Source organism: Panulirus ornatus, chromosome 13 (assembly GCF_036320965.1).
Source record: "Panulirus ornatus isolate Po-2019 chromosome 13, ASM3632096v1, whole genome shotgun sequence".
Lineage (NCBI taxonomy): Eukaryota > Metazoa > Arthropoda > Malacostraca > Decapoda > Palinuridae > Panulirus > Panulirus ornatus.
Window position 1 is genome coordinate 14997759 of NC_092236.1, and position 72089 is coordinate 15069847.

Here is a 72089-nt window from a genome sequence, read left to right on the forward strand (position 1 = left end):
TTTCCATTCATTGCTGATGAATGAGAGAGATAGATAGATAGATAGATAGATAGATAGATAGACAGAGAGAGAGAGAGAGAGAGAGAGAGAGAGAGAGAGAGAGAGAGAGAGAGAGAGAGAGGATGTCGGTCATCGCCTAGGGTTTCTACCGGATCCCATTACTCACAAAATACACGTACGTCGGGTCCTGTGGCAATAGTGGTGGAGAGGTTATTAATGAAGGCAATATTCCGTCACTTGCAGATAGCCACAGATCCTCTGAATGGCTGTGTGTGGTGTGGGTGTGTGTCTGTGTCTGTGTGTGTGTGTGTGTGTGTGTGTGTGTGGTGAGGCAATATCTAGTCATTTGATAATCACTGTGAATATGATGATTCATATTTAGCATATTTTTCTTTTTTTCGAAGGCGTATTTTAAGCTTTCCGGTGTAACTTTGAGCAAAATGACTGATCATATTGAAAAAAAAGATCGCGTTATATAAAGAGAAATTTATTATTACATTCGCTGGACGTGAAATCCTTCCTTTGTATTTAGAAAACCAATTTTATCAGGAGTGGCTGAACTGATGCCAATCAGGTCTTCCAGTGTCCTTAGCACTAGCGCGTAGATAGCGCCACGTCAACGCACGATTAGAGAAGTGGCCTTACATACCGAGCTCCCAGGCTCGCACCCCTGCCAGCAAATGCTCTCACAGACAAGAGGAGTCTCTCGTACCCGCCTCGTAAACCAGAGCGTGATTGAGCACTACCTTCCCCGCGAAGGCGAACTGCTCGACATGAGTCAGTCTCCCTGTGCTCGGAGGGGCTCGTCCCTACTGTAGGCTGAGGATCCCACGAGATGATGAGAAGCCTAATGTATATATATATATAAACACTCTAAAAGACAGTACATGGCCACCCTAGAAAAACTTCCACCTTTACTTCTCTATATATCAAAATCATGTTCCATGTTCCCTGCTTTTGTTTGTAACTGACGCCACACATACGGATTCTCATTGTAAATCGAGTTACGAAAACTTCATTCCAGATTCCAGTTCCGCGTTTCATAGATCCTACAGAGGGAAAGGTTACTCTCTCATACGACTTACATTGCTTCATTTAGAATATCATTTCGTCTTCATGTTGTGAAGCTAGAGTTATACCAGTGCCTTTTGGCACGAAAGGGAAAGTTGCCACCGTTGTTTTCGTAAATTCAAAGAATTGAAAGTTGACTGTAAATACTAGAGACGAAGATCATCGTGGACGGAGGTGCAGCTTCTCCTTCATTTATTCAATTCCCTCATCTTAGGATCATCCATCGAAAAGATGGCGACCATCCTGAGGAAAGAGGAAATCACATTATTGGCTTTTTCTTTCCGATATAATGTTGTGACCATTACTTACCATTTCCAGTAAAAAATTTAGAAAACCATAGCAACAGTATGTATCCTTAGCCTCGAAGCAATGTCCTATATTCGCTTTCATCTGAATGAGAAGGGAGATATGTACGTGTGTCGTCTCGTGCAGGTGAAGGTAATGGACATGTGGGGGATTTCGTAATGATATTCGATGGCTGAGCTGCACGCTGACAGCTTCTCCCTACACTCTACTACAGCTGTCGGCGCAACCTCCCCCGCTATCGAACGCAGAATACATGACTCCGCTGAGAATTGATGATTTGACAAAGGTGACGTTCCTTGTCATCCCTCTCCTCCAGGACCCCTCCATCTCTACCACTGACGTCTCTCATCCTTGCCACTGTCCTTTGCCACCTTTCTAGTCGCTCTCACTACCTCACCTTTCTCTTCCTTATGTCATGACGACCACCACCACCAACACTCCCCCTGCTACGTCTTCTACACCTTCTCCACATCTCCTCACCTGCCAACCACACACACACACACACACACACACACACACACACACACACACACACACACACACACACACACACTCTCTCTCTCTCTCTCTCTCTCTCTCTCTCTCTCTCTCTCTCTCTCTCTCTCTCTCTCTCTCTCTCTCTCTCTCTCTCTCTCTCTCTCACCCCCTTGGTCTCCTCCTTCTCATCCACCTCCTCCTCCTCCTCCTCCGGACAGGAAGCTACAAGGCTGACGCATAATTCGCACTCACTCGCCAGCCCCATCACTCAAGAGGGCGGCAATAAATTTGGTTCACCGGGGGATGATGCGGCTTGAGCGGGTTGCCAACATACATGCTCTGGCCTCGCGAGAGTTCACCAAACGAATTTTCTAAAGTCGGATGAATGGCTGCAGAAAACGGACTTTTTAAGTGGAAAACAATTCTAACCACATTTTCTACAGATTGAATCAATAACCAAGATGATTATAGTGTTATGTGGGAACCCACATTGCAGCTCATGATTGCCACTCGTCTTCGTATGGAAATTACGTTATATTTCTTTATAATGTGATTCAGTTTTACCGATCTAGAAGGAGGGGAGGGAGATTCCATCTTCTCGTTCGTGTTGCAATCTATTCAGCCGTTAAAGGTGCATCTGAAAATAAAGTTTTCTATTATTAGGGCGAAGATCATCATCAGAGGTAAAATGATCCTTTCATTCTCTTTGACGCACGCTGGAAGCTCCAACCTCACCTCGACTGAAGAAGGACATGAATGCGTTTATGATAATCTTCAGTTCATAGTGAAATTTATAGTTTTCTAATGAACACATCATATGGTGGATACCATCCATACCTTACCCTTAGGTCTGTTATGATAACCAAAGAAGTGTTATTAATGTATTACGACCCGAAGCTGTATGGCAGACTAAAATTAAGGTTAACTTCTGTTGTATTATCTATCGTTTTACCTTTTATATATGTATATTTATATATGTATATATATATATATATATATATATATATATATATATATATATATATATATATATATATATATATATATATATGTGTGTGTGTGTGTGTGTGTGTGTGTATACACACAAACTGGTGTTCCCGGACTCCGCCTGCTTGAAGTTGATCGCCGAATAACATGTCACCTGTTATGAGACTGTATCATTGTCATTTGACGAAACAAAGCACAGCTTCGTCAGAGGAGTCCATCAAGGTAGCGTAAAATTGGGCTCAGCAGATTGGAAAAGAGGTCGGAAGGTAACGCAAGAACCCTTTCAGAAAGTTCTGAGTTAACTCTATACAGAATATATATATCTGTGTAACCTATTTGTGCATATGAGATAGGAACTTTGCGTTCCAGAAGCCCAATCCGTCGTGTTATCCTTTGTACTAGAGTATTTTGGATCTAATTTTGTCCCCTTTCACTGCTGCATCAACTTTATACCACTCACCCACTACACTCTTCCCATAAAGTAATTTATTTCTACCTTTTCTGTTTCCTTTGTGAGTGTCATGTTTTGCTGTCTAGTTGTGCAGATCAAATAGTTTGATGAGTATTAATAAACGGTATCACGCTGGTGAATAATGGCAAACATTGAATACCCACCATTAGAATAGGTGCTAAAGTCTAAAGTCCTAACGGACCTGGGATAATGTCCAGCAGTTATCCCTAAGTATGTGTTCGATTGTGTCCGTTTTCTGTTACGTTGTTGGGCCAAACGTTTTAATATATAAACAAAATTATATATATATATATATATATATATATATATATATATATATATATATATATATATATATATATATATATATTCTTTTTTTTTTCTTTTAAACTATTCGCCATTTCCCGCGTTAGCGAGGTAGCGTTAAGAACAGAGGACTGGGCCTTTTTTGGAATATCCTCACCTGGCCCCCTCTGTTCCTTCTTTTGGAAAATTAGAGAAAAAAAAAAAAAACGAGAGGGGAGGATTTCCAGCCCCCCGCTCCCTCCCCTTTTAGTCGCCTTCTACGACACACAGGGAATACGTGGGAAGTATTCTTAATCCCCTATCCCCAGGGATAATATATATATATATATATATATATATATATATATATATATATATATATATATATATAAAACACTTAACCCTTTCTTGTGGTAATGAAGGGTAATGATACTGTACATCTACTTATTTACCCTTTTCTGGATCTAATGAGCTGTGTATCAACTGAGTAGAGCTAGCTTTAAATTTAGTGTCAGCTGCCGCCTTCAGTGTTCCATGGGCTTGTGTGATGACGTGAAATCGACATTTTTACTCCCTAGACATTAAGTCAACTTCTGCGGTTGGTCGTGTTGGCGACAGTCCATCAATTACCTGAATTAATGTCACCACTCCAAGCGACAGGTAGGATTCTTGTTTATATATGTATCAGAACAGGTATATTTTGCCACTACCACTCATCGAATGCAGATTCGGATCCTGGAACTAAATAGCACTCGATATTGTTTCACGAGCATTGAGAAATACATATATGGATAGAAGTTGCTAACGATGTGTGTCACAACCCTGCAGCATCTGTCAAAGTCGTGGGTTCATTGTTTCGTATTGTCCGACACAAAAACGTGCTGGAATTTTGTTTATTGGTTGTACCACGTGCCACCTGCAGGATAAGGTGAGCAACCGCCTCTTTTTGGCTTCAGTCGCTTTATTCCATGGTACTTCACATTTCTCGTAGCAAGTTTCTTCCTAGATTCAATGCTGTCTTCTCAAAGAGTTGTGCATTGTCCACGTAGTCTGTCTTAAAATCTTATATATATATATATATATATATATATATATATATATATATATATATATATATATATATATATATATATATATATATATATGGGGGAATTCGGATCTATAAAACCATCAGCTGGAGTACGTGATCCCAATATACACTTCTTAAGGATGGCTTCCGGATCCTGGTGTCAAACCCTAGCAATCTTCTACCGAAGAAAATTGAATCCTTTCAGATGGAGAAATGAGAGGTTTCCCCTTCCACCCAGGAGCGGTGTGCCCCCAGCCGCCCGTGTTAATGGTGACTCCCGCCTTGCCTGGTTGTGTGATACGATTGCCGGCCGGGAGACGATTTTGTTGTGCAATTCAGCTGGGAAGAACGAGAGGAGGAGGCCAAAATCTGAACGAAATTGGTGGTGGCTCAGCAGTACCGGGACGCTTCTCACCACCACCACCAGGAGGTCTTTGGAGTGGCTCGGGAGGGAGTGGATGGAATGAGACAAGTTTATGAGGACTGAATTACATTACGGAAATCTAATGTGGATGAGAGGGAATGAGATATCCAGAAACTTCTAGAAATGGAATTCTAAGGAAATATTAAGATGACCTACTCAAAGAGTAGAGGATGAGAGACATAATCTAAGACTTTCTTATCTATTTGTTGTCTTCAAAAAAAAAAAAAAAATACGTTTTTAGAAGCATTTAGATAAATGATTGCCTGACGGAAGACTTTCTTGAGCCTGCTCACAAGGCAAGAATTCATCCCATTCTTAGGGTTAAAGATCTCTCACAGATGCGCAAGTAAAGATGTATGATACTGCACAGACAGACTACCTCGGAAAATAAGCCACACCTTCTCTCGAGCCAGTTTTAGAGATTATGTCACAAGAAGGAAAATGCAGTCACTTCCAAGAATGGTTTCACTTTAACGTAAATTCAATACACAGTTGAATATTCTCCGAAGACCTTTACACACAGCTACCACACTCAACAGCAATTTCGTGTGAATCGCGCACACAGGAAGCCTTCTGACCCGCAGCTTCTTTTGACTTTACCAGCACCCCAGCAGTAATTGCCTTTTCGTTGCAACTCAGCACAGTCAACTATTACAGTGGTTGTGAACAACAAATGAAAAGAGAAGACCTTTTCCACTCCTCCAGCTTCCCTCTCGAGAGATTAGCTTTTCCTCATTTTTTTGCATGACACGTCGTGACCCTGTGGACAAAGGATGCTCTAGACATTCACCATCGCTGCTGTAACACACGATGTGCCCTTTCCTCACTTGTGATACCCAAGCCTGAGACATATCTGTCGCTATTGGCAGCATGACCGCAGCTGGATGTAAGCGGTGAAGGCAAGACACGATTGGAGAATGAATATGTCCTCGTGGAAGAGGAGGCTATCGCAGGTGTCATGTTGGACGATTTTGAACAGAATCATACTCTGTTCTCCGCCCTCTGTGTCACGAACAGCGTTCCATATGCGACTTGAGGTAATACATCATACTGAATCTACGGTGTCTCAAACCATACAGTGGACATCCTTTTATAACTCTGCTTTTTCCAAATAATCTCCTTCGACGACCTGTTTCTCTCATCATCAAATATAACTACAGGATCCCCTTTTATGGGGCTCCTTCTGCATCCCAAGCAGGAGCAAAGAAATGTTGGACTCCTTTGAAGCGAGAAGATCCTCACCAAGACTGTAACTCCCCTACGCCTTACTGACCGTTTGAGTGAATCATAATCGTCTGTGTCTCATGACAATATAGTGACCAACGCAACGGCAGAGTTCTCGCTGTGGCTGGAAGCAACGTAGATACGATAAGCAAAGCCGAAGGAAATGTCACAGAGGCTTAGCTGCAAGGGAATTTCTTAATGCCTCCAGAATTCCTATTAAGACTTCACCAGATGTCTTAGAAGTCGGTGTGTGAAGAGAGTGCTTATGGCACAAGTATTACCTCCAGTAGCACACTGTGCTAGATATCATCTTTGATCTGTGGACGACAAATGACTTAGACTGATACCATTTCTGCACTTAGCAATGAAGACTCAGTCGACGTGAATGAATGCACGATGTCGTTCCCTAAAGCAGAGCCCCAGGAAGGGTTCTGGATGAAGCCACCCAAACGCTGCCGCTGTGCCACATGGCGGGCCTGGCGGAGGGCGTTACAGAGCCTTCGGTATCACGGCATCCTCTTTATGACCATCCCATCGGCTTCCTAGGCCAGATGACTCGTATCTAAGAGAACGTCTGTCCTTTTCCTTTTGACATTCTACTTATCTACGCTAAGATGAAAGACTCTTTTATTGTCTCTATTGACATTATCACATTTAATGATCATTTTCTGAACTTACGCGTTGGAAGATTAATTCGTGAAAGCAGGATTTTGTTCTTTTTATATCATGCGTATGCTTCAACTTTGTACGCTCTGGTAGTTCATGCCAGTTTGTTGTTACTGTACATCTCGCCTTTCCCTCCTTATTGACGCATGAACACAAGGACTGCGTAATCAGACCCCCAGATTCCGCGTCTTGTTTAGTCTGTAATTGACCTAATTCCGACTGTCTCCAAAATACGTCATCTCCACATGCCTGTGCCACGTTCAGCATCCCTCCTCGAATCCCTTCATTCATGATTCTATCTAGTGTCGTCCTCTCTCTCTCCCCATCCATCTCTTCAGTGATCCACCTCGACGAGTTACACCCTCTACGTTATTTTTACTGCTAGAGACCAGCGCTTCCCCCTGAATTCCTGAGGGATGACTTCCCACTCCTTCTTCCAGCAAATCACGTCCTGGGGGCTTCATCTTATCAGCGTCTAGGTGCCCTCGCCCCAGTCGCCATCATGGTACATTTGCTTTCACCCAATCAACGTGAAAGAGCTGTTTGGCGAACCCCCCCCCCCCCACCAAGCCAGTCAGCACCACAGCGAAAGTTTTACCCCTTACCCCAAGTCATCCTCAAGGTGCTTGTGCTCTCAGCCGATCATCTGAGGGCGTTGTTAAATTCGCTGATCTTGTCTTCCGAGCGCCACTTGGCAAGAAGTTTTTCCAAACCTCGGGATGATTTCTGAATGTAATCATCGCGAAATATATAGGGAGATTCGCGTATTTTTTTTTTAAATCAAAACCGTCAGTAATATATTACTTTAAGTGCTGTGGATGCGTATTTTTTTTTTTTCAAATCAAAGCCGTCAGTAATATATTACTTTTAAGTGCTGTGGATGAAATATCGTTTGGAAGGATAAGATTTCGGTATTCTGTTTTTCTTATTAAGTATTACACAGGAGTCTGTATTATGGGGAAACTGCTTTTTCTGTTCACCGTAAATATTCCGCTACATGTAGGTTACTTCTGGTCTACGGAAGGATCAGAGACTTCACATTATGTTCTGAAGATTCTGTGAACTTGGCCTTAAGCAATGATCATCATGTTATTCCGTCCAGCAACAGGGATTCGAACTGTGTTCTGTACAGGTATTTATTACTAGTCACAGCAGCCGCACTACACCTCGTCTCTCCTCAGTCCACCATCCAAAGATATCTTATCGACGAGGTCTTATTTGCCAGATATTATGAATATAAGAGAAAACCAAAGCCAGTCTACTTAATCACAGGATACACTACGTTATAAGTACAGTGTATAGCTCGAACATAAGAAACGAGTGGAAGGCCAGTGGGTCACAGTGAGAGGATGTCCTGTAGGAGCACACTTCGATGCCAGTTGCGACCAAGGAACCTCTTTAAAGGTTCAGGGTTCTGTATAACACGTGAATATTGGTGCAATAAGTACACGTTCTTCGCACACGGGTAATATTTTTCGCGTTGGACGAAAATGAACGGCATATTCCATTATATCATCATGTGTGTGTTCCTTTGGGATTTCTCTGCTTTAGGATCTCGCAAAAGCACCTGTATCAGTGTCTCGGTCCTGTTCTAAGGCGATGACAGATCCTTCAGACAGTTATGAGTGCCCTGTTCTAAGTCACCACGTAAAACTATTTGAGCAATGTGCTTTTAGGTAGATGTCACGGATAATCGCCCTTACCAGTGTTGTGGTTATATTGTTTTAGGACTACGAGTAAAAATGAACAGTTATTTTGTTCCTTTTTGTTTTGAGACAACGAAAAAAAAAAAAGATGGACCTTTATCTGTGTCGTGAGCTTGATAGTTTGTGTCACAGTAGAGGGACAATTTTAGCTGCCTCGTGAACCCCTTGTTTTAAGACATTCTGGAGGAACACCTGCAGTAGTGTTGTGGGCTTGTTGTTATGAGGCACATGGAGAAATACCTCTGGCAGTGGTGTTGACTTACTGTGTGAAGACGGTGGCGAGCGAGTACAGTCGTCATCTCATTTTGAGAAATTGTGGGGTGCACAGTCCGCGGCAGTGATGTTGTCCCCTTGTTCAAAGACATTCTGGGAAAAATGTTTGAAGGAAAGGAGTTAAGGGAAATAGATTAGAGTAACCGCAGTGAGGAAAGTGGATGCAGAAAAAGAAAGGAGTTGAGGGAAATAGTCTACAGTAACCGTAGTGAGGAAAATGGATGCAGAAACGGAAAAACTTCAGATAGAATTTTTCGTTTTTAGAATAGCAGAACGAATGGGAATCTTGCGGCACCATAGAGCGATGGAAGTGAGGGTAGAAGTGTATCAAGTCATATAAGTTAGGGGCAAGTTCACACGGTAAGTGGTAGAAGTCAGGGCAAGTTAAAACAGTCAGTGGTAGAACTCAAGGAAACTTCTCACTGCAAGTGATAGAAGTATGGTCAAGTTAACACAGCAAGTGAATGAAAGTACGAAAAGTTCTCACTGTAAATGATAGAAGTCAGGGGATATTTCGCTCAGCAAATGACGAAAGTCAGGACAACTTACACTCTCTCAATAGACCGATGAAAGTGAGAGAGGCGGTTGGTGAGAGAGGAGAGTGAAAGATGAGAAGGTTGTTTGGAATAAAGTAGCAATTTAGAATCTCAGAGGGATGTTCCGTCTGGGGCTGGGAAGCGAATATGGAAGGCAGACAGAGGGAATGAAACCACCTTTCATTATTACGCAAGCTTTGTACCCCTCACTGTTATTAGTTCAGAGCAGAAACTTTATTGTCATCAGACGCTCTTACTACTCATCTACTCATGATACACTTTCCCCCATCTCTCTCTCTCTCTCTCTCTCTCTCTCTCTCTCTCTCTCTCTCTCTCTCTCTCTCTCTCTCTCTCTCTCTCTCTCTCTCTCTCTCTCTCTCGTGATCTGTATATATACATCTACCTTACCCACTAATCCCTCGTGTTTGACACACGTCGAGGCATTTACCACAAGCGATGTCGCTCCACTGCTTCCACCTCAACAGCCACTTTTCACCATTTTCCTGACGCTGGGCACTTGCCTCGCTACCTTGCCACTACCAGTCTCACACGACGTGCAAGAGCAACTGGGACACGACCCAGTCTTGATAATCCCATTCCTCACGTTCGAGACTTTACTTCCCCCTGACATAGGTTCTGCTTCCTTCATAAGAAATCTGTCATTTGCTTTTCTAGTTACGTTCTTCCACGGGAAGAAAGATTTACCTTTTTTTTTTTCAAGGGAAAAAAAAAGAAAAAGATGGAGTATGTCTTTATAAGTTAATACGATATATAGTATTTAGGACTGAAGTTACGGCCATGCCAGGTTAATGACTGTGGTGGGTGATATTAACTTGAAACACTGATTCTCGTCTCATCTCTTTCATGCATCAGATTTATTGTATCCACTAAAGTACTTCTGTATAACTTTTTCCAGGGGCCCGGCTGTATATATCAGATGATACCTGGAACATGTACTTATGCGTGTCTCGTAACTGGAACTTTGTTATGTAACCAGAGAGGAAGCCTTTTACCTCACCAGACAAGAAAGTGATTCATCACATGGTATATAACAAGTATATATATAAAGATTTATGAAACATTCTTGGTGCGATGGAAGTCATTCATGTCATACAAGGAACTTTATGTATATATATATATATATATATATATATATATTATATATATATATATATATATATATATATATATATATATATATATATATATATATATGTGTGTGTGTGTGTGTGTGTGTGTGTGTGTGTGTTATCATTGTACTTAATCGCCGTCTCCCGCATTAGCGAGGTAGCGCAAGGAAACAGACGAGGAGTGGCCCAACCCACCCACATACACATGTATATACATAAACGCCCACACACGCACATATACATATATATATACACTTCAACGCATACATACATATACATACACAGACATATACATATATACACGTGTGCATATTCAAACTTGCTGCCTTCATCCATTCTCGTCGCCACCCCGCCACAAATGAAACAGCCCCCCCCCCCCCCCACGGGCCTTTCTAAGGGCTCCTGAGACCCAAGGTTGCGTTATTAGTATTATAGAACATATGCCTCTTGTGCTGGAGGCTCAGTGACGTAGAGAGAGAGAGAGAGAGAGAGAGAGAGAGAGAGAGAGAGAGAGAGAGAGAGAGAGAGAGAGAGAGAGGAAACCTTGCCCTCAGGATAGACTTAGACACCAGTCGCGGTCTGAAGGCTTCTTAGCGGCTACGTTCTTATTCGAGATCAACACATTGTCAAGCGGCTTCTGTGATACGAAAATCGAATCGTTGTCACTTGACGGGTTAGAATGACCCAAAAACTCTCACAAGAACTGTGCCAGTTTTCCGAATAATTTACGGATCTTTATGGATATCAAAAGTTGACGATCAACTCGGTGAAATGTTTGCTCTGTTAAGGGAGACTGCCATGACTTAAGCTCATACCATTAAAGGAGAGGGGTATTACCGTATAGTAAGCTCATTGACAGAGCTCTCTCATATCGCAAGTCTGGTGGAGGTTGGTTGAGACGTGAGCCCAACAAGAAGACATTTCCGTGTCGCAGGCGAACGAATAGGAATTCTCTGTGTCGATGGTTTATCAACAGCTATTTACCGTATTGTAAGCTTTTAGCTTAGCTGTGTCGCACACTGCCATTGCGAGACTAGACGTATAAAGGCATGGTCGTGTCGCGGAAGTAACACAAGAGAGTCCTATGTGAAATGAATACAGCGATTCCCTCGCTCCACACTGTAGCACTGACGTATATATATCTCCCCCCTTAGAGCTGAGCCTACCACTTGTTTACGAGGAATGAATAACGCTTCCATTTATCATTGTAAACAAAACGATATTTTCAGGTCGTTACACAGCGAGCACGAACTCCAGAAAATAAATTCCTAGTCATGTTAAACATTTTCATATTCACAGAGCGACTTACGTTCATCGTTGCAAACACGTGCAGTAAATAGAGGTGAATTTCACATCCAGTTCCTTTGTTGTGCTTCTTTTTTTTCCATTTTAAGTTAAATTATCGTACATTTTCAACTACAAAGCAAACCACTGACTTCTTAGATTTGACTGTCCAAGTAAAATGATGTGACGAAAGTTATTAGATATTCAACGTATTGTTTTCGCTCATTTCAAATTAATGTAATTAATAAAGTCCCTTTTTTTATGTGAGGCTCTTAAGGCTGTTATCACTTCTCCTTTAAACGACACGAAGCACTTTTATTTCTTCTTCGACTGTAGCCTCAAACCTTACGGCAAATTAACTCAGCATCCATGAAGATCACCACCATCTTTCATCTGGCCTAATATTTCTCGATGTTACAGCATCTCTGAACAGACCAAGCAACCCTTCAACTTGCCTAGCATCTATAAGAAGGATGATCAATTCAAGATAACCAGCATGCCTCAACAGGTTTATTATCTCTCTCCATGCCCAGCATCTCTCAACAGGACCTAGCATTTTTTCCAACAAGCTCAGCAATCTCTAGATATAACCAACCTCTCACAACAGGCCTGATATCTCTCAATAGGCCAAACAGCTTTCCAATCGGTCCTGTATCTCTCAAAGGTCTCAACATCACTCAAGCATATATGGCAACCTTTCAGCTTACCTAACATCCCCTCCACCCAACACAAAGAGGGGGCGGGGGGGAAGGGCGTCTCTCATCACGTCAGCACCGATTACGAGACCTCTAAAAGTTGATTAACGAGAGGGCCACCTTACCCGTCTGCCCTTATAGCGTTCGCGTTCTCTGCTGGCTATATCTGCTAGCAGCTTCTCACTCACTCTACTGGTAGGAAATGGCCCCGAGTCGACCATTGTATATGGGGCAGTGAGGGAAGAGTGGAGGGAGATGGTGCATATAGGATGATTGGACGGCTAGGGAAATGGGTAAAGGAAAAGGAAAAGAAAGGGAGCGGTGTTGGAAAGAGGTGATCAAGGTAGGAGGAACGAGGTAGCGGACAAGTTAAAGGAAGTAGTCTCGGAGAAGGATCAGTCTGGGTTAGGTAGAAACGGAAGGATGAAATGAATACAGAGAGCAGGATGCAAGGAAAGGGTAGGAAAGAGGTAGTATGGGAGGAGTGTAAGGTGAGAGGGGTTAAAAGGGTAAGTGGAATTTGGTTGCCGAGGGAAAGGTGTTCCTGCCTGTGTATTGAGGAGACGTGGAGACTTGGTGCTGATGTACGCAGGTTTGAAGATTTTTTTGATTAGAGGAAGATCTATACGGAAAGAACAAGTAAGAGGAGACCTGTTGGGCTATACTAAGATCATTTGCTACCAATCTTTTGGGAAGAAAGTTACACGAGTATACAGTTACTCTATAAGTTACATAACTCTTTCTTACTTCCGTACTGAATCTTTTGCAGAAGGTTGTTTAGTGTGGAGGGAAGGATGCATAGGATGGCATCGAAGAAAGCTCGATAATGGTCGTATAGATGGAGGACTTTTCGAGGTTTAGAAGGAGGGGCGAGGAGGTTGGCGTACGGGGGTGGAGGTCCTGTGCACTGGATGTGCCACCTCAGACCAAGGCGTCTGGGGTTCGGTAGTGGGACCTGGCTGCTACCCCCTCGTTACGTCAGGATTCTCTCAGCCTCGCAAGAGCAGGCTTCCAGCTGGCCTCTGAAAAGAGCTTCCTCTCGCTGAGCATCCGGAGGGTTGATGGGGAAAGGAGGAAAGACAGGAAGGGGGATATAGAGACGACAAGAGAAAGGAGAAGGTGAAGTAAGAAAGAAAAGACAGGTTTTAAATGACTATGGTCTTTAATGCTTCCACTTCAGCTTGGTCCCTCATGGGCTCTCTTTAATCATAATGAACTCGCAGTGTTTTTAAGGACTCAACTCATCTCCTTTAAAAAGTTAAGTAGTTGTACATAACAGGTTACGTCATCACGACTGGACTAATTCATTACCTTGAAGGGGTTTCGTAACTGAGATCAAAAGATATAATCATACTACTGACGGTGATTATCAGAGAGCTATATCACAGAACGCTTCCTAAGAAAGGATGTAGAGTACTGTGAATAAGAAATTGAGTCTTCCTTCTTGAGAGAGCGAAGCATCGACGTCTACAGGTTGATTAGTCGCGCTTAAGGGTTTCAGAATTCGTAGAGAGAAAGAGATCAGATCATCTTAATGGGAACATACGTCTGCATTAATCCCTTCAAAGGATGCTACCCAACTCAGATCCTTCTTGTGTCTCCACCATATATATATATATTCCATTTCCTCTACTCTTTGTTTCTATTTTGCGGATCCGAGTTTCTCTCTCTCTCTCTCTCTCTCTCTCTCTCTCTCTCTCTCTCTCTCTCTCTCTCTCTCTCTCTCTCTCTCTCTCTCTCTCTCTCTCTCTCTCTCTCTCTCTCTCTCTCATCAGAGAAACAAAAGATTTATTACGCCCCCCCATGTCACCGAACCGACCTCAGAAGAGGTCCTTGTAGTTACGACCCTCTCATCATGGGAGCTATCATGCCCCAAGTCGTATCTAAGTGAGAAAGTGTTTCTGGAAATAGCGTGACAATTTTGGCTTAAAGAATATATATATATATATATATATATATATATATATATATATATATATATATATATATATATATATACAACAAATTCATTGAAACATATATCTAAACTACAAATTGTTGAATATGTAAAACTTTTCCGCGGGAGTTGCTCCATGTACCGTTAAATTATTCAAAATTCAAACGAATTTCAACGCGTCAACCGAGGCGGGGAACACAGTAGTGGTGATCAGATCAGACGTGCTGAGCGGGTTTATATGCCTTCATTTTTATGTCCCTACTCAAGACATGTACAAGATGAGATCCCCTGGATAGACATGTATTTGGAGAAGTCAGTATCACATTACGTACCATTGGGTGTACGTGGCTTTACTGTAAGCTGTGAGTAATGTTTTGTATTCATGACAGTATCTTAATTCCGCGGTACGCATACCATTACAGCATTCATACAGATCTGTATTCAGTATGGCTGAGTGCTCGAAATTTTCTGCTTATGTGAAATGGAGTGCAAAAACGTGGTAAATTCAGTCAGCCAAAACCAAGTTGTCCAGATTATAATTGTGCGTCTCCAAGTGTTGTGTGCGTATATATATATATATATATATATATATATATATATATATATATATATATATATATATATATATATATATATATATATATATATATATGTCTTGTCGTCGACTGGGCAGAAGGAGGCGTGGGCGGAGGTGGAGGTTGCAGGTCCTCCTGACGGTAAAGAGGAACACGGCAACAATAGAACGGGGTCACTAGGCCGCTCGGCTCTCCTGTGCATTGTCTTCCGCCCGGCGCCTACTGCAGTTTTACCTTTCAGAAAACAAAGATCCATTAAATCCTATCTCTAGCTCTATATATAACCGAAGGTCTCTCTCTCTCTCTCTCTCTCTCTCTCTCTCTCTCTCTCTCTCTCTCTCTCTCTCTCTCTCTCTCTCTCTCTGACCTCTAAGACGCTGGGTTATCTCGGGCATCTCTTCTCGCCCCGATAACTGTTTTCTGGGTCTTATTGTTTGTTTGTTTTCTTTTTCCGATGCAACAAAAGTCTTGCCTTTGGTCGAGTCTATGTATATCTTTTTTATATGTCGATCTTTTACGTCGTAACTGAAAGCCTTTACGCCTGTTTCTAGGACTGCAAGTTTAAGTAATGGAAACTGCAAGCAAATATTATTTGATGAAATATGACTATTAGAAAATTTAGACTTGGCTTTATGGTAAAATACATCTGCTGCTAGATCATGAAGTCGTCATCTTATTCAGCAACTGACTTGACTTAATTTATATTATGGAATTGATAAATGAGAGATTTGCGTAAACTAATTTAAGGTTCGTGTACCGATGTGAGCGGATGTGGCCTTTCTTCGTGTTTCCTGGCGCTACCCCACTCACGCAGGGGATGGCGATGCTGTTTGCTGCGGGGCATGATGGCGCAGAGAATGGATGAAGTGAGCAAGTTTGATTATGCACATGTGGATATATGTATACATATGTATGTGTACGTGTGTATGTGCGTATATATATACATATATATCTTAATCAGGAACTCACCAGAAAGTTCTGCAGGATGCATCTATCGAGTGCCATATAGACTTTGTGATAAGTTTTATGTTTGGCTTACTTGTAAGGATCTTTCTGTTAGACTTAAGCAACATAAATATTGTATAAGACCAGGACAAGAATCAAATGCCTTGTTTCATCATGTTAGAAATTATGGTCATTGTATTGACTGGAGTAATGCCATCTCAGTTATAAAACTTTAACTCCTGTACCACGAGAAATATCATTGAATCTTCTATTATTAGATGCACAAAGAATTGTAACCTTAATATTAGTGAAGGTCTGTACAAATTGGATAGCTATATTATTGATAAGATTTGTAAGCAGTTCCCCTTCTTGTCCATATGTTACATTCGGATAGTCACTTGTTTACTAAATGGCGTCCTAGCTACGTATCTTCGTTGTATATCTGTAATCCCCAGTAATCAGCATAGAAGAGCCATGGAAGGTACCATGGAAAGTTCCACTGTTAGTGTCAGCATATTTCAAACCCCTACTCCGCCGCTGGCAGGAAGCTGGCGCCGGGCAGTGGGACAGTAGTCATCGGCCGGCTTAGTTTGGAGACACACACAGGTCTCCCCGCTAACTTGTGTTCTCACTCTCTTTGCTGTCAAGCTTCGAAATAGATATATTTTTGTACCGTAGGTTTGATTGCAAGCCTGAGGAGACTCACGGAACTTATATATCAACTGACTGTTATATTTCTTTCTTGTATCTTCCCTGATGATGTGATTATTACATGAAAATGCACTTGGGAACTGTTTGATGGCCGTTGTCTGACCAAAGCCGCTTAGGATTTGTCTGTAGGGAATATAGATTTGCATTTTTATATCTAACTCTTCATCTGTCCAAGGTGGAACATTAGAAGGAAAAAACTCAAAAGCTCTCACCTGTGTTTACTCACTTTGTCCGTGTGTTAAAGTGGACATTTCTGGTTATTCTGATTTAAAACTAACTGGAAAATTCTAAAGAAAGTATGCTGACGATGACAGTGACAGACGTTATGGTTTCTTTGAACCAACATAATTTTCTCCAGCAAGTTCCAGTCTCATAACCTTTTTCCTCTTTTATTTATTCTTTGTCTCGATGATGGTAATTTCATGAAATTTCTTAGGTTACTTCTTAACAATTCCTCATTTTTATGGAAATGAATTGTTTGAATATAGGTACACGTTTTAAAGGGAATGAATGATAAATCTAAAAAAGAAAAAATTTAAGAGTCGAAGTTACATTGTACCAGGGTTTCGTAAACCAGCGACTGATAGCCTGATTACTATGTCGAGACAATACAAAACCTTTCTAAAACAAACAACGGAATTTCAGACGATATTAATCCATCTGTAGAATTGTACCATAAAGTCCATAGCATTACAAGATTATTTCTTGTTTCTTTTAGACTGGTAACCTGACAGCCAGAGATGAAAAGTAACATCTGGATGCAAAACTCTTTTCTGATTGCAACTCATTTGATTACTAGCATCATATTCTGTTGTGATGTGAGAGGAAAAATCGTTATGAATTCATGATGTTTTACTGATGCCATCTTACATTCGCATCGTTCTCAGAGAGAGCGATTACACAGCATTTGCCTTGATCCAGTCGACGAAGTAAGCCACCTCGCAGTACACGCCTGGGTAGTTTGGACGGGCACAGCCGTAGCCCCAAGACACGATGCCAGCCAGGTAGTCGGACCCAGTGTCGCTGCAGGCCAGAGGTCCGCCAGAGTCACCCTGGCAGGAGTCCTTGCCGCCCTCTGGCACACCAGCGCAGATCATGGAGTCATCAATTTCGTTCTGGCCGTAAGCATTGCGGCACTCTGCGTCAGACACGATGGGCACAGTCACCTTCTGTAGGACATCTGGGCTGCTGCCTCCCTCAACAGTGGTGCCCCAACCTGAGACAACACAGTTACCGCTGGCAGAATGACCCTGCGCTGGAATAGCAATGGCACTGACGAATTCGTTGAAGGTGAGGGGTTGAGAAAATTTAAGGAGGGAGACGTCGTTGCTGATAGTGAAGGCGTTGTAGTCCTCATGCTGGATGATCTTAGAGAGAATAACTGTCTGTTCGTTCCCTTCATTCACATCCATGTCATGCTCACCAGCTACAACCTGGAAGGATTTGGAATAGATATATCAGTATTTCTTAATGTATATATAGTTCAGCATTATGCCCTTTAGTATAGGCATTACACTATGAACATGTTTATAAGAAGTGAATATTTTAGTCATCTATAGTGAAGCACAGAACAACTTTGTTTATTCGCTTCACTTTGAAATTAACTACTTAATATTTGTGTCAATGTTCTGACTTACTTGGAGATAATCTGGTTTGTCCATATCCTCTCCCTGGACACAGTGACCAGCACAGATAGCCCAGTGTTCATTGTAGATGGAAGCCCCGCAGAAGTGGAAGGCAAAGCCCCAGGAGATGTCCTGGAAGCTCAGCTGGTAAGGAAGTTCACCGGGGGTGACGTCAGTACCACCTACGATCTTGTTCAGACCTCGGCGGAACGTGGGCTTGCCCGAGGGGGCGGCTGTGGACAGATATGTGATAAGACAATCGTCAGTAGTGTGATGTACTGATTATGATATCACCTAGAACTGAAGGTCTGAAAAGCGTAAAGCAGTATTTTATATATCTTGGTAAATGAACAGACGTTGACTACGTAGAGGATGTTACTGACCAAAGGCTCCAGCGAGGAGGAGGCAGAACACGAGGGTCTTCATGGCTGGTCTCTGGTGAAGATCTGCTGACGCCTTCGCCATTTATACAGGCCAGGCGGGTTCGCCAAACTCCTTATCTTTGTTTTTCTTGTGGTGACTCCTCCCCACCTGCTCTCAAGCAGCACCGTGGGACTTTCCAAGGCATTTATCTGGGATTCTAATGTTTTTACTTTATCCATGCATATCTACCAACCAAAGCTCTAGAGCGTCCGTTGCAAGTGTTAAGATTTCATGTCATTTTCCACCGGTGATCTACGAGCATATTAGTTGGAGTATTGATTCTCTCAGTCCATGGATTTCCCCCCCCCCCCCCTCCTCATGATGTTTTCTCATTACCTTTATGCAGTCTTTCGTACGAGAATCCCTCTCAGTTTTTTCCACTCACTCCTTGAATCAAATCCATCTATGAGATCGAACTAAGCCGGTAACTGAGCTGCTTCGTTGGCTACATATAAGTTTCATGGAACACCATTCTGATGTAATAACGCAAATTGTAGTATTCTCTGTAGTAATCATACTTACATATTCCCAGGAATGGTGTTTTGTTTTTCAATGAGGAATGCTTTCTTTGTAAATCTCGCATAGTCTTTCTGAAGATGATTCTCTTCCGTAAACCCATTCAGACTCGGGTAAGCTACTTCGTGAGAATATGTTCCAGATTTGGACTTGAGCTTCTCTGGTCATTCATTTCCATACACCACTAATGATTCAGGCGGAAAGGCCATGGGATCAACCGGCAATCGTCGCTATGCCAGGTCACGTCGCCACGTACTTATCTGCAATCGCGGATGTAAGGGCCAGTGAAAGACCTTTTTCTTCTAATCCTTCTAGACAGTTTTGAGGCCTAGGGTTTCCCTCGTCTGAAGTGGGGTTTTTTTTTTTTCTCATATGTTGTGATTTTTCGCTCCTTGTCGAAGAGTCGTCTTGTATCCCTGTGAAGTGAGCATGTGCCACGACGGTGTAGAACATCAGACGAGCTCGATGGAAAATTGAGTCACAAATTAGTCGCTGAAATAGTAGGGACTTTCTGACTCCGGCGCGCCTCGTAACCCTCGCGTGGTTCTCTCTTTCTTCTCTCTCTCTCTCTCTCTCTCTCTCTCTCTCTCTCTCTCTCTCTCTCTCTCTCTCTCTCTCTCTCGTCTGGGATTTTTCTCCTCTTTAAGTAACGTGCGACACTTCAGTTCATATTTCTAATCTCCTCAGGTTTTCCTTGCTTCTCTCATGGCAAAAATGAGATGTTTCCTGCCTCTCGTAAGTTTCGAGGTTGTCAGCAGTCGGTTTTGAGTTTCCATGTGGTCACAGGCGGACGCGAGAAGGATATCCGCTGGTTCCAGAACTCCTTGTGTGGTTGGTTTCCCTCGACAAAAAAGGAAAAAAAAAAAAGAAAAAGCGTCGTCTCTACTCCTGCTTGCGCGTCTCCGGTTGCTAGATACGTATCATTTTGAAGTCACACGCACGTTCTGGGCATGTCGGTCAGCTCCCGTCTTTTCCAAAGAAAAGTCTAGAATCTTTTACCTCGTGCAAGTTCTGTAAACTTAGATCTGTTTATCTCCCTACCTGGCGTAAACACCCAACTTAACGCAAGTAAAAAAGTAGATCTTCAAGTTCCTTAACCTAATTGTAGTGAACACTCTGTTATGAAGACTATTTATAATGTCCTTCGGTTTTCAAGGTCTGCCATCTCGATATCGTTAAGAAACTAAAGTATAAACAAAAGCAACATTTCCCAGTGGACTACAATACCCACATTGCCTTCCCACGTGTAGCTTAGGGGTGGGGGGTGATACAGAGGGAGCCTTTTCGGTGCCCTTGACAACAGTTGCTTGTGGTTCCCACCCAATGAGGCGACGAGTACAGTTGTACCTAACAATGCGGATGATGCACAGGAAAGACGAGGAAACAGTCCATCAGTCATGATGCATCACTTGTAGCTGAGATACAGCGCCATCTCCAGAGGCTCCGTCATCGGTTATTCATAAATCGTACATATACTCACAAAGGGATGATCAGCGTGTTGAGTCTCCTACTGTATGTAGTTTCGGTGAGATATGAGCCACAGACTCGAGCACTCCATACTGAAGAGATTGCCAGTTATCTTTCCCAGTCACATCTAGAACTTGTCTTTTCACAAGCGCTGGTGCTGTATGTCAGAAGGATTTTCTTACATCAAGCACCGATGTCGCCAGGAATAAAAATCAGACGAACTATAAATGTTACGAACTTGTTAAGGGTGAAGATGTGTGTCTATCAATTCTAAACCTCTATGGATAAAGTAGAGCCGTACAGAATTGGCCAATACCTGAAATGTAAGATGAATCCTTGCCGGAAATACAGAAAAAAGACAACACTTACCATCTCTTTACATGCGCTTGCTATGACTATCAGTGTGAAGGAGGACTCACTATCTCTCTTGGTTCTCCATCTCACGTAAAACCACAATATTACAAAGATGCAGCTTTTAAGGCTAGCATAGTGAGCAGACATAGGGCCAATAAGAGACAAGGGAGATCGTACCGTGATGATTCACAATATGTCATCACATCCATAAAGGAAAGGGGTATATTGTGTAGTACTGAAGTATGTTAGGTATGCGAGTGGATTTCAAGTATGACAGCAATAGAGGTGAAGTGGAAGGTACTGTACCAAGAGAACGACTAGTAAGAACAGTTACGTAAGATTATTGTGAGAGTTGAGGATAAAAAGGGAAGCATCCAAGACTATTACCAGATGATCTGATGCAATGAGTTGAGGACTTTAGCTTCCTAGTAGAGTTCAGGCGGTCGAGTTGGATTTTGATACGAAAAGTATAAGAATTTAGAGCAATGGATTCATTGATGACAGAAGGATAAGTAATGGAGATCGAAGTTTATTGATGACAGTCTTTGGTGAAAACTGGAATGCTGCTGTGTGAAAAGAAGAGATTTATGGTGACTCTAACTTCAGGAGGGAGAGGCAATTGTAGCAGATAGAGTTATCCATGTATTGCAATACCCGCGAGACTTGTCTTATGGCAAAGCAGAAGACGAGACGTGCGGGTGATATTCATATCATACAATGCTATAAAGAGGGAAATGATGCAGGATATATAAACCAGAAAACAAGTTTGCCAAGAAAGAAAAATGATAGTAATGTGCCAGCTAAAATAACGACCATATAAGTAGAAAAAAGGAAGAAAATGGAAACATTACGGCCCAAAAGGAAACAAAATAGCATTGGTCAGTATCCAAGGACAGAGGAGATAGATAGAAAACGAGTTTTGAAAATCCTACGGCTGTGTTTTAGAGCATTTTTGGGCAAGGTCACCACTTCAAAAACAATGATAAGAAGATTATAGTACCCGCCTGGCCTGTATAAATAGCGACGGCGTCAGCAGATCTTCACCAGATACCAGCCATGAAGACCCTCGTGTTCTGCCTCCTCCTCGCTGGAGCCTTTGGTCAGTAACACCTTTAGGTTTCTCACTAATAACTCTCTCCACAAGTTGGGTCGTTATCGCAATGCATTTCAAACATTGCTTGAAACATTTTGGATCATTTATAAGAGTTGTCATATACGGTACATAATAACTGATGACAAATACTTCACGTTTTGGTACAGCCGCCCCCTCGGGCAAGCCCACGTTCCGCCGAGGTCTGAACAAGATCGTCGGTGGTACTGACGTCACCCCCGGTGAACTTCCCTATCAGCTGAGCTTCCAGGACATCTCCTGGGGCAGTGGCTACCACTTCTGCGGGGCTTCCATCTACAGTGAACACTGGGCCATCTGTGCTGGTCACTGTGTCCAGGGAGAGGACTTCAACAACCCGTATTACCTTCAAGTAAGTTAAAACATCAGTATAGTAATTGTTTAATGTTACTGTAAAATACATTAACAGTGTCCTTTCTGCTTGTTCGCTGCTTCACTCTAATGGAATATGTCGTTTACTTCTTGAAACGAAATCATAGTCTAAGGCTAGTTAAAAAGCATCATGTTGTAATATACACATTAAAAAATACTGATGCCTCTATTCCAAATCCTTACAGGTTGTAGCTGGTGAGCATAACATGGGTGTGAATGAAGGGAACGAACAGAAGGTTGTTCTCTCTAAAATCATCCAGCATGAGGACTACAACGGCTTCACCATCAGCAACGACGTCTCCCTCCTTAAATTTTCTCAACCCCTCACCTTCAACGAATTCGTCAGTGCCATTGCTATTCCAGCGCAGGGTCATTCTGCCAGCGGTGACTGTGTCGTCTCAGGCTGGGGTGCCCTCTCTGAGGGAGGCAGCAGCCCAAGTGTCCTACAGCAGGTGACTGTGCCCATCGTGTCTGACGCAGATTGCCGCGATGCTTACGGCCAGAGCGATATTGATGACTCCATGATCTGCGCTGGTGTGCCAGAGGGCGGCAAGGACTCCTGCCAGGGTGACTCTGGCGGACCTCTGGCCTGCAGCGACACTGGGTCTCGCTACCTGGCTGGCATCGTGTCTTGGGGCTACGGCTGTGCCCGTCCAAACTACCCAGGCGTGTACTGCGAGGTGGCTTACTTCGTCGACTGGATCAAGGCAAATGCTGTGTAAGGATTCTTTCTCTCTGAGAATGTTGGAAGTATATTCCGGCATCAATAAAACCATGCAAATTCACATATGTTTTCTCTCTTAAGACTCCCAGTAAAACAAAGTGATCTTGTTTTTTCAGCCTTGTGGGATATAAGCCTATATAACTAGACGATATTTGTAACCAATTGATATTGGTACTTTGTTCATCAGTTTTAATGTTATTATCACCATTCATCAAACATGTTTAGTGAAAGTAAGTAAGATTCATGTAATATTTAAGAATTTATAGCAGAATTATTAAAGTGGCTTCGAGTCACTAAACACTATTCGTCTCTTGTTTTGAAGGATACAAAATCTGTTCTTGAAACCCAAAGATTCTAAGAACATTTTATTTTCGAAAACATTAATGATTTCTGAACCTGTCGACGCTATTACTTGGGCTTTTTGTTAACACGATTTTGTGTTTCCGAAACAAACCTTTTTCAAAGTTAAAATAAAAATCGTCGACTCTCTCTCTCTCTCTCTCTCTCTCTCTCTCTCTCTCTCTCTCTCTCTCTCTCTCTCTCTCTCTCTCTCTCTCTCTCTCTCTCTCTCTCTCTCTTCGAATATTATTCAAATAATCCCCCACGTATCCTATTACTACTATATGCAACCAGTTTTGAAAATGATATAAAAGAAATGTGCTTTAAGTTAGAATGATCGTTGCCGGGGTACTGAACAAACACAAGTATACGTTTCCACAAACAGTGACAAGAAGAGGATGTCAGAGCATTTTCCTGTGCTCCTTCTAATGTACACTTCCATAAGAATGATATATTTACGTTATAATTGAAACATGATCCGTAAACTTACACAAAAAAAGGAAAAAAAATTGAAGTGTGTGAAAGAAGAAAGTTAAGAGTAAATGTGAATAAGAGCAAGGTTAATGGGTACAGTAGGGTTGAGGGTCAAGTCATTTGGGAGTTAAGTTTCAATGGAGAAAAACTGGAGGAAGTAAAGTGTTTTAGATATTTGGGAGTGGATCTGGCAGCGAATGGAACCATGGAAGCGGAGGTGAATCATAGGGTGGGGGAGGGGGTGAAAATCCTGGGAGCATTGAAGAATGTGTGGAAGTCGAGAACATTATCTCGGAAAGCAAAAATGGGTATGTTTGAAGGAATAGTGGTTCCAACAATGTTGTATGGTTGCGAGGCGTGGGCTATGGATAGAGTTGTGCGCAGGAGGGTGGATGTGCTGGAAATTAGATGTTTGAGGACAATGTGTGGTGTGAGGTGGTTTGATCGAGTAAGTAATGTAAGGGTAAGAGAGATGTGTGGAAATAAAAAGAGCGTGGTTGAGAGAGCAGAAGAGGGTGTTTTGAAGTGGTTTGGGCACATGGAGAGAATGAGTGAGGAAAGATTGACCAAGAGGATGTATGTGTCGGAGGTGGAAGGAACGAGGAGAAGTGGGAGACCAAATTGCAGGTGGAAAGATGGAGTGAAAAAGATTTTGTGTGATCGGGGCCTGAACATGCAGGAGGGTGAAAGGCGGGCAAGGAATAGAGTGAATTGGATCGATGTGGTATACCGGGGTTGACGTGCTGTCAGTGGATTGAATCAGGGCATGTGAAGCGTCTGAGGTAAACCATGGAAAGTTGTGTGGGGCCTGGATGTGGAAAGGGAGCTGTGGTTTCGGGCATTATTGCATGACAGCTGGAGACTGAGTGTGAATGAATGGGGCCTTTGTTATCTTTTCCTAGCGCTACCTCGCACACATGAGGGGGGAGGGGGATGGTATTCCAAGTGTGGCGAGGTGGCGATGGGAATGAATAAAGGCAGGCAGTGTGAATTGTGTGCATGGGTACATATATATGTGTCTGTGTGTGTATATATATGTGTACATTGAGATGTATGGGTGTCTATGTTTGCGTGTGTGGACGTGTGTGTATATACATGTGTATGGGGGTGGGTTGGGCCATTTCTTTCTTCTGTTTCCTTGCGCTACCTCGCACATGCGGGAGACAGCGACAAAGCAAAATAAATAATAAACAATATAATATATATATATATATATATATATATATATATATATATATATATATATATATATATATATATATATACATATGTATATATATATATATATATATATATATATATATATATATATATATATATATATATATATATATATATATATGACCGCGGGGAAAATGAAACATGATAAGTTTCCAAGTGCACTTTCGTGTAATGATCACATCGTCAGGGGAGATACAAGAATGAAGTAGAAGACGTAGAACAGTCTGTTAAGGAGGAGACACAGCGAAGACACCATTGGCAAACAGTTGTTACTGGATGGTGGTATTCGGTTTGATGGTGTTCGTGTCTAGCATCATGCCTGTCATAAGATTATGTAGACAGAAAAGAGAACTGTTTGTAGATTTTGCCTACGACAAATGCGCTCCAGTTTATGTGGACCTTCTCTAATCTTAATGTTACAATACTTTGTATATTTAATGATAGAAGATTCAATTATATTTCTCGTGGTAAAGGAGTTACAGTTGATAACGGAATTAGCGTTACTGCAGTCAATAAAATGGTCATAGTTTTTAACATGATTGTGCAACGCATTCGATTTTTGTCCTGTTGTTGTACTTCATTTATGTTGCTTAAGTCTAACATAAAGATCCTTACCAGTCTGCCAAACATAAAACATATTACAGCTTTTACATGGGATTCTGTAAATACAGCCCGCAGAATTTTCTGGCCAGTCTTTTCATCAATATATTCTTTATAGTATTGTTATTGCTGAAGTCTACTTTTACATTAAAGGTTTTAAGCAACTTGGGAAGTTATGTAAGATCATCACTAGAAGGGAGAAATGTAAGATTCTTGGTATAGATGGGAGATTTGGTTTTAACTGTATAAAATGATCTCTTTGCCAACTTATGAGATTTATCAATGAAAGATATAGGGTACTTTAACTTGGATCAAGTACAATATATCTTGTCAAACACATCATCAATAAATTCCGGACTGCATATACGTAATTCCCTCACATCGATTGGTATGATGATAGTTTAATTCTTTCATGGTGATCTGAGTAATAGTGAATATAAGAGCAAACATTGGTGAGTTTTAGTCTCATTTCATCAACACTCTTCCCAGAGCGTTGCATTGAGCAATCAGCGAATGGAAACTGTGAAGCAGATATTGCTCCTTCCATAATCATCTTGTAACCTTTGATGATGTCTTTTTGAAAACTACCAGGTTTTCGAATTCTCTGGAATACTGTCAGAGACACTGTAAGTTGGTATGACTCTAAGTGTTGTGAGGTAGTATCAATTGAATCATACACGCAGTTTAGTGGCAGGTGACGAGATCCCACTGGGTGCAGTCAAAAACAGACATGTGCTATTGCAAGAGACTTTCACAGGAAGATGGCCTTCATTTGATAGGGAAACCCAGTGCTTCCTCCGACCTACATCTCCGTAGCTAAGATATCAGGGCGAAGGTGAATATGTGGGGAAATAGCTGGCTTTACCACTCTGGCTGCTGCGATATAAGAGGGACTTCGACCGCAGGCAGACTTCAAGGACGTGAGCAATAGTGCGACTGAAAATCTCATCGACCAAACGATGGTTTTTAAGGTCTGTAGAATTATTTCTAACCAGACCTACTAGTTGTCCTTAGTTTATGACTTTACATTACCGATTCATTGTGATCTACTTTCATTAAGAATATCCCAACTACCGAGACAAAAACGTTAGGGGTAAGATCTGCGTCTATAAGAACACCCTCTATGCAGTATTACATGTAGAAGTTAGGATTCTTCTACAAGAGCCGAAACCTAATTATGGTAAGTTTCATTTTTGGATAAAGGTCACCACGACAGTATGGCCAGATATGGTGAATGCATAGAAGACTTTCATCTGGTGCAACAGTTACTTGGTTGTGTCAGAGGAAACGAATAATGTTATAACACCACACGTTTGATTAAGTGGATTTTCATATCACGATTTCTTGGATGCGAAGAGGTAGTAGTAGAGGGTGAAAGAAACGAGCTTGAAAGTATAATAGCAGAGTAACTGAGGCGATCATTAAGGCAAACTATGTCATCAGGTTGACAGAAGTGATGATACCGGTACAACATTAGTGTCATGGGAGGAGAAGAAAAAAGAGAGATGTTTAAATCAACAGAAGTGATTCAAACGTTTTCGAGTTTCACATGTAACGTGTCCATCCTTTATATGCTTTCCCTCTGGTGAAGAAAGTAATATATCTGATCGTATCTTAGTTTCCAGGCTTCACTTCCACCTCCTGAGTAATCTTGTTCCCTTAACCAATAGTATGATACTATGGAGCCCAAGAGAAGACCGTTGTTTGAGTTTTGGCAGATCACTTCCTCGTTCTCTCTCTCTCTCTCTCTCTCTCTCTCTCTCTCTCTCTCTCTCTCTCTCTCTCTCTCTCTCTCTCTCTCTCTCTCTCTCTCATATGTAATACATAGAACGAAAAATAGTCACACAAGAAAAAAAAGAAATTATAGAAGTTTAAAAAGTCTTACCTGAAACAACCTGACCTTCTTATTTAAGTATAGAAGTGGAGAAACTTGTGTGGTACTGAAGTACGATTAAAACAAAAGAGAAACACAAATATTCACGGTGATAAAAGTGAGGTGGATTGTTTTGCATCGACTGCGATGAAACTGAATGCAGTCGCGTAATATTTGTGCAAGATATGAGAACAAGACGCGAAGTGTTTATAAAGACAGTCTTAATTAAGTGTCAAGATGGTTTACTTCATTGTGCAGATGAGACACAAGTCAAGCAAGTGACCGTACAAGTTAATCATCACGGAAACATGAAGGACCACGCAGGAGTGTTGGTAAACAAGTGAAGCGTTAGGTCACTGGATTAAATGATGGCTGAGGAAAATCAGAAGACATGCGCTTTTGTTGAATATGGTTCATGAAAGGTGGAATTCATTGAGCAGAGAACTGAAATAGAGATCAGCAACCAGCAGGAGGTACAGAGATTTCCCTCTCACAGTGGACATGAGATTGACTCTCAGGCAAAGGAGTGGTCAGGATGCCCAGAAAGTATCGTTTGTGAAAGGCAGCAAAGAAACGAATCAGGTAATAGACCTAAATGAGAAGACAGCTTCTGTGCCAAGAGAATCAATACAACTGGTAAAATACTAGCTCATTATACGCAAATGATGATCAAACATTTACGAGTGCGTTGAGTGGGTGGTATGCGAGGACAACGGGCGAAAAAAATGAAAATCAGATAAGATAGATATATGAACTTGGAAATACCCACAACAGTATGTGAGTACAGCTAGGGCAGAGTTATCACAAAATAAAAAAAAAAAGGATAAGAAGTGTAGAGAACCCAAGTGCCTGTATAAATAGCGACGGTGTCAGTAGATCTTCACCAGATACCAGCCATGAAGACCCTCGTGTTCTGCCTCCTCCTCGCTGGAGCCTTTGGTCAGTAACACCTTTAGGTTTCTCACTAATAACTCTCTCTCCAAGTTGGGTCGTTATCGCAATGCATTTCAAACATTGCTTGATACATTTTGGATCATTTATAAGAGTTGTCATATACGGTACATAATAACTGATGACAAATACTTCACGTTTTGGTACAGCCGCCCCCTCGGGCAAGCCCACGTTCCGCCGAGGTCTGAACAAGATCGTCGGTGGTACTGACGTCACCCCCGGTGACCGTCCCTACCAGCTGAGCTTCCAGGACATCTCCTGGGGCAGTGCCTTCCACTTCTGCGGGGCTTCCATCTACAGTGAACATTGGGCTATCTGTGCTGGTCACTGTGTCCAGGGAGACGACTTCAACAACCCGGATTACCTTCAAGTAAGTTAAAACATCAGCATAGTAATTGTTTAATGTTACTGTAAAATACATTAACAGTGTCCTTTCTGCTTGTTCGCTGCTTCACTGCAATGGAATCTGTCGTTTACTTCTTGAAACGTAATCATAGTCCAGAGGCTAGTTAAAAAGCATCATGTTGTATTATAGACATTAAGGATTACTGATGCATCTATTCCAAATCCTTACAGGTGGTAGCTGGTGAGCATAACATGGACGTGAATGAAGGGAACGAACAGGCAGTTGTTCTCTCTAAGATCATCCAGCATGAGGACTACAACGGCTTCACCATCAGCAACGACATCTCCCTCCTTAAATTTTCTCAACCCCTCACCTTCAACAAATTCGTCGAGGCCATTGATATTCCAGCGAAGGGTCATTCTGCCAGCGGTGACTGTGTTGTCTCAGGTTGGGGCACCACTACTGAGGGAGGCAGCAGCCCAAATGTCCTACAGCAGGTGACTGTGCCCATCGTGTCTGACGCAGAGTGCCGCGATGCTTACGGCCAGAACGAAATTGATGACTCCATGATCTGCGCTGGTGTGCCAGAGGGCGGCAAGGACTCCTGCCAGGGTGACTCTGGCGGACCTCTGGCCTGCAGCGACACTGGGTCCCTCTACCTGGCTGGCATCGTGTCTTGGGGCTACGGCTGTGCCCGTCCAAACTACCCAGGCGTGTACTGCGAGGTGGCTTACTTCGTCGACTGGATCAAGGCAAATGCTGTATAGGCATTCTTTTCAAGAATGTTGACTGTGTGAGCTGGTATCAGTAAAATTTTAAGATTCTTCTCGATTTTACCCATTATATTTCCCAATTAGCTCATGTTTAAGTAATCTTGTTTTTCGGGCTTGTGAAAATTATATCTGTGCGTTATTTTTTTTTTTCTTTTATTCTTGAAATTAATCACCGTTTCCCGTGTTAGCGAGGCAGCACTATGAATAGCCCAAGAAAAGGCCATATCCGCTTATATCCATTCTCTAGATGTCATGTGTAATACACCGAAACCACAATTCTCTAGCCACAACCAGGCCCCACAAACCTTTCTATGGTTTACCCCGGACACTTCACATTCCCTGGTTTTGTCAATTGATATCACATCGACCCCTGTATATCATAGCGTTCCAGTTCGCCCTATCCCATGCCTTTCACCCTCTTGCATATTCAGACCCCGTCGCTCAAAATCATTTTCATTTCATCCTTCCATCTCAAGATTTGGTCTCCATGTTCTCTTTGTTGATACTGCTGATGTATTTTGCAACTACGGTTGTATCATATTATCATCTGTATGTACATAATAATTCGTCTCCAACTGCAAGAAATGATGACTAAATATGTTGCATCATAGATTTTATGGAAGATTTGTGAAAATGAAATGATTTAGAAACTTAATCGTCGGAGGCTAAGAAGTATATAATCATGAAAGTTTCCTAAACGTTTATCTTAGAATTTTTAAAGGAAATGCAGTTGATAGTAAGATAAAACATTCACATATTAAAATCAAGCACTCAATGAAGATTTTTTTGAAAATGCATATATTCTTTTCTCATCTTATCTCTAAACATAACCAATTACCTGCCAGGAAAATGAGGAATGCCTTTTCTAATACATTTCGCAACTCTTATATAGTCAGCAACAACGAACAGGCTAACGAGAAGGAGACATGAAGCTGGGAAAAAGCACACCTCCATTCTTCCCTGTGGAGTTTTCCATTTCCCACTCACCAAAAAAAGAAAATGAATAGCCTTAAAAAAAAAGAAGCAAATGCTTCACGCGACAGAATCCACCCACAGGCTTTTACCCGGCACAGTACTTGAGTGTTTTCTAGCCCACTGATATGGTCTTGTCCACCTCCAGCTGGTTGCTGGAGGCGTCTGAGGGAGGTGAGCACCCTGGGTGTGAGTTACCTCCTGACCGCCTCCTTCCTCATTGTGGTGGCTGCCGCGGGTGATTCTCCCGGGACCCCTGCCTCTGCGACTGGCACCCACCGTGTCGCTGGTGGCGCTAATGCCACAGGTGATTCCCAAACTCAGGTGTTCGCTTCTGCTTCCTCTCCCACGCCACCTCAGGGAGGAGGGAGAGGGCGGTCCGTGAGCCATTTACATATCATGAAAGGGTGTAGACTTCTTTATGTTCGTGCACAACTACTATACTGTAAAAGTATCTCTTTACACCTTTTTTTTTATATAAGTTTCTTACTTTCACATTATATCCACTGCTTAGTCTGTCCCTATTTTTTCTTCTTCTTTCTTTCTTTCTTGTTGTTGTTTCTCTGTATGTGTAATTACTAGTTGTATGTTACGGGGAGAGAGTTATATACTCAATTTGCCCCGTCTCTTAACCTTGTATGACTGTAACATGTCTTTAGTCCTGTGTATATATGCATAGACAAACACACACACACACACACACACACACACACACACACACACACACACACACACACACACACACACACACACGCACACACACACACCAATCTAAGGGAAATGTGTCTGTGTGAGCCTTTGTTATCTTCGTGTATGTATGGGGATCACAGAGAAGACTGACATTCACGTTTCCTGACAGAGGGAAATTTGAGAAGAGAATAGAGATCATTTGAGGTGTACGACAGTACGAAGTATCAAAGCGGCCTCCCTTCCTTGGGTTAGGCTGGAGCACTGACATGCATCGAAGGAGAGGCAGAAGGAAGATTTTTCCGTCGAGCGCAGACACAATCTCGGATGGCACACTCCGTCAGGGAAAACGGAAGATATACCATTTACTGATTATACCTCATTCATCTGTTGAACGAGAGTGGAGTGCTTTTTTCACAGAGTCATGGAGAATATATGGAAATGTCACATGATGAGGGAGGGTAAATCCAACAGGAACGGAGAATAGAAATAGTCGAGAGTGAAAATCACACCTTAGTAATTACATGGCAAACACCAGACCAGTGGGTTAGCAAGCAATGGCATCGTTAAACGAATACGTAGAGATGGTCAATAAACTTAGAAATGCCCTCGGTATTACGTGCAAGCAGGTGTGTCGTAGTCGCCATGATAATGATAAGACATGTGCGGCGTATCCGCCTATGGTGTATAAAATGATGGCGGGGTGAATGCGTCTTCACCAGAGACCAGCCATGAAGACTCTCGTGCTCTGCCTCCTCCTCGCTGGAGCCTTTGGTCAGTAATATCCTCTGCGTAGTCAGCCTTATTAGCTTTTCCAGTAGTTCTCTACTTCGAAGTCAGGCCTTTATTGAGACGTATGTATATAAGATATTGGTTTGAGTACTTCCTATCTTCCTCTTTAAGAGATAATATCACGAGTACATCACAACCTGTTCCAATTATTTAGTCACAGTTTTCATCACAGCCGCTCCCTCGGGCAAGCCCAAGTTCCATCGAGGTCTCAACAAGATCGTCGGCGGTACGGACGCATCTCCCGGTGAATTTCCTTTCCTGCTGAGCTTCCAGGACATCTCCTTCGGCTTTGCCTTTCATTTCTGCGCGGCTTCCATCTACAGTGAACACTGGGCTATCTCTGCTGCTCACTGTGTCCAGGGAGAGGACTTAAACAACCCGGATTACCTTCAGGTCAGAACCCAGCGATAGTTGATGATTAATATCACGGTGAAACGCGGTTACATTGTTGTTCTTGGTTGCTCGCAATTTCTCTAAAAGTCACCTAACTACTGACTGAACCTTAGACCATTATATAGACAGGAAATACTGAGATGCATTGATATCTTAACCCCCGCAGGTTGTGGCTGGTGAATATAATATGGATGTGAATGAAGGGAACGAACAGAGTGTTGTTCTTTCAAAAATCATCCAGCATGAGGACTTCAACGCCTTCACCATCAGCAACGACATCTCCCTCCTGAAGTTTTCTCAGCCCCTCATCTTCAACGAATATGTCAGTGCTATTGCTCTTCCAAAGCAGGGTCAGGAAGCCACCGGATGTTGTTTTGTCGCAGGTTGGGGCACCACTACTGAGGGAGGCAGCAGCCCAAGTGTCTTACAGAAAGTGACTGTGCCCATCGTGTCTGACGCAGAGTGCCGCGATGCTTACGGCCAGGACGAAATTGATGACTCCATGATCTGCGCTGGTGTGCCAGAGGGCGGCAAGGACTCCTGTCAGGGTGACTCTGGCGGACCTCTGGTCTGCTATGACGAAAATGGATCCCTCTACCTGGCCGGCATCGTGTCTTGGGGCTACGGCTGTGCCCGTCCAAACTACCCAGGCGTGTATACTGAGGTAGCTTACTTCGTCGACTGGATCAAAGCAAATGCTGTGAAACGATCCTCCCTAAAAATGTTGCGAGTGTAAGCTGGCATCTGTGCTGCTCAGTGAATTCACGAAGGTTTTCTTTCATATCAGTCACAACAGAACGTGATATAAGTAATCTTGATCATCTGTCTAATGGAAATTGTTTCTGTAAATTGCTGTTTTTGTTTTATTTTCATCTGTGACTATGTCATGCTGTCGTCATATTTGTCTCATGTGGTGCGGTATCCATTTCCAAATGAGATTATGAACGACGTTATCGCGGGTTTTATATGAAATTTATGAAAATGGGTTTTTGGACTATTTGAAATTTATCATCTTTTGAAAGTTTATAGATGACAACGAAACTTCAGATGGATCTGTGTTTATACTAAACAATGAAGAAAGCATACTTGTTGTCACAGATAGATCCGTAGTTACACCATACAATGAAGGAAACACACTTGTTGTCACAGATGGATCCGTAGTTACACCATACAATGAAGGAAACACACTTGTTGTCACAGATGGATCCGTAGTTACACCATACAGTGAAGTAAACATACTTCTCACTGTGGCATCTACAAGTCTATCTTAGAAACATCAAATTACACAGCTAAATCTACCTCTTAGACACTGGAAGTTCTATATTGAGCTGTATTAATCTTTTTATTAACAGTTGCCCCTTTTCTACAAGGGATTGATTCGTCCTTGTATGGAGCACTGTTCTCACATCTGGGGGACTTCTAGCTCTACCTGACTGCGAGACAGGGTTGAGTCTGACGCTGGCCGACTTGCTAACTCTCACAGTTTTGTGACGCAGCTTTTCTCTTTTCTGTAGATTCCAGATGATGCCTGTTGAAGGCGAAAACTTGATCGAAATGAATTGGATGATTTTGGACAGTTGCTGTTTGAGCACCCACCTAGTGGTAGAACAATGTTAAGAACATTAGAGAACATAAAAAAATAGGTCAGTAACTCTCAATATGCTGTCGTATTTAATTCTGTATGCAAATATATGATGCTACATGTATTATCCTTTACATCCAGGCGCAGCCTCTCTGACTAGTTCATCAATGAGAAAAAAAATGAAATACTTCTATACACCTTCTTTTTTCACACTCACTGAATTCATTGACAGTCATTTTTTTTTCTTTTTTGCTTCCTTTCTTGTCTCTTTTTGCCTCTCATATCTGAACATTGTTTGCAGACTGTTCATTAAAGTCACTAATGTCTGAGTAATCATCCTCACTTATTCGGATCTCCAGTTTGTAAAGATAGCAATCCAAGGTATAAAAATCTCTCGCATGAGTGGCTTTCCTCCGATATCGAATTCAGAGACTGAGCAGAAAGCAGAAATGATATAAAAGTTCTGTATCTTTGTATAACTGACATATATGTTGGGTCTATTGGTCATCATCACGCCTCCACTTTGGAAGTAACTCCTGCTTAAAGTCTGTGACCCTTGTGTGAAGGTCCGAACCCGAACATGTACACTGTTGACAATGTGTTTTGCTCCGCTACTGATGCGTTCTAACTCCCAGACGCCTTTAGGCGACGAGCTAAAACGCAGATCGCCAGAATGCGCGACGTATCTACCGATGAATTTCCTTTGCCTATGACACTCTCTCTCTCTCTCTCTCTCTCTCTCTCTCTCTCTCTCTCTCTCTCTCTCTCTCTCTCTCTCTCTCTCTCTCTCTCTCTCTCTAGCACGTACGGTCCAACGTTAAGGGCCCAAGATTCCCCACATAGTTAGAATCTTTACTCTAAGTTTGAAGGCAGCACCCAAGACCCGGGTGCTTATCATGGGGGGCTGCCCGTCCCTGAACGCTGTAATCAGGGGTCCCTCCTACAGCGAGGCAAGCTGGGTGGGAAAACCACTTCCCACGCCTTTATCTTGCATCTTGACACCATTCAAGGCCACAAAGTGCACTGGGATTCCCTATCTTATCCAAGGCCATGTTTCGTGTGAGCATTTCTTACCCGGTCGCGTGCTGTCTGACTGTAGGTGTACCAAGCAAAGCCGTTGTCATCAGCAAGCGAACGTTGAAGTATATTCACCATGCACAGTGATATGCTCTCTTTTTATTCTTTCCCAAGTTTATTTTATAGGTAACCGAGGAGGAAAATCGGACGCTTATGCACTTTCAAGCCTTTAATTCCCAACTGCCTAAGTTTGTCACCTGAGAACTGCGTAGATGGAGGTTATGTGATGCATGTGTTTGGGGCCTCAGGGAGGTGTTCCTGTACCAAGCACTTAGTGTCCACTGTCCACCTATCTACGTATGTTTCTCTGCAATACCAATAGTATTTCTCACGCTCTAATTTGACAATGATACGCTCATGGTTCACCTTCAGTTACAGTATTTCTAGAACGTATTTGACAAAGTGCATGGGAATATGATGTCATATTTTACAAGAAGTATATATATATATATATATATTACAAAGCCGAAAGCCATACTGTTTGCTCTCTCTTTTCTATTCATACTTCTTTAGACTTTCCCGACGTTCCCTCTTCTCCACATTTAACCTTGACACTCACCTTATGACCCTTCTTATATCCTCCATGCCATAGTGGAAGGAGCGCTCCCTCCTCTTCTAGTAAAAGCATACTCACTGGTGATGACGTCTCTCCTCTCTTTCTAATGGACTGTGCTCCCAAGCTTAAGCCTGTGCTTGCTCGTCAATTTTTCCTCTGCCACAAAGCAAGTGCCATTTTGTCCCTTCCTCTCGGAAACATGTGGTAGGTTAGCCCATCCCACAGAAGGGAAGGTCGCTCTCAATTTTACTAGACCTCCGCTTTCTTTTCTTGATGTTACCTCTGTAAGGCAATTTGAAGAATCTCGGTCTGTTGTCCGATATTTATCAACATTAGTCGTCTAGTTACATTGTCTCTCATCTGCCATACTGTATATGTAGTTTTCCCATAGACATTCATGAGAGTCTTACGTATTGACTCTTGGTATTTCAAAAACTTCGGCCAGAAATTTCTAAACTTCTCTCCTTCGTTTTTTCCCCTCTTTGCTCTGTAAACCCGTTTCCATTTGTCTTATATTTGGTCCATTCCTGTAGTGATGAATCTGTTTCCCCTCCTACTTCTGTTCTGTACTGCTCTGTATCCTACCTTTGTTCTTTTCTTTGTCGGTGATCCTTTCCACCTTTATGTCCATGCCTTGTCTCTGAAGTCTTTCTCTTCCCTTAAATACCACCATATTTCACTACCTCCATATAATTTTTTTTCCTGCGTCTCTCCAAAATCTTTTACTTTTGAAGTTCTTATTTTCTTATATTCCATCCCTTGAATTTATCGGCTTATTTGGCGATAAGTAACTGATAATTGAGAAAAACTCCTGACCGAGGAAATGATATAAACACACACCATTGGGTCCGAATGGCCTACAGACCACCCCCCGCTCCCTCCTCCCTGAAGTGGCGTGGGAGAGGAAGCGGAGGCGAACACCTGAGTCTGGGAATCACCTGTGCCATTAGCGCCACCAGCGACACGGTGGGTGCCAGTCGCAGAGGCAGGGGTCCCGGGAGCATCACCCGAGGCAGCCACCACAGTGAGGAAGGAGGCGGTCGGGGGGTAACTCACACCCAGGGTGCTCACCTCCCTCAGACGCCTCCAGCAACCAGCTGGAGGTGGACAAGACCACATTGCCTTTAAATTACACTCAACATTCAGTAACACATTTTACGAGCTGATGACAAAATTAAGACATTGGTCAAGATATCTCAAGGGATTGGGCATCATGAGTGTAAAATTCTCTCCCATATTGTGCTGATTACACACACACACACACACACGCACACACACACACACACACACACTTCGATACACGTCCCTTGTAGATTATTTCGTTCTGGCGACGTAAATACAACATTTTATAAGAGGTAGGTCAAAGTTTCCACTATACGAAGAGAAGGTAGCAGAAGGAGAAAGTACGATTGGAATATCTCCCTACGAGACACGTGCGCAAGTGGCGTGGGATCCCATGCTAAGAGACAGTGATAAGGAGTGTGGCATGTGCTTAACTAGACAGTACATGACTGCGTTCGCGGGTGCCTTCCAAAGACCAGCCATGAAGACGTGTGTTCGTGTTCTCCCTGCTCCTCGCTCGGGGTCTTCGGTCAGTCTTACCATCACGGGTTCATTGTGCACTTTATGATCTCGTGAAATATATGGAGAAATAACGATAAGTTCCTCCGTCACGTGAAGATTAAAATCATGTTCACGTTTGTAACTCACGATCACGATCCGGCCATGGAAGATCGCTGAGGATAGAAAAGCATCGTTCACCCCCGTCGCTCCATCTCTTCCTCAGTTTTCCCTTCTTGATCCCTTCAGTTCCGACACACACACACACACACACACACACACACACACACACACACATACACACACACACAGGCTTAAGACTGCGTAGTTGTGTCTACTTCGAGAGTAATAACTGCTTATCTTTATATCCAGGATTATGACAGACTAGTGTAAAACTATACGCGTCTTTTTTTTTTATGAATTCAGCTACATTTTTATAGTGTTAAAACACAAGGTGTGTGTGTGTGTGTGTGTGTGTGTGTGTGGCCATGACTAGAGCGGATAGGTGGTTAGAGAACGTTATGTGTACCCAAATGACCACTTAGTAAAAAATCTTTTCTATATGAAATAAAAGTATCAATCGGTCTCTAATAAGGTCGCACTGAAAACACAAGTAGTCACACTCACTATCCATGTTAAAAGCCTTCGTAGGATGCCCTCTGGTGAGAGGGAACGAAATGAATACACAAAGGCTAAGTCTTTCAACCATCTCGCTGATTGCCTACATCGTGTGACATTTGTGTTGGGGAACTTCTGGGGTTGAGTTAGACCTACGCTGGGCGTTCCCATAGCCCCAGTGACTCGTGGCTTCACTGATAAAAGTCATTTTAAGATTAGCTGTTATGCAAGCCACCGTACTCTACGCTCTGCTTCCACGTTTTCGAGAGAATAATATGATTCCTATTTTTTTTTCTTTTCTCTCCTGTGAGATAGTGTCTATTTTTGTATATACTTTGAGTACGATGTCTGTGCAGGATGTGAGTAGAAACTCTTGAATCACGTGTTCAAGAAGGAGATTTACGAATAGTATATACGGACTGATAAACTGACCCCCTTTTAAAAAAGAAGAAATCCTCTTGGTTACGCACCATAGAGTACTAGATCCTAATATTCACATCAGTTATCAAAGAACTCCATTGAGAAACGCCAGGAAGGATTCATTACTACCTGATGGTTGCTCCTGTCCATACTGAAAGTTCAGTGGAGCTTTATATGACAGATGAAAGATTGAGGTCTAAGCCTTCCAGGGATTAGTGACCGTAAGTGTTTGTGATTGAGTTCGTTAGTAGGAAGTTATACCAACCTGAGTCAAGTGTGTGTGTGTGTGTGTGGGTGGGTGGGTGGATGGGACGGTGGGTGGAGGTAATGGGGCTGCCAAGTGGAGAGGAACTTTTCTCATATCTTCTTCCCGTTTTTCTATTAATATATTCACCTCAGACTAAGCGAAGCTGTTGAAAATCTAACACTTTAAGGGTGAAGAAGTTTCTCAGATCAATTTGTGATACGTTGAAGCGAATCTACGATATCTGTGATATTTTCCTCTCTCTCTCTCTCTCTCTCTCTCTCTCTCTCTCTCTCTCTCTCTCTCTCTCTCTCTCTCTCTCTCTCTCTCTCCACCACTATATCTCCATTGGAAATTGTATGCACGCACTATATTTTTTCCCCCTCCCCGCGCAGTAAAGCCTTTCAACACTAGACGTGAAAAAAGAAAAAAAAAATGAGATAAAAATGGCAAGTTATAAACGCACAACATCAGCGATACGTGTACCGTTACTCTGGTAAGAAAAATAAAAAGACGCTGGACGAGAACGTAGCAGTGAGGCTGAGAGGGTATGATGCAGCGAGTAACCAAGTTTCTCCAAGGCCCAGGAGCTGAGAGGAGACAGTCAGATAGACAGACAGACAAAACATACAGACAACCAAAAAGACAGACAGACAGACAGAGAAACAAAGAGAGAGACATTGGAAGCCTAAGCCATAGCTAGTGAAGAAGACAGAGCTAGAGATAGGATTTAATGGATCTTTGTTTTCTGAAAGGTAAAACTGCAGTAGGCGCCGGGCGGAAGACAATGCACAGGAGAGCCGAGCGGCCTAGTGACCCCGTTCTATTGTTGCCGTGTTCCTCTTTACCGTCAGGAGGACCTGCAACCTCCACCTCCGCCCACGCCTCCTTCTGCCCAGTGGTTGACACAGACCTGTGTCATCTGTGTGTTGTTTCTATTTCAGCCAGTATCATAACAAAGTTTGTACCCGTCATAACCTGTACGTATCTAGTGCTGTAGCAACGTATCTGTAACTCTCGGAGACTTTGTATCATTGGGAACACCTGTGTAGTCTGTAGTTTTGGTAGTCGACCTACAGAATTCTGCCATGTGTTGTCGTTACCGTGTCACGTTCGTCTGTGTTTCTTGAAGTGGGTTTATTCCTCTTGTCCATGCGGAATGAAGACATACCATGAGGACCACATGATCATGCGGTCTGGTGGGTTTCAGACTGATCATATGCCGTCTGTATAGATTAAGGAATTTGATCATGTTGTCCACAAGGGAGAAAGACTCTGATCATGCAGTTCCATGGAAGTTCAAGATTCCTCTTTTCCACGTGGGATTAAATCCTCCGATCATGTGATTCCCTTTGGATATAGGTTCGAGGACCCTTTCCCGCACAGAGTAAATGAGCTGATCACGTTAGCCACAGAGGACAGAGGATCACAATAGCTTTTTCCTCACCAGTTGACGTGATTAATATCAAGTGCACGATGAGTGATTCTGATGATGCTTGCAGCACTTAAAGAGGGAGAGTCACATATGAATATTTTCAGTGGATGTGAATATGTAAAATGAATAATTGCATTGAAAAGTCTCGACATCTTGCTGCTGAGATGTGATGTATTTGATAATTTCTATATTTTTTGATAAATTCCAAGGTATTGTCTTAGTCTTAATTATTCTCTTTCTCTAACTGGAGCTCATTTAAGTCTAAGTACACCATCAGCTTCATCATTATGTTGCCATGCATATATTATCATATACCTGATTCTGGTGTTCTCGTATGAGATTACGACGCGTGAAAAGTCAGTCCTCTTTGGCGAAGCCGTATTACTGGGGCTACAATCTCGTCCGAGAACCTCACTCACCAAAGGAGTATAAATCATTTTCCTGCTTTTGGAAGTACCTCAGCCTTGGAGCCACAGCACCTCCTGGAAAAGGGATCCTGAGGCAAGTGTAGATGAATATCTTTCACTTTCTTTTCCCTCGGCTGTAGATTTCAACTTCCCTTCGATAACCTTTGTGATTCTGAATTGATTATAACCTCTTGATTTCACCTTGCGCTGGCGATGAACCTCATATCACAAGCAGCCTTTCATTCACTGCTCTTAATGTATGCTCTGGACCGCTTCATCATCCGTGTACTGATGCTGTTTGGTGAAGGTCATCTATCATTCCACTCACTTACTGGATCGGATGATATCCGTTGACCAGTATGATATCCATATTAGAGACCTAAAGAGCAAGATGAGAAGGTGGGATGAAGGAGAGAGAGAGAGAGAGAGAGAGAGAGAGAGAGAGAGAGGAAGAAGGAAACGTATTAAAGGGAAACTCAAGAGGGTTTATAAGGTTTTAGTAATGAGAATGTGCTTGTAGGTCTTTTGCTCATGACGTTCTCTTGGACCAGTGATTTAACCTTCAAGCATATACGCGTTTGGTCTTATGCAACGATGTATGTAACCTCTTGAGAATGATGAATCAGCCGCTACGCAATTACGTCTTCTTATCCTTAAGAATGATAGATTATCCCCTAGAACACAAAGATTCTCCCTCTGGTCTACGACGATTCACACTCTTGGGGCTTGAAGCACAAGATCCCTTAAAATCATAAGATAATCCCATAGATTACGATGATGTAAACTCTTGAGCATGATGAATGAGTAGAAGTAGAACGCATTACCTTCTAAAAGATGGTTCTTCATTATGCTTATTGGATATCAAATGCGCCGTGAATTGTTCGTCTTTTTACTACGATCTGAATTTTTAGCGGTGAGGTTGTTCATCAACAATGAAATTACGCTTTTGCGAAATGATGATGATTCGAGTGCGTTGCCACTACTCCTCTAGTTCAGTGAATTAATCTCATGGGCAGAGTGAGTTGCTCTCGTGAATACTGCAAAAAAAACCGATCGTTGTGATCAAAGAATGTATGCTGAGGGTGAAGTACCTATGATGAATGGATCAAAGTTTTTTATCATCTCTCTCCTTCACCCTCTTTCATCCGCTTTTCCTTTCCTCCCTCCCCCTTTTGCTCTTCCTCTACCGTGTCCTCCTCTCCTTTCCACTCTGCTCTCATTTCCCCCCCCCCCTCTCCTTCTGCTATGCCTATTCCCTTTCCCTCCTTTCCCGTCAGGTCTGCCTCTCCCCTCTGCTTTGCCTCTCCCCTCATCTGTCTCGCTACCGTCTGCTTTGCATCTTCCCTTTCCTCCCTCCTTGCTCCGCTGCCCCATCACAAGGTAGCGTGAAGGTATGAGAGTGCTACCACACCCCAAATTCTCTGGTGGCTTAAGGCTCTAGCGAAGGACGAGTGGGAGTGTAAAACAGGAACTCATCTCTGAGTAGCTTCCCTCCGACCTAACCCCTCCACCCTAGCCTCCACTCCTCTCCCTCGACACGAACCTTCTCATTCCCACCGTCTGCACTAATTTTCAAGCCCTTCTCTGCAAATTAACACCCATACCAATTTTCGCCGCTCTCCCTTCACACTAATCTTCACTCCCTCCCATCCATGTCATCCTCCACGAACTTCTGCATCAACCTTCACCCTCCGCCTCCTTCAAGCTAGCCTCCATGCCACTCCCTCCACACTGAGTCCATGCACCTTCCTCTGCATTAACTCCACTCCACTCCCACCAAACTAGTGCTATCTCCCTGTCCCCCACAGCAGTCCCTACGCCTATACTAAACTTTTCTTCATTTAAGCACTTTACCACCCCTTCCACTTCATCCCTCTTCCACCCTTCCTACCACATTCCCACTTTCAACTCCATATTCCTCCCCTTCCAGTCACCTCCCCAGTTCCTTTCCCTATCTGTCTTCTAGTCCGTCACTTGTCCCATCGTTCCTGCTCCACCACCTCCTTCCACCATCCACTCTATTATCCCCTTCATAAAGCTAAGCTCAACGGCCACTTCCCACTGGCAGTGTGACTAAGGCACAAGAGGTAAGTGATCACCTCGGACCAAGACCCGTGTTAGGCCAGGCGAGTGGTGGTCGTCTCGTCGCTCAAATTCAAAAGCCTGTTGAGTAATGCAGATGCGTAGGAAACTCAGAGACAATTTTTTCTTCTTTTTTTCGTTTCGAGGAAATTTTGAAACTGTTAAAGGATGTTAGAAGCTTGTTGAGAGACGCTGGGCTTTTTGGAGGGTATAATGCATATCACGAGGTACTTACAAAACAAGATAAAGATATGTTGGAAAAAAAAAATTGCATACAGTAAAGACAGTGGGACTATGATAAGATGAGGGAAAGGTAAACAGTCGTAGTCTTGAAGGACTACACCTGGAGGATGCTGGACGTGTTCTAGGATGCCCGTTGAGAGATGCTAGGTCTACTAAGAGATTCCGGAGACGTTAAAAAAAAAAATGGCACGGCTGTCGAATCGTAGTGAGACACGAGGACTCTGCGCCAGTTTGGAGACACTGAGCATCATGAGAGATGTTGAACCCTTTGAGAGATGTCGGGACTGTTGAGAGATGTTGGGTGTGTAGAGAGAGTTGCTGGATCCGTAGGAAAATGCTAAGGCTTTGAAAAGGTGCTGAACCTACTATATATAATGATGGGCCTGATCAGAGGATGCCGGGTTCTTGAGGTATGATTGGTTGGCTGAGCGATTCTATGAGGTACACAGTCTTCTGGGAGATGCAAGGCCAGCTGGAAGATCCCATTAGGCCTACTGGAAGATGCAAGGCCTGCTGGAAGATCCCATTAGGCCTGCTGGAAGATAGTAGGTCTACTGCAAGATTCTAGACTTACTTAAGAATGCTAGGATGGATTTTGCACATGGTGCGAAGCTGTGTCTAATGAGGTAATATACCCACTGTTTGTTACATAGAAATGACTGTCGCTGAGGAGTTTTATCCTCCTTTAGAGCGTCTCACGACTGAGAGAATCCTTCAGTAGTGTGACCACAAGAAGAATCAAATCCTTCCAGTGACGTAACTTGCAAGACCCACCTGTAGTACAAGTTTAGGACGCGGTAAACTCTTTCACTTACACTGGTCTGTGACATTCACACGCTGAACTGAAATGACTTTCGTCTACCTTGACTACTTAGGTGTTTTGCCCTTGATGATTTGTTCTTAGAGTTCTCTTCTTGCTGTTCTGTTCTTAGAGTTTTGTCCCATGGTTTATATTTTATCCTAGCACTCTTGTCCTTGGTGTTCTATTCTTGGTGTTTTGTTCCTTAGTGTTCTGTCAATGGTGATCTCGTCGTACGCTTTTGTCTCGCTGTTTTCTCCTCGTGTTATGCCTTTGGTGTTCTGTTCTTCCAGTTCTGTTCTTCATGGTTTACTGTTGGTAGAGTTTTACCCTTGATGTCCGCCATTTCGTAGTTTTGTCTCCGTGTATTCTCTTAAGACTCTTTCCCAGAATTTTGTTCCTGGTGTTTTGGTTCTCGTGTCTTGCCCTCAGTCTCAATTGTTTTCTCCGGATTTGTCCTCCACATAGCGACCTGACGCAGCTATTTCCTCCAAACAGCGTTTCCTCAACATCCGAATACTCTCTCCCACTTTTTTCTCCTCTCTCTCTCTCTCTCTCTCTCTCTCTCTCTCTCTCTCTCTCTCTCTCTCTCTCTCTCTCTCTCTCTCTCTCTCTCTCTCTCGTCAACAACTTTTCTCTCTTATACATTTCTGTCCTTCCATCGGCCTCATCCTCCTGTCTTTACACTCACTCGTGATACCATCCGTTTTCTTTTTTCTCACGCCTGTCTTCCCATCCCACACTATCCCTCTCATCTTGTGTTAATCATCAACGAGATTGCTACCCTCCTCTTCCTCCTCCATCCTGCTACCTCTATCTACTCTACCTGATTATTCAGCCACCAACCTAGTTCGCTTCCATGTTTAGCCCTGGAGCGAGCGAGTCAGGCACACCGGGTGATACTCACACTCACTCACATTCCCTCCCGCTTCATTATGTCTGATGGTCGCTTCCCCCCCCCCTCCCGTTAATGCTTCTACAGAGGTGTTAGTTGGAAGGTTTCTGTTTGGCGTTAATACGTGGCTTTTAGAATAGCAGTTTATCTTACTAATGCGCTCATTTCATGTGTTTAGGATGTTTCGATAAACATTTTTGAGCATGAGTGTTTTGAATTGTTCGCTGCTGAAAGTGAGAAGTATCAAAACCTCTCTGAGGGATAATATCCAGACTTTTCTCAACTGTTTTTGGTAATACAGAAGAACATTTTCCCGTAAATCACAATACCCTGCCTCACATTCGTAGTGCTGGCCTTAAAGCAGACCTCTGCTTGCAGTCATGACAGAGAAAAGCTTGAAAAAAAGAAACCAGTAGACGAAACTGTCGTCCTAACATTGAGAACTAATTATATGACAGCGACGGCTCATTTTTTTCTCATGCTCAGAGACGTCAGCCAAAAGTAAATAAAGAGTCGGGTAGTACCGAAGGAAGCGTTTGCTGAGTGCTTGATTCCCTACCTCGAGAGCAGTGACGGCAGGGAACCTAAATACATAAACAAATGTTCTGGTTAAAAGAGACCACGGCTACCCAGTCAGGTGTTTTGGTTAGGAAGGAACTACCACTTACCCCCTCTACCTACCTCCCTAATTACCCTCCTACCCTCACACTGACTAATACCCTTCAGGCTTTTTGTTAATTAACTCCTCCCTTCCGTGGACAAGGCTGCCTTATAATAACGAGAGACCATTTGTCTTTCGATATATTATGAGATGTAGCTTGCTGGAGGTGACCCCCCCCAACCCCAGCACACCGTTCCTACCTTGTTCTGGAGACACAAACTGTAGCCAGTGCGTGCATGAACACAGCAGGTCTACCATATGCACACTAAGCATACAGGAATGACGGCGAGATCCAGGAATGCACAGATGTGTAAGCTCTCGATCCATACATGTATGGAGAAGCATACAGATTCTACACCACCCTTGGGGTGTTCTTAGGATGAATACCTGAGTGTATGCATACTGTTGTTGTTTATATATACATGAAGCACGACATTATTGTATAGACAAATAAATGGATTATGGATTCGTACACCTAATATAACGTTATGTAAGAAGTCCATTATCCTTACAGTTACATGGACACAAACATGAACGTGTGTCTTTTGTACACATTCTAACGTGGCTATAGAAATAGCTCACACGTCAATATACAGTAATTTCGGCTACATGGCTCTCTAGAAGGCTACACAACGTTTGACATACACACCCTCACTCACAGGCCATGCCTTTCACACAGGCATTGGTAGGTGCACCTCAGCAAGACCTTATACATACAGGCATACGCAGGTCTACCTTAACAATACCTCGTACTGACATACGAAGGCCCTCATCAACCATACCTTGATCCACCACAACAATGCTTCATAAAGATGCACACTTCTACCACAACACTACTTGAATACATACACTCGTAAGTGCACTGACTCCAACTGTCGTTCTCGACAGTTGGCCTAAGGATGCTAGGGTAAAGGTCTCCACATTTACAGGTAAGACAAGCGAGTGAAAACTTGTCATTACTGAAGAGTAAGACGACGCTTACCTTCTCCCCTTGTTAATCATGGGCCCCCGAAGGTTTGTTGTTCTGTCTGCACACACACACTCGAGATTCTCATCCCGAATTCAAATTCTCATCACGAAGTAATCATCGCCTCGTTCTCGCTGAATTTCATGATCATTGTATTTGTTACACGAGTCTGAAGCCGATCCAGACGAAGTTTGAATATACGAGTATATAAGCCGCAGCAGTGAACAGTATTTGGTATCTGTATTGACTTGGGATGGTGAATTATATAATCCAAGTGAAAAGGGGACAGGCGAGCCGACAGACGCAGCTCGTCACGTGAAAATTAACAGCGCTCTAATTGTCTTGTTTTCCCCCATTAAGCTCACCGTTGCGCACCTCAATTTGAATCCCCAAATTTGTGCCTAATGAAACAGCAGGTAAAAGAGGCGAACACCTTCAAGCCTACACTGTCTCCATGTCCTCTTTCTCTGGACTCTCTCTCTCTCTCTCTCTCTCTCTCTCTCTCTCTCTCTCTCTCTCTCTCTCTCTCTCTCTCTCTCTCTCTCTCTCTCTCTCTCTCTCACTCTCTCTCTCTCCAAAAATGTGTCGCAGTTGTTACCACGTCCTCACGTTTTGGTCCCAGGGACAAGATGCATGTTCTCCCTCTGGGTGAGGATTACGACGGCATCTTGTCCCATCCATTTTGCCCAAGCTCCTCCGTCTTCTGTCGCATGATCTGTCCCACGTCTTTGTCTATGGTGTTATTCTCTCTCTCTCTCTCTCTCTCTCTCTCTCTCTCTCTCTCTCTCTCTCTCTCTCTCTCTCTCTCTCTATCTATCTATCTCTCTCTCTCTCGTTTTGTCCTTTTTTTTCTCTTTCCTATCCTCATCCCTACCTTCTTCGTGCTCGTACCTTTATTTCAGTCCTTTCCTCCCCGTATTCGTTCTCCTTCCTCCATTCTCCTCCTCCTCCTCTTCCCCATTTTCTCCCTCCTTCTGTTCATTAACGTCTCTATATACTACATGTGGATACTTCCCCTCTTCCATCCCTACTTTTCCCTCTCCCTATCTCCTCCTTCTTATTCCCTCTACCCTTCACCCCCATCATTCCTGCCTCCTCCTCCTCCTCCTCTCCTCCTCCTCCTCCTCCTCCTCCTCCTCCTCCTCCTCCTCCTCCTCCTCCTCCTGCCTCCCTCCCCGCTGCTCTACATTCCCTACTCAACCTGATTACTCAAGCCACCAGCTCAGCGCGCTTTCCTATCTAATCTGCGAGCGAGTCAGGCACACTATAACGTGTGACACTCAGGTTTATACGTACGTTCCATTCAGCTCTTTGGTGTTACCGGACCCTGCCTGCGTATGGCTACACCGCGAGTGAAAAGTCGCCATTGGCAAGGCTGTGAGATCGTTAGTAAAAACGAAGGAAACCACCGTCGCGTCGAGGAACTTTTCGCCACGAAGGAGTCCTTCACTTCCCAGTTTCACGACTGCAGCGCAGCGTCAGAACTGCAGATGCCCCGTAAAAGTGAGTCCTGGTGTCTTATATGCTGATGATAATGACTAATGATAACAAAAATAGTAATAATGATAATAATGATAATAATAACAAAAAATAATAATGATAATAATAATAATAATAATAATAATAATAATAATAATAATAATAATAATGATACTAATAATGACAATAATAATAATAATAATAATAGTAATAATAATAATACTAATAATGACAATAATAATAATAATAATAATAATAATAATGATAATGATGATAATATTGATAATAATGATAATAATAATAATATCAATAACAGTTGCAATAACAATAACTAGTAATGATAAATGTATAAACGAGTACACAATGGATCATTATACTGATACGCAGAGTCCTTACATCATTGCAATGTAACCCGAGAATATACATTCTCACATACAGCTATTTGCACGTCTGTCATGCTCACTGACTTCCCTCAAGGGACAGCGGCAAACAGACCATCACAGGACTTCAAACAGCAGCGACAGACCACTGGGTCCTTACGGGGCTGCTTGTGACTGTGGAGGATATCGGAAACTCACATATGAGTGCGGTAGGAGCTGGAAATGAGAAGAACGTCCAAACGTTTCATGGAACTGAGGCGGAGAAAATTATGTCCGTTAGAGACTTAAAGCGACATATGTACGAAGTCTGTTCTCGAACGTAGCCACGGTAATCGCGTCAAACTACTCTAAGTGGCAAATTATTCCATAAGTCAGAAATCCTGGTGAGGGAAAAAATACCTCCCCTCATTCGAGGTAAAGCGTCTCCCGTGCGTTTGCCTCCATTTCACGTGAAGTCAGACGAATCAAGCCTTTAGGAGCTTGTCGGATCGAGATTACTGAAGACCTTTGATAAGTTGGAATCCTTGTCTTAAATCAGACCCTTAACTTTCTCTTTCAAAAGCTGTTTAGATTTAAGTCGTTTAGTAAAAACTCTCATACAAATTATTTCTCAGTTCGGTACTTTACTGTCTCAGTACTGTCTGTATTTTCTAATGAATGGAGACCAACACTGAACACAGGATTCAACATGGAGACCCGCCATTAAACTGTAAAGAGCAAGGATGATTTCCTTAGATTATAAATCCACCAATTTTTCTTTTGTTTGCACCTTTTGTTACTGCTTCTGTGGTCTGCTTGCTAACAGAAGATATATTGCTCATTGACCTCTTGTACCTCAGCAGAAAGTAAAGTATGTCTTCCTTTCTCGTCTTATTTTTAGCCTGTGAAACTTTTATAACACTTTGCATCTATCGTCTTGGAACAGTTTAGGTGAAAGCTTGATTATTCTGACTGTTGAGAGAGAACTTTCCCATCGTGATCCATGTCCTCTTCTTCCTTTCTCTTTGGATAACAGACTGTGAGTATTTTATAAGAGATATTAATGCCTTAATCAGGTTTATTTTATCTGATTATCTTCCTTTTCAACAGAGTAAAACGTCTTTTCATTCAGTTGTCCATAGTAACTGGTATATGGATAGTACATAGACCTACACACACACACACACACACACAAACACACATACAAAAAAGTATACATTCATTTGGGCACATATACTCAACACACACGTACAGGCATGAGCTCTAGGCTCTTAACATATTACTCAAACGTAATTCCTCCTGTCTCACCCTAAATGAATCTTCCTACCTTCCTGAGCTGTCTGCTGAACATTGCCTGCTAAACAGAGTCTAGACGTGAGGGAGGAGGGAGGAACTTCCTTTTGAAATGCAGCATAGATCTCTCTCTCTCTCTCTCTCTCTCTCTCTCTCTCTCTCTCTCTCTCTCTCTCTCTCTCTCTCTCTCTCTCTCTCTCTCTCTCTCTCTCTCTCTCTCTCTCTCTCTCTCTCTCATAAAAGCCTTCCATCCTTTTTGCTCTTATTTCTACCTGCCTTCAATCCTCAGTCTGAACACTCCTCCTCTCCTCTTAACTTTCCCTATTACTCTACCTGATTACTCGGCACCAATTTAACCGGCGAGCGAGCCAGGCACGGTACAATATGACACTCAGGCTTATATATAGATTCCCTCCCGCTCCATTATGTCTGATAGCTGCTTTTCCCCTCCCACTAAACTCTACCCAGAAGTGATTATCACAGCGCTATCGACTCTTTGTTTGGCTTTGATCCTTGTTCACCATGTAAGGTATATATGTATATATATATATATATATATATATATATATATATATATATATATATATATATATATATATATATATATATATATATATTTATATATATGGTTCATATTACTGCAAAAATTTGTCAGGGTTCATCGGAAGGACAGATAACAGAGGACTTTGTGGTTTATGGTTTGTGACTAGTATATATGCTGGAGGATATTACTAGTATCCTAAAATCTACATATACAGAGACATGATAGAAATGCAGACATAGGAAGGAGGGGTTGGGTGTATAGTGGTTAAAATACACCATTAAGTCCTCTATCAAATATGATATTAACTACTTTCTCGCCAGTGGAAGATGATATCCACAGATAACGCTGGTAGGAGTGTTCTTTGACCATCGGGCTCAGGCAAACAATACAAAATAAAAGGAAAAAAACAAATGACTGTCAGTTTCATAACACATCTATCCTTTACCTGTTAACCACATCGGTGTGCTGTGGGGAAAAACAAACCCCATGTGGCAACCGGAGATGAAGAGAGATTGCTAAACATTATCCTCGAATCAATCCTGGAAGTCCCAACGAGACATACCACTTCTTATGCGCTGTAACTAAGTGAGGGAGGGATGAGAGATGTTCATCTTGCCCTTGAGATATCGCGTCACACGAGAAGGGACGTCTAGCGAGGAGGAGGAGGAGAAGGAGAAGGGGGAAAGTGTGCCGGTAAAGAGTCTATACTACTCACTACTCACTTGTTAGCCAGTCGGTGCGGCTGGAGAGGGACTACGTCCTCACACAGCCATTCAGTTAAGGACGAAGAATCAAGCTATGTGCTTAGTCTAATGGAGGAGGAGAAGCTTCCTTACCTGGGCAGGTGTCTCGGCTCGGGAAGAAGTACCTACTTGCCCATCATCTTGCCTCCCCAGTTACCTTTCCAGCCCTGACTAATACCCCTTTAGGCTTTTTGTTAATTAACTCATCCCCTCCGTGGACAAGGCTGCCTTATAACGACGAGGAGCCGTTTGTCTCAGATGTATTGTGAGATGAAGCTTGCTCGTGGACACGCTTGTTTCTCCCTACCTCGTTGTGAGGATGTCGCCGCAAAATTTTTTTTTTACATGCGCAGGTAAACCAAGATCAAGGCCGTCCATATACGCACCACGTACGAAGCTCGCAGATGCTGATATGCGCATCAGTGTATACAGTCACGTATTAGTGTATAACGCTAATGGACTCTCCCTACTACAGCTCCTTATGTCAGTATAAGTATATACTTATATCAGAAGTATGTTTTAGCTTAGCCATACACAACTTGGAGTTAATTCTAGAGGTGATAAGGCGACACATGCATGAATAATGTCTTAAGTAGAATAAATACACTACGCACAATTCACGTGTCGTTAGCAGAGAGTCATACACAAAGATACATAAACAAATACACGCTCATATCTCTCATACAATCATAGACAGTTCTCGTATCACAGGCCATAGATTTTATGTATGTGAACACATTAGTGTGAGCTTCTGTCTCCTTTTCTGAGTTCCTTGATGACAAGATCTTCGTCTTGATTATGAAGCGACCACATGAACACCACGGTGGAATGCTGACTGTCGTAATGTTTCCATCCTGAACCACCACTGTGAGCCTGGAGGATTTTTTTAGTCATCAATCAGACGTTATGTTTGTCTCTATAAAGCGGCCTAAATCCCCATTCTAGGTTTATTATTCTCTTATCTTCTTATCATTATTATCTAATCAGGCCTCTCTTACCGATCGATGCTAATTGGTTAGTGTATTTCCCACACACACACACACACACACACACACACACACACACACACACACACACACACACACACACACACACAAGAATTACACAGAATTACCGTTGCTGACTATGATTCCCGCACGAACCCACCTGGCTTCAAATCATGGGAAAGGCTGTCGACCTACAGACAATCCTGGCTGTTCATCCTCCCTTCCGGGCTGGGTTATAAATGCGTACTTGTGATTACAAAATGTGTGTTACGGGTAGAGAGTTTTACACTTATGTAACCCCGTCTCTTAACTATGTATACGCACCATGTCTTTCCTCTTATTTGTATGAACACACACCAACCCCAATTCATCGACCAGCCTCAAGGTAAGGATGAACAGCTGCATTGACTGTGGGCCAACTGTCACGCCCAGAGTTCGAACCCCGCCGCACCCTGGCGTGAATCATGGTCAACGTCGCTAACCACTACGCCGCAGAAGCCCTGTCTGTACACAGCAGAGTAAATACTTGATGCATATACAAATTTAAGACACGGGGCAACACGAATGTGCAACTCTCTCCACGTCAACACTCAAACAGTCATCACATATAGTAATCACAGACAAACACGCACACAACTTCTGTACTCGCTGCGTATCACTCAAAATATGATTTGGCAAACCAAAAACTGGAAGAAATGTATATATATATATATATATATATATATATATATATATATATATATATATATACTTTGTGAATTACGTATAAAATACGTAGTATACAGTCTCTGGGAACGAGGGTAGAGTTTTCTTTTCAATGTACTGTTTAAGTCTCTCTCTCTCTCTCTCTCTCTCTCTCTCTCTCTCTCTCTCTCTCTCTCTCTCTCTCTCTCTCTCTCTCTCTCTCTCTCTCTCTCTGCTTGCATAAGGTCATTAAGTATCCAAGTTGCCCTCAAACTTTTGCCATTCAGAGAGAGAGAGAAACACCACCGCCAAAAAACTGGATAACTCCACAATTACATGAATGTATTTCACCCCGATGGTTAAAAGCCCCTGTTCATAGGCACCTCGTTAGCTTTGGCGGTTCCCTTGTTAGTCTAGTTGTTCCCTTGTTAGCATAAGCCCGCTCTCTTGTTGCCTCTAAGTGTTCCCGTTGCCCTGAATACAGGACCAGAGCTTCACATAACCACAGTCTCTGCTCAGACAGAGATTCTTCTCTTTCAAGACTTGTTTTATTTTCTCTCTCTCTCTCTCTCTCTCTCTCTCTCTCTCTCTCTCTCTCTCTCTCTCTCTCTCTCTCTCTCTCTCTCTATGTATCTATCTATCTATTTATCTATCTGTCTATCTATATCTCGACTTTTCTTTATTCACTGATTGTCAGGTGAAACATCAATATGAAGGTGATCAGATTCAGAGCAAATCTATCAAAACGAATTGGAACTTCCCCTAAGTTTACTTGTGGTTTGATTTGGTTCGACGGAGAAAGAAACCAGGAGAGAGAGAGAGAGAGAGAGAGAGAGAGAGAGAGAGAGAGAGAGAGAGAGAGAGAGAGAGAGAGAGAGAGTAGACAAAGAATGCTACCTATGTACACTACATGACCATATTTCAGTTTACCATTATACTCTCACACACCCTCACGCCTCAGATAGATTTCTCAGCCAATGAAATTCACACAGCTACATATGGTACACCAGATCTCTTTTCCTTGGATGAAACACAAGACAGAACCCTGAAGCCAATATCATATACGTCCCATTCCTGTGAATAGTTTCTCTTCGACAATTGGCAGCTGGTGGGGGATATGTCAGGGTTGTGTAACATCCTCATTTTCTAGGAATGGGTTGCGTCGTAAGACGAGTGCTCTCTGTGGGGGGACGTTCTGTTCCTGGCTGTTCCCTCCTCAGTTCTTCGTCGCAGAGGCTCTTTTTTCCCCCCTCCCTTATGTTTTGTTCTTGGTATTATGATTCCGATGTTCCGCCCACGGTGTTTTGTTCTTTATTGTGTGGTCGGTGTGTCCAATGTAACTGGCCGGGTATTGTTTGCTTCTTGTCTTTCATCCTTCTTATCTTTCTGTCCATAATCCTTTTTTCTCTATTTTCCTTCTCCCTTGAGGACGTTCTTTCCGAGTTACTCACTACCTTCATTCCTCCATGTGTGTTAACCCTCACACTACCTCTCTTTCTCCTCTACTTTCTCCTCCTCCTCCTCCTCCTCCTCCTCCTCCTCCTCCTCCTCCTCCTCCTCCTCCTCCTCTTCTTCTCCCTTCTCCACCTCCTCCTACCTTCAACCTCAGCCTAACCACTTCCACCCTCCTTTCCTCCCCTTACATTACTGCCTATCTTCCCCCCCTGCTTTGCTTACCCGTCCTTCCCCTTCCCCATACACTACCTCCTCTTACTCTACCTCACCCTTAATCTACCTACCCCCTTACTCCACCTGATTACTCAACCACCAGCCCAGCTCCCTTCCCTATATCACCCACGAGAGAATCAGGCACATTACAACGTGACACTCACGCTTATGTATAGACTCCCTCCCACTCCAGTATGTCTAATGCTTGCCTTTACCCTCCCACTAATGTCAGCCCGGGAGTGTTGGCTGGGGGGCTATCAACTCTCCGTTAGCTCATGATTTGTGGGTATCTTAGAGGGTAAGATTATCTCCCTAATGTTCTAAACTGTGGGATTCCAGAGAGGTTCGGGGCTTGTAATAAGCGTTCAGACCTCTCAACCCGAGCGATTTCGGATTGCTCGGAGATGAAGCACAATTTTCTGGAGTAGCGTTCGGTGAGGGTAACCAAGCTCCATCCCTAAGATACCATTACCCAGAGCTGTATTCTTTGTTCCTGAAGGTTTCCAGCAGTGGGGACTAATTTTCAAGGGCATGAAATTTGTCCAGTTCGATCACTAAATGTTTAGTATATGGCAGGAGATCTTTCGACACAAGGAAATAGGCTATTACGAAGAGATGGATCATTTTTTTGGGCTGCATACCGACCCGACAACTGGTTTGGCGTAGGGAAACAGCTTTTCCACCCACCTACAAAGCTATTTCTGGTGAGGGCGGACGACAATAATAGTCTTGATGGTAAAGGAACTTACCGTCTAGAAAGTTGGTCTCGTTAGAGATGATTACTCACCTCTCCACCCAGTCATCTACCCACCTCCCTAACTCTCTGATTACTCATCTGCTCTGACAGTGAGTAATTACACACAGGCATTTGGCTGAATAAGTCTTTTCCTCAGTGGAAAAATTCCTACTTTACATTAACGAAGAGCCATTTCATTTGTCTTGGTCATTTATTTGTCTCGGTGTGCCATAAGAAGAGGCCTGCTCAAGGTGACTAACGCATTTGTGAAACAGATATACATGAAATGCATGAATGATTTCATACCACTGTACGTGTTCAGTCAGTCTTCTCATCACAATATGTACCGGACTGGATCTCCGAGCAGACGATAGTGCAGTGCAGTCAGACCCTGTGTACAGTATGTTAACTTGAGAGCCTAAGTCTGCCCTAAATTAAGTTCGGAATATGAGTCCAAAAGTTATTTTTGGTTTGCCAATAAACTTGAGTCTTTGTTGAGAATTTATCACTGCGTAAGTGTGGCTGAATTTTATAAGCTAAGTCTTAGCAAATACTCGAGTGAAACGTATCAAGCACAGGCCTACATGGATTCTACTCCTGGCCACGGCAGTCGGCCCACAGTGACCCAAGCTATTCATCCTCCCCTCGGAGCTGGTCGATGAATGGGCTCCTGGCGTAAGCTAGTGTGTGTGTGTGTGTGTGTGTGTGTGTGTGTGTGTGTGTGTGTGTGTGTGTGTGTGTGTGTGTGTTCAAAAAAATAAAGACAACGGTACATGTAAACACGGTCAAAAGCGAGGCAATACGAGTATAAAAACTTTCACTCCGTTGCATACACACACACACACACACACACACACACACACACACACACACACACACACACACACACACACACACCTGCACAACAAACCCTCCGCTCTTTACACATCTCCAGACCATAGTTCCTTATGCCACAAGCTAACGACACTATTTTGGTTCTAACAAAATGCCCGTGAAAGATAGCCATCTGCACACGGCCTGGGAATAGGATGAGAATGTACCTTTCTCTCGTATCACTGAAGATCGCTTCCTCCGTAATTTTCTGGGTCATGGCGCCTCTCTCTCTCTCTCTCTCTCTCTCTCTCTCTCTCTCTCTCTCTCTCTCTCTCTCTCTCTCTCTCTCTCTCATTCTTTATCCCTCGGTGGGTAGTTCCTAGTATTTTCTTCTTCATGCCTCGCCCTCCCCCCTCATTTTTTTTTTTCGCCTTGTCCCTGGTAGCAATATTCCTTCTATTTCAGTTTTGAATCCTCGGCTTTTGAGCTAGGTCCCTGGTATCTTAACCGTGGTGCCTTATTCCTTTGGTTCCTTGGTTGTCGTGTTTTGCCTCAAGTCATCTGTCCCTCGTGCCTTGTTCTTGGTCCCATGGTCCTAGTATTTCTTTCATGCCTGGTGCCAAGTTCCTTGTCTTTGTTGTGTTCTCCATTATTACGTTTGTTTCTGGTTCCTTGTCTCTAGGGTCATGTTCCTGGTATTTTGCCTCTAGTGCCTTGTCCCTGGTGCCTTGTTTCTTAGGCCGTGGACTTTGTTCCTCATAAATTGATGTCTTGGCCTTAGAGCTTTGTTTCTTGCTCTTCGTTTCTACTGCCTTCTTCCTAGTTCCTTCTTTCTAGCGTTTGTGCCTGGTTTCTTGTACCTGGTGCCTTGTACCTGGTGTCTTGTGCCTTTTACCTGGTTCTTTGTATCTGGTGTCTTGTCTCTGTTTACTTGTCGTCGGTGCCTTGTAGCTGGTTCCTTGTTTTCAAAGCCTTGTCTATGGTTCCCTTGTACCATGATCCTTAAGAATCCTGTCTTTTCCCTTGGATTCTTGTTTCTTATTTCTCCTCTTTCGTTCCTCGCCTCTGGTTCCTCATCCTTAGTGCTTATCCCTGGCTCCTTGTCTCCGGTGACTTGTACCTGGTGATACGTCTTGGAATTCGTCGTCCCTGATGTCTCATTCCCGATGTTTTGTCTCTGGCGTTTGACAACTTGTCTTTTCAAACTGGACTTTATCTTTTCTTCTCAGTTACTTCGTTCAGATGTTGCCCTGTCGTGTGTGTTGCACGTGCGTGTGTCAGATGCTTTGCCTTCCATCTCCTGCTCCTCCTCCTCCTCCTCCTATTCCTCGTCTTCCTATCCCTCCTATTCCTCCTCTCCTTCCTCCTCCTCCTTCTTACATCCCAGTTTCCCGTCTCTTCTCACCTAACAACAGCATTCCTTCTTATGTTTTCATCTTCACCAGTCTTTCTCATCATACCCTCGCCATACTTAGATCACCTCCCTCTTCCTCCTATCCTTCGTTTCGTTCCCCTACTTCCTCTCCCCCTCCTCCTCCTCCTCCTCCTCCTCCTCCTCCTCCTCCTCCTCCTCCTCTTCCTCCTCTTCCTCCTCCTCCTCCTCCTCCTTCCTCTGCCGTTACCCTCAGTCTGAACACTTCGATCCCCTCCTGCCTACCTCCCGCTACTCTATCTGATTACTCAGCCACCAACCCAGCTCGCCTCCCTCTATGACCGTGGAGCGAGTCAGGCACATTACAGCGTGACACTCAGGCTTATGTATACATTCCCTTCCGCTCCATTATGTGTGATAGTCGCATTTACCCTCCCACTGATGTCTACCCAGAAGTTATAGCTGCTGGCTATTAACTCCCCATTTGGCCTTGAACTGTGGTTATACATATATATATATATATATATATATATATATATATATATATATATATATATATATATATATATATATATATATATATATATATATAAGTGCAGAAAGTTCCCATATATATATATATATATATATATATATATATATATATATATATATATATATATATATATATATATATATATATATATATATATATATATACATATATATATATATATATATATATATATATATATATATATATATATATATATATATATATATATATATATATATATATATATATAAGTGCAGAAAGTGGACTTGGGAACTTTTCGTGTTTCATTTTCCCCGTGGACTCATAGGAATATATAGGGGATTAAGAATACTTCCCACGTATTCCCTGCGTGTCGTAGAAGGCGACTAAAAGGGGAGGGAGCGGGGGGCTGGAAATCCTCCCCTCTCGTTTTTTTTTTAATTTTCCAAAAGAAGGAACAGAGGGGGCCAGGTGAGGATATTCCAAGAAAGGCCCAGTCCTCTGTTCTTAACGCTACCGCGCTAACGCGGGAAATGGCGAATAGTTTAAAAAAAAAAGAAAAAAAAAAAAATATATATATATATATATATATATATACAGGGAAACTCATTTCTTTTTCCGTGCATCTTTGAGTAGGAGGGGATGATATGAGCTGACGAAGCTCTCTAGTAAAGTGACTTGTAGATCAATTGCTCTTGGGACAGGATGTCACCGGTGGCGCTCAGGATAGGTGACAACACCATACCCACATCATCCTCGTGAGAGAGAGAGAGAGAGAGAGAGAGAGAGAGAGAGAGAGAGAGAGAGAGAGAGAGAGAGAGAGAGAGAGAGAGAGAGAGAGAGAGAGACAGAGAGAGAGAGACTTCAACTTGCTGGTCCTACTCATCTTCGTATGCTGAAAATAACACATCTGTTAGCATTCTGTAGCAATGAAAAGAAGTTTGATGAACATTTCCCCTCGATGATTTCGTCATTTCTGGAATGTTTCAGACACTCATTCTCTTCTTTCGTGTCTCTAAGCCTATTTGACGGGGATGGTAAATATCTCACGAACGGCTGAACTTCATATTAAGCCTAAAAGTAGAAAAAAAAATGTCTAATGAGCAAGAAGGACGAGAGAGTTGAAAGTCTGCCATCCTAACTGACAACCGACCCAGCGAGGGCAAACACTAGCACCCCTACCTACCCAGACGGCCTCTCTGAGAAAGCCAAGAGGAGCTAAAGACATACTCAGACAATCGTATACTTGTATCTTGGTGAACCGGGAAGATTACCAGCATATCCCCCCCCCCCACCTCCCCCCTTATCATCTATCTACCTACCTACCGTCTTCGCCAATTACCTCACGACCCTTATAGTGACTAATAACCCTCAGGCAATTCGTTAATTAACTCTGTCTTCTCCGTGTAGCGGGGCGCCGTATGGTAACGAGGAGCCATATATGTTCGACATGTTCCGTGATGAGATCTCTGACAGGCAACGTCCGTTCCTCCAAGCGCTCTACTAACGTGCACACTTGGATAGACACGCATGTAAACACGTATCACATCTTCGTGATACATGATGTGTAAAACTGATACAATGATTCATCTTCATATATATATATATATATATATATATATATATATATATATATATATATATATATATATATATATATATATATAATGAAAACTAGAACTGCTCTGGGCGTACAGTTGTGCTAATGATATACAAATAACAGAAACACCCTGAAACAACACACATTTGACAGACTAACTGGTTCCGAGAGCTCACAAAGGCAAACTGGCAAGTGAACACACACACACACACACACACACACACACACACACACACACACACACACACACACACACACACGTCTAAAAGACTTTGATTTGAAATTCATTATATGTACAGCATATCAGTCTAAGGTTTGTGTGGAGCTAAGAACACTTTCGTAAAATGTTTTCGGTCCCACATCCCCTTCTCAGGCGGTCTCAACCCTCTTCCTTTCTTATATACTCTCCCCATCGCACTCCCAAGACGATGGGGAGAAGAAGGAGGAGGGAGGAGAAGTGGTGCGAGAGGAAGGGAATATTCCATTACCAAGCTAATGACAGCCAGAGAGATGGCTAAAGGGATAACTGCGGCATTTTTGATGAAATTCTTTGATTGAGTTAAGGGAAGGAGGGAGGGGGTGCGTGTTTGGATTGCTGGTGAGAATTTCTTTTTTGATGTCTAGATTGCAAATGAGAATTGCTTAGTGGTTTTTTTTTGGACGGCAAGAGTTCCTTGTTGATGCCTGGAGGACAGGTGAGGTCTCCGTGATGGGTGGAGGAGGGTCGGTTGAGCTACTGGCGTCTTCTCGACCCCTGCTGATGCTTGGATGACTTGCCTAGGTTCCTGTATCGATGTCTGAAAGACAGGTTAGGGGTTTTCTGTTGATGCCTGGATGGAAGCTGAATGCTGCCTGGGGAACAGATGTAAGAATACTGTTGATCCGGCTATAGACGACAGTTCATTGCTGATGCTTGGGACTGCAGATCAGAAATTCGCGTGAGGGGCAAAATGATGAGGGAGTCGTACTCCTTCATAGACCTTAGATGTGTTCTGATTTTTCCTCTCCTTTGGCTCAGCAACTCCACCGTGAACGAGTTTACGTGAGCCCACACTCACTTGCATCGTGAATGGGGCTTCGCTGGCGTGCGCTTGAAGACAAGACGACCCTCTTTACGTTTGGGATGCGAGAGTTGTGTTCGGTCAAGTCTCTTCGCCTTTCGAGACACTGTCCTGGTCTGAAATCGATCCTAAGAACTTGGGATCTAAGGCCACTTCCCTGACCGCTCGTGCAAACTATAAATCCGAGTATCAAAGGAGAGTCACTTTCCTGATACCTGTTCGTTTGTTTGTGAAATGAGGACGCCAGAATGAAGATATGCATGATTAATTGTCGTATATCTGTTGCATCATTTGCATGTTTATGAAAAGCCAGTTACTTTACTAAGGAACAATGCATAATGAGGGTTATACAAAACTGTCACAAAAAACTGGCTTATAACTTATGATCATGAAAGGATATAGAGGGCTCTGCTTTTTGTCGTTGGCGTAAGGAGTATCCCTATACAACATGAAGTATAAAAGGCAATTATGTTTTCATATTTTTCCTGTCGACTCTGAGCCATACACCAGAGAAGTACAGTGTCGGTGTTTCACAAACCCTGCTTGTCAGTGATAGCTGTCTGTAGCTAAGTATGTTTCCCCTGTCGCCTTTCTTTAAAATGAGCACGATGTTTGCGCTTTAACGTTACCTTGGGAATGACACGTCTTCTACCGAACTTTTAGGTTCATGTGCGTGTGTGTGTGTGTGTGTGTGTGTGTGTGTGTGTGTGTGTTATACATTTTTCCTTTTTATGTTGGAAGCTCCAGTCATGAACAAAAGCCCAGCCTAATAAATACCATTGCTGCTACTATACACCAGCCTAACACAAACACCATCACTGCCACCATACATCAGCCTAACCAACACCATTACTGCCACCATTTACCAGCCTAATAAACACCATCACTACCATCATACCTCAACCTAACAGACACCATTACTGCCACCTAACACCAACTTCACGCCTTACACAGTACGACCAGCTGAAGCCTCTCTGCTCGTGAACGGTGTGAGACCAACTGACGTGTATATGTATATAAACAAACACTCCCTACTTGCACCGTTCTGGGTCGACGTGTTTAATCATCCCGTCGCTTTGACCTTTCTTCGATCTACACACACACACATACACACACACACACACACACACACACACACACACACACACACACACACACACACACACACACACCACCAGCCGTATGCAGATGAATGCGTATTAGCTCTGTAAATAAACCTTGTTCAAATACACATTTGATCTTCTAATTAGTGAGTCGCCATATATAAAGATAACGAGACACCATATCCCATTAGGACTTAAAGAGGACGTCTGCCGCTGCCCTTTACCACTGGGTTACCGACTCAAAATAACACTAAAGGTTTTATTACCGTATAAACAAAAAAGGACTCACCTCCCCTTTGTCCTCCCACACAAAGCTTGGAGGACTACGTACGGCTGAACAGGGTTCTAGTAAAATACAACATACAGTACCATGGTATAGTGTATTATGATATGGTACGGTATGGTACAGTGTAGTAATTCACATATGGATAGGTCCAGACAAGGAGAATAGTTTCTTTTTCATGGTAGTCTGTAAGTTACAATGAATATATATATATATATATATATATATATATATATATATATATATATATATATATATATATATATATATATATATATATATATATATATACATAAGTTGTTGCCAGACTCTCCTGTCGGGTATGAAGTCAAGTGGGTATATCAACATGAATAGACGAAATTGACCACATAATAGTCAAGGGACTTCTCACTACAAGAGTCCATTAATTCCCTGCTACTGATCGTAGCGCAGCCTTGAGGCTCCAGTAGGACTGGAAAAGACCTAGACTAATTTAGACCTAGCAGTCGTTCATTATTATTCAATAGAGAGACTGATATCTTACCATGGAACTTTTCGTTCACTATCTCTGATATCTTTTGCCACTTTCGTTTCGTGATTTTTCATATCGTATGGGATTATATGATCAAATATCTCTAATATTAGTCTTATGTGAGTTTGTTGATCCTCCATCTTTGGCATCTTCTGTTGCTGTTCGCCTGATACGAGGAGAACCAGCTGCCCTTCTTTGGTGAACAGTTTTGAAGTATCACATCAGACTCGCTACTGTGGACGGAATATTAGGAGACATTTACCAATTCATTAAACTACAATACCTTTTTTTTTCCAAGATTCTCTGCAGGAGAGCCTCCTCTAACCCCATCCTAGCGTCACGTTTGCCAAAAGTGGGTGAATGGTAGGGATGATGATGATGTAAGAGAGAGAGAGAGAGAGAGAGAGAGAGAGAGAGAGAGAGAGAGAGAGAGAGAGAGAGAGAGAGTACTGGCTCGAGAGCTAAAGGTTCCTCATGTGGCCGTGTTGTGAGCCCGGGGGTAAAATCGAGTGAGGAGCATATCAAAGAGTGCTTAGGAGGGAAAAGTGTATTCATGGTTTTTCCTCTCTCGTAAATGCGTATTAGATGAGTTTTTGGTGGAGGGAAGGTTAGTAATATTGAGAGACTCTCTGGATATATATATATATATATATATATATATATATATATATATATATATATATATATATATATATATATATATATGACGAGAAAAGTATGGTTGACAGCTGAGGAGGATGTACTGAAATGGTTTGGAAATACGGAGAGGTCGACAAAAAGGGTATATGTGTCAGAAGTTGAGGGGACAAGGAGAAAGAGGAGACCGAACTGAAGATGGAAGGATAGAGTGAAAAAGGATTTCAGTGCTTGGTGCCTGAATATACAGGAGGATGTGAGGTGTGCACTGGATAGAGAGAACTGGAGCGATGCGGTATATAAGGGAAGACGTGTTGTCAGTGGACCGAACTAGGGCATATGAAGCGATCAGGAGAAGCCACAGAAAGATGTATATCAGCTGACTTATATTTATCTCTTGTGTCTCCCCTGATGATGTGATTATTACACGAAAGTGCACTTGGGAACTTATCGTGTTTCATTTTCCCCGTGGACTCATATATATATATATATATATATATATATATATATATATATATATATATATATATATATATATATATATATATATATATATATTCTGGGAGCCTTGAAGAATGTTTAGAAGTCGAGAACACTATCTCGGAAAGCAAAAATGGATATGTGTGAAGGAATAGTGGTTCCAACAATGTTGTATGTGCTGGAAATGAGATGTTTGAGGACAATATGTGGTGTGAGGTGGTTTGATCGAGTAAGTAATGTAAGGGTAAGAGAGATGTGTGGAAATGAAAAGAGTGTGGTTGAGAGAGCAGAAGAGGGTGTTTTGAAATGGTTTGGTCACATGGAGAGAATGAGTGAGGAAAGATTGACCGAGAGGATATATGTGTCAGAGGTGGAGGGAACAAGGAGAAGTGGGAGACCAAATTGGAGGTGGAAAGATGGAGTGAAAAAGATTTTGAGTGATCGGGGCCTGAATATGCAGGAGGGTGAAAGGCATGCAAGGAATAGAGTGAATTGGAACGATGTGGTATACCGGGGTCGACGTGCTGTCAATGGATTGAACCAGGGCATGTGAAGCGTCTGGGGTAAACCATAGAAAGTCCTGTGGGGCCTGGATGTGGAAAGGGAGCTGAGGTTTCGGTGCATTATTACATGACAGCTAGAGACTGTGTGTGAACGAATGTGGCCTTTGTTGTCTTTTCCTAGCGCTACCTCGCACACATGAGGGGGGAGGGGGTTGTTATTCCATGTGTGGCGAGGTGGCGATGGGAATAAATAAAAGCAGACAGTATGAATTATGTACATGTGTATATATGTATATGTCTGTGTGTGTATATTTATGTATACATTGAGATGTATATGTATGCATATTTGCGTGTGTGGACGTATATATATATACATATATATATATATATATATATATATATATATATATATATATATATATATATATATATATATATATATACATGTGTATGTGGGTGGGTTGGGCCATTCTTTCGTCTGCTTCCTTGCTCTGCCTCGCTAACGCGGGAGACAGCGACAAAGCAAAAAAAAAAAAAAAAAAAAAAAATATATATATATATATATATATATATATATATATATATATATATATATATATATATATATATATATATATATATTCCATCTTTACATACACATTTAAGCGTCATTTCCAAAACAGCTTTTTCATTAGCCTTCAATACGTGACCACTGACGTCGAGGGGGGTAGTAATTTTACACCATATCACTCGATGCTCTTAAGTAAAACATATCTCTTTCATGGGCATCCGGGCGTGAGGCGGGATTGGAGGTACTTCCAGCTGTTCCCATTTTCCAGGGTAAGTCTGGAAGAAAATCTGGATGGTTTAGGAAGTAATGAGTTTCAGCTTCCTAACGAATACAAAGAAATGTCTCTCCCATACAGCGCGCGGTGGGGGGTGAGGAAGGGATGGGGAGGATGTTATTGGGAGAGTAGTGGCGAGGGGAGAGAAAGTCGGGATGGGGAGGGGAGATGGGTTATGTTCGGAGGGGGGAGGAAGCAACGGGTCAGGTGGAAGGGGAGGGCGAATTGATTGTATGGGAGGGAAGGATGGAGTTGTGCGGGACGTAACGGTACACAGGCTATGTGGAAGGGAAGGATAGAGTTATGTGTGAGGGAAGTGTTAACGGGTTGTGTGGGAAGGGAGTGAGAACATTTTGTGGGGAAGGGGAAGATAGATAAGATGCGTAGGAAAGAAGGGTGGACGGGTTGTGTGGGAGGGAAAGGTGGAAGAATTGTGGGTGGAAGGGAGGATGGATGAATTGTGTGGAAGGGAAGGTTAGAGTTATGTGTGAGGAAAGTGTTCACAGGATGCGTGGGAAGGGAAGAACAGACTGTGTGGAAAGGAAAAGGTAGATAAGATGCGTGGGAAAGAAGAGTGGAATGGTTGTGTGGGAGGGAAGGGTGGAAGAGATGTGTGGGAAGTGAGGGTGGACGGGATGTAATGGTTGGCTTTTAAGTTATTGAATTTTTGTCATACATTCTTTTGAGCGTGTGCAAGTGCTTTGTCTCTGTGCTTTTACGTGAAGGGTGATAGTGACCAAATGATTTCTATTCTCCATTCTCTCTCTCTCTCTCTCTCTCTCTCTCTCTCTCTCTCTCTCTCTCTCTCTCTTGCTTGGACCTTGGGTCTGTGTGGTCTGTGTATCTATGTCCAACTCTGTAAATCATTCTCTCTCCATATATATATATATATATATATATATATATATATATATATATATATATATATATATATATATATATATATTTCTTTCTTTTCTTTTTTGCTTTGTCGCGTTTGCGAGGTAGCGCAAGGAAACAGACGAAAGAAATGGCCCAACCCACCCCCATACACATGTATATACATACACGTCCACACACGCAAATATACATACCTATACATCTCAATGTACACATATATATACACACACAGACATATACATATATACGCATGTACATAATTCATACTGTCTGCCTTTATTTGTTCCCATCGCCACCTCGCCACACATGGAATAACATCCTCCTCCCCCTCATGTGTGCAAGGTAGCTCTAGGAAAAGACAACAAAGGCCCCATTCGTTCACACTCAGTCTCTAGCTGTCATGTAATAATGCCCGAAACCACAGCTCCCTTTCCGCATCCAGGCCCTACAGAACTTTCCATGGTTTACCCCAGACGCTTCACATGCCCTGATATATATATATATATATATATATATATATATATATATATATATATATATAGAGAGAGAGAGAGAGAGAGAGAGAGAGAGAGAGAGAGAGAGAGAGAGAGAGATGGATGGATAGATAGATAGATATGATGATCACACTTCTCCGTGATAGTCTAATGGTGAAATCGCACTTCAGTAGGAGTTCATGCAGTTCTATCTAACATGTAATTTTTTTTATGTATGTGGCATGAACTGTTTCGTGGAGACAATTCGCCTCATCAGGTGCCAGTACTTAACAAAGTCATTCAAATCCCAACAACACACTTGGGTCCCGCCGTCCAACACCAATCTGGTCGTAACCCTTGTAAGGGAGAGTGATTAAGGGGTAGGTCCTTTGTCGGAGGTTGACCTGGGTAGCTTGATGTGTCATGAACGACTTTTCTATGTTTTCGCCTTTTGACATTTCTCTCATAATGATTTGGTTAATGCCAGAATGGGCAAATTAGAGTTACTAGTATTAGCAATTCATGCAGATTCAATGACGTTACTTGTGGCATAATCAGCAGAGGGATATAAAATAACGGGATTTTCAAGATCTGTGCGATGATCATTTTCATGACAGGGTTTAGCGATCGCATTTTTGTGGTCATCCCTCCGTACTGAAAGTCGGTGCATTATTTTCATGACAGGGTTTAGCGATCGCATTTTTGTGGTCATCCCTCCGTACTGAAAGTCGGTGCCAATAACACCTCTCCCGTTACAGTCTTGCCAGTCTGGCCTACATAAATATATTTACATGCCTTGCATTTGAGGGCGTAAACACTCCCAATTGTTGCATGATTTTGCCTATTATTCATCAAGAGCTTGATGATGGTGTTATTGTACTGGAAAGTAACATAACGTGAACTGTTTTTAAGAACATGTCTTAGATCAGCTAAGTTAGGAGAATGGGTGGGAAGGGTTAGCAGGCTACAAGCCACGTAGCTGATGATGAAGATAACACCAACCAGCTCAAAACATGCTCATATTTTCACCTCCTGGAAGCTCTCACGCACGAAATATAATCATAAAAGATTAGAAGAAAATGAAATAGTTCCCCCCCCCCCCTCTGAAGCACGATAACAAGGCAATTAACCCTGAGACTAGAATGCCTATGGAGAAATAATAATAATCTATATCACTAAGAACGATAGATATAGTCGCTATTTCTATCAAGTCATCTAGATCTTAAGAGAAGAAAAAAATAGGTATTATTTTTAGTTCTAGGACGTACGGCGATGCTTGTTTTCCCTGCCTCCTGCCCAGTATTAATGCCTTTGTTATTGTTGACACTGGGAGTAACAAGCGTTATGGCCAGTAAACACTGGTGGCATTGCACTTCATCGTTGCTGCCGTGGTAGGCTAACCTATACACCGATTTTTAAGCTCATGGGGAGAAAAAGAGAGAGAGAGAGAGAGAGAGAGAGAGAGAGAGAGAGAGAGAGAGAGAGAATATCATTTGTGTGAATGTCGCTGTTTGTCCAGGGCTAACGCCATTAGAGAGAGGGGGACGTAACACGGTCCCAAGACAAAGTAAACGGGAACATGGTAGAAAGAATCTCCATAAATGTTAGACATAACCTTGAGGAAATCTTTAGATATATAAGACAAAGAAAGAACATGATAGATACAATAGGAACAATATGGCAACCGAACGCAGTAAAGTGACTGACGATGAAATTGAATTGGCCTCCAAACCAAATAGACCCTGTTCTTTTCTATATATGTTCGGTCGAAGAAGAATCACTAAGAAAAATCATTTCCAAGTGTCTAATGACGAAGTGGTACAGGTAACGGAAATATAGAGTTATGAAGTGCTAGTATATTTGGACCAAATATATCCACACCAACACTTTAGCCTAGCCCAGCCTCAAGGAGGCCAGACAGCAACTGATATTTCCCATAGTTTGATACCTGACGGAATGTTAGGCACCCAAATGACTGGAAACTGGCAAATGGCACCCCCTATATATATATATATATATATATATATATATATATATATATATATATATATATATATATATATATATATATATATATATATATATCCCTGGGGATAATGGAGAAAGAATACTTCCCACGTATTCCCTGCGTGTCGTAAAAGGCGACTAAAAGGGGAGGGAGCGGGGGGCTGGAAATCCTCCCCTCTTGTTTCTTTTTTTTTTAATTTTCAAAAAGAAGGAACAGAGAAGGGGGCCAGGTGAGGATATTCCCTCAGAGGCCCTGTCCTCTGTTCTTAACGCTACCTTGCTAATGCGGGAAATGGCGAATAGTTTGAAAGAAAGAATATATATATATATATATATATATATATATATATATATATATATATATATATATATATATATATATATATATATATATATATATTTTTTTTTTTTTTTTTTTTTTTTTTTTATACTTTGTCGCTGTCTCCCGCGTTTGCGAGGTAGCGCAAGGAAACAGACGAAAGAAATGGCCCCCCCCCCCCCATACACATGTACATACACACGTCCACACACGCAAATATACATACCTACACAGCTTTCCATGGTTTACCCCAGACGCTTCACAGGCCTTGATTCAATCCACTGACAGCACGTCAACCCCGGTATACCACATGACTCCAATTCACTCTATTCCTTGCCCTCCTTTCACCCTCCTGCATGTTCAGGCCCCGATCACACAAAATCTTTTTCACTCCATCTTTCCACCTCCAATTTGGTCTCCCTCTTCTCCTCGTTCCCTCCACCTCCGACACATATATCCTCTTGGTCAATCTCTCCTCACTCATTCTCTCCATGTGCCCAAACCATTTCAAAACACCCTCTTCTGCTCTCTCAACCACGCTCTTTTTATTTCCACACATCTCTCTTACCCTTACGTTACTTACTCGATCAAACCACCTCACACCACACATTGTCCTCAAACATCTCATTTCCAGCACATCCATCCTCCTGCGCACATCTCTATCCATAGCCCACGCCTCGCAACCATACAACATTGTTGGAACCACTATTCCCTCAAACATACCCATTTTCGCTTTCCGAGATAATGTTCTCGACTTCCACACATTTTTCAAGGCTCCCAAAATTTTCGCCCCCTCCCCCACCCTATGATCCACTTCCGCTTCCATGGTTCCATCCGCTGACAGATCCACTCCCAGATATCTAAAACACTTCACTTCCTCCAGTTTTTCTCCATTCAAACTCACCTCCCAATTGACTTGACCCTCACCCCTACTGTACCTAATAACCTTGCTCTTATTCACATTTACTCTCAACTTTCTTCTTCCACACACTTTACCAAACTCAGTCACCAGCTTCTGCAGTTTCTCACATGAATCAGCCACCAGCGCTGTATCATCAGCGAACAACAACTGACTCACTTCCCAAGCTCTCTCATCCCCAACAGACTTCATACTTGCCCCTCTTTCCAGGACTCTTGCATTTACCTCCCTTACAACCCCATCCATAAACAAATTAAACAACCATGGAGACATCACACACCCCTGCCGCAAACCTACATTCACTGAGAACCAATCACTTTCCTCTCTTCCTACACGTACACATGCCTTACATCCTCGATAAAAACTTTTCACTGCTTCTAACAACTTGCCTCCCACACCATATATTCTTAATACCTTCCACAGAGCATCTCTATCAACTCCATCATATGCCTTCTCCAGATCCATAAATGCTACATACAAATCCATTTGCTTTTCTAAGTATTTCTCACATACATTCTTCAAAGCAAACACCTGATCCACACATCCTCTACCACTTCTGAAACCGCACTGCTCTTCCCCAATCTGATGCTCTGTACATGCCTTCACCCTCTCAATCAATACCCTCCCATATAATTTACCAGGAATACTCAACAAACTTATACCTCTGTAATTTGAGCACTCACTCTTATCCCCTTTGCCTTTGTACAATGGCACTATGCACGCATTTCGCCAATCCTCAGGCACCTCACCATGAGTCATACATACATTAAATAACCTTACCAACCAGTCAACAATACAGTCACCCCCTTTTTTAATAAATTCCACTGCAATACCATCCAAACCTGCTGCCTTGCCGGCTTTCATCTTCCGCAAAGCTTTTACTACCTCTTCTCTGTTTACCAAATCATTTTCCCTAACCCTCTCACTTTGCACACCACCTCGACCCAAACACCCTATATCTGCCACTCTGTCATCAGACACATTCAACAAACCTTCAAAATACTCATTCCATCTCCTTCTCACATCACCGCTACTTGTTATCACCTCCCCATTTGCGCCCTTCACTGAAGTTCCCATTTGCTCCCTTGTCTTACGCACCCTATTTACCTCCTTCCAGAACATCTTTTTATTCTCCCTAAAATTTACTGATAGTCTCTCACCCCAACTCTCATTTGCCCTTTTTTTCACCTCTTGCACCTTTCTCTTGACCTCCTGTCTCTTTCTTTTATACTTCTCCCACTCAATTGCATTTTTTCCCTGCAAAAATCGTCCAAATGCCTCTCTCTTCTCTTTCACTAAGAGAGAGGCATTTGGACGATTTTTGCAGGGAAAAAATGCAATTGAGTGGGATATATATATATATATATATATATATATATATATACTCATGGTGTTGTGACTAGCTCTCCGAGAATAACCAACATGTGGTTTTAAAGACAGTTATCAGGATAAATGGAGCAGAACTTGAGGGTAGGAGATATAATAATGAAATGTGAATGTTTATTTGCAAATGAATGCGATGAGAGCCGGGGTGAATTATTGCCAAACGCTATTATTGGCGATCAGACAATTATTATTTCCCTCTGTTTATGTATTACCGAAGTGAATGCAAGATATCCGGATACATCAGTTCTTTTTTTCTCTCATACCACACCCTAGTGCAGCAGAGGGTTGGATAGTACAGTAAGGTTTTATTATAGAATTTCCTCTTCGTTCTATCCTCTTGGATTCCATGCAGGTTTACTTCATAATTTTTTTTTCTGACTCGCTATTACTGAGGAAGTGGAGGTTAAGTAGATATCTGTCCTGCTGTTCTCATCTTACCTCATCCGCTTAGATTAGAAATAGGATTAGATCAAAGTACGTTAGAAACAGATTAGATTAGAAATAGGATTAGATCAAAGTAAGTTAGAAACAGATTAGATTAGAAATAGGATTAGATCAAAGTAAGTTACAAACTGATTAGATTAGAAATAGGATTAGATCAAAGTAAGTTACAAACAGATTAGATTAGAAATAGGATTAGATCAAAGTTACAAACAGATTAGATTAGAAATAGGATTAGATCAAAGTTAGTTAGAAACAGATTAGATTTGAAATAGAATTAGATAAAAGTAAGTTAGAAACATTAAATTTGAAACAGGATTAGATAAAAGTAAGTTAGAAACAGATTAGATTAGAAATAGGATTAGATCAAAATAAGTTAGAAACAGATTAGATTAGAAATAGGGTTAGATCAAAGTAAGTTAGAAACAGATTAGATTAGAAATAGGATTAGATAAGAGTATGTTAGAAACAGATTACATTAGAAATAGGATTAGATCAAAGTAAGTTAGAAACAGATCAGATTAGAAATAGGATTATATCAAAGTAAGTTAAAAACAGATCAGATTAGAAATAGGATTAGATCAAAGTAAGTTAGAAACAGATTAGATTAGAAATAGGATTAGATCAAAGTAAGTTAGAAACAGATTAGATTAGAAATAGGTTTAGATCAAAGTAAGGTAGAAACAGATTAGATTAGAAATAGGATTAGATCAAAGTAAGTTAGAAACAGATTAGATTAGAAATAGGATTAGATCAAAGTAAGTTAGAAACAGATCAGATTAGAAATAGGATTAGATCAAAGTAAGTCAGAAACAGATTAGATTAGAAATAGGATTAGATCAAAGTAAGTTAGAAACAGATTAGATTAGAAATAGGTTTAGATCAAAGTTAGAAACAGATTAGATTAGAAATAGGATTAGATCAAAGTAAGTTTGAAATAGATTAGATTAGAAATAGGATTAGATCAGAGTAAGTTAGAAACAGATTAGATTAGAAATAGGATTAGATCAAAGTAAGTTAGAAATAGGATTAGATCAAAGTAAGTTAGAAATAGGATTAGATCAAAGTAAGTTAGAAACAGATTAGATTAGAAATAGGATTAGATCAAAGTAAGTTAGAAATAGGATTAGGTCAAAGTAAGTTAG

The 72089-nt window shown here is 42.3% G+C and overlaps 4 protein-coding genes and 1 long non-coding RNA gene across 6 annotated transcripts; 4 read left to right on the top strand and 1 right to left on the bottom strand.

Annotated features, from left to right (window-relative positions):
• Nucleotides 1-17585: 17585 nt before the first annotated feature.
• Nucleotides 17586-18916, bottom strand: LOC139752781 (trypsin-1-like). The gene is made up of 3 exons (XM_071668695.1): nucleotides 18760-18916; nucleotides 18389-18609; nucleotides 17586-18184 (listed from the first exon to the last, which is right to left on the bottom strand). Exons 1-3 carry the CDS (start codon nucleotides 18839-18841, stop codon nucleotides 17648-17650), a joined length of 840 nt encoding a protein of 279 aa, XP_071524796.1. The 5' UTR covers nucleotides 18842-18916; the 3' UTR covers nucleotides 17586-17647.
• A 3162-nt stretch (nucleotides 18917-22078) lies between these two features.
• On the top strand, nucleotides 22079-23422 carry LOC139752783 (trypsin-1-like). Its single transcript, XM_071668697.1, has 3 exons — nucleotides 22079-22235; nucleotides 22397-22617; nucleotides 22823-23422. Exons 1-3 carry the CDS (start codon nucleotides 22193-22195, stop codon nucleotides 23357-23359), a joined length of 801 nt encoding a protein of 266 aa, XP_071524798.1. The 5' UTR covers nucleotides 22079-22192; the 3' UTR covers nucleotides 23360-23422.
• Nucleotides 23423-28649: 5227 nt separating this feature from the next.
• On the top strand, nucleotides 28650-29989 carry LOC139752782 (trypsin-1-like). The gene is made up of 3 exons (XM_071668696.1): nucleotides 28650-28807; nucleotides 28969-29189; nucleotides 29396-29989. The coding sequence occupies exons 1-3, from the start codon at nucleotides 28765-28767 to the stop codon at nucleotides 29930-29932; spliced, it is 801 nt and encodes a 266-aa protein (XP_071524797.1). The 5' UTR covers nucleotides 28650-28764; the 3' UTR covers nucleotides 29933-29989.
• A 1272-nt stretch (nucleotides 29990-31261) lies between these two features.
• LOC139752780 (trypsin-1-like) lies at nucleotides 31262-33635 on the top strand. The gene is made up of 3 exons (XM_071668694.1): nucleotides 31262-32371; nucleotides 32562-32782; nucleotides 32949-33635. The coding sequence occupies exons 1-3, from the start codon at nucleotides 32305-32307 to the stop codon at nucleotides 33516-33518; spliced, it is 858 nt and encodes a 285-aa protein (XP_071524795.1). The 5' UTR covers nucleotides 31262-32304; the 3' UTR covers nucleotides 33519-33635.
• Nucleotides 33636-36861: 3226 nt separating this feature from the next.
• LOC139752784 (uncharacterized) lies at nucleotides 36862-49184 on the top strand. 2 transcript variants are annotated; one of them, XR_011713585.1, is made up of 3 exons: nucleotides 36862-36963; nucleotides 47636-47831; nucleotides 48246-49183. It is a non-coding gene; the product is annotated as an uncharacterized lncRNA (long non-coding RNA). The 2 variants fall into 2 exon arrangements; XR_011713586.1 differs by having other exon boundaries at nucleotides 36870-37021; nucleotides 48246-49184.
• The last annotated feature ends 22905 nt before the right edge of the window (nucleotides 49185-72089 follow it).

Excerpts from the sequence above, each read along its gene's own strand:
- LOC139752780 (XM_071668694.1), top strand. The coding sequence starts at position 32,305 with ATGCGTCTTCACCAGAGACCAGCCATGAAGACTCTCGTGCTCTGCCTC. Across the intron at positions 32,372-32,561 it reads CCTCCTCGCTGGAGCCTTTG|CCGCTCCCTCGGGCAAGCCC; the intron begins GTCAGTAATATC and ends TTTTCATCACAG. Across the intron at positions 32,783-32,948 it reads ACAACCCGGATTACCTTCAG|GTTGTGGCTGGTGAATATAA; the intron begins GTCAGAACCCAG and ends TAACCCCCGCAG.
- LOC139752781 (XM_071668695.1), bottom strand. The coding sequence starts at position 18,841 with ATGGCGAAGGCGTCAGCAGATCTTCACCAGAGACCAGCCATGAAGACC. Across the intron at positions 18,610-18,759 it reads CCTCCTCGCTGGAGCCTTTG|CCGCCCCCTCGGGCAAGCCC; the intron begins GTCAGTAACATC and ends ATCTGTCCACAG. Across the intron at positions 18,185-18,388 it reads ACAAACCAGATTATCTCCAA|GTTGTAGCTGGTGAGCATGA; the intron begins GTAAGTCAGAAC and ends AAATCCTTCCAG.
- LOC139752783 (XM_071668697.1), top strand. The coding sequence starts at position 22,193 with ATGAAGACCCTCGTGTTCTGCCTCCTCCTCGCTGGAGCCTTTG. Across the intron at positions 22,236-22,396 it reads CCTCCTCGCTGGAGCCTTTG|CCGCCCCCTCGGGCAAGCCC; the intron begins GTCAGTAACACC and ends GTTTTGGTACAG. Across the intron at positions 22,618-22,822 it reads ACAACCCGTATTACCTTCAA|GTTGTAGCTGGTGAGCATAA; the intron begins GTAAGTTAAAAC and ends AAATCCTTACAG.
- LOC139752782 (XM_071668696.1), top strand. The coding sequence starts at position 28,765 with ATGAAGACCCTCGTGTTCTGCCTCCTCCTCGCTGGAGCCTTTG. Across the intron at positions 28,808-28,968 it reads CCTCCTCGCTGGAGCCTTTG|CCGCCCCCTCGGGCAAGCCC; the intron begins GTCAGTAACACC and ends GTTTTGGTACAG. Across the intron at positions 29,190-29,395 it reads ACAACCCGGATTACCTTCAA|GTGGTAGCTGGTGAGCATAA; the intron begins GTAAGTTAAAAC and ends AAATCCTTACAG.